At 42.5% G+C, this 70222-nt stretch overlaps 5 protein-coding genes across 15 annotated transcripts in view; 4 read left to right on the forward strand and 1 right to left on the reverse strand.

The window, feature by feature from the left end:
* LOC120056010 (MAU2 chromatid cohesion factor homolog) overlaps positions 1-6980 on the forward strand; it is a 9753-nt gene extending 2773 nt beyond the window's left edge. The window contains exons 8-19 of one of the 2 annotated variants that reach the window (XM_039004129.1): positions 3406-3552; positions 3646-3736; positions 3905-4008; positions 4089-4166; positions 4298-4372; positions 4476-4559; positions 4662-4711; positions 4815-4892; positions 5053-5164; positions 5287-5377; positions 5448-5575; positions 5953-6980. In XM_039004129.1, coding sequence (XP_038860057.1) covers positions 3406-3552; positions 3646-3736; positions 3905-4008; positions 4089-4166; positions 4298-4372; positions 4476-4559; positions 4662-4711; positions 4815-4892; positions 5053-5164; positions 5287-5377; positions 5448-5575; positions 5953-6030 — 1116 coding nt within the window. In that variant the 3' untranslated portion in view covers positions 6031-6980. The remainder of the gene's footprint in view (positions 1-3405; positions 3553-3645; positions 3737-3904; positions 4009-4088; positions 4167-4297; positions 4373-4475; positions 4560-4661; positions 4712-4814; positions 4893-5052; positions 5165-5286; positions 5378-5447; positions 5576-5952) is intronic. The other variant, XM_039004130.1, reaches the window with a different exon arrangement.
* Positions 6981-12290: 5310 nt separating this feature from the next.
* On the forward strand, positions 12291-34506 carry LOC120056013 (transcriptional repressor p66 alpha-like). 5 transcript variants are annotated; one of them, XM_039004134.1, is made up of 11 exons: positions 12291-12456; positions 23022-23585; positions 24904-25048; positions 25742-25870; positions 26217-26294; positions 26393-26521; positions 26856-27071; positions 29334-29607; positions 30582-31027; positions 31208-31451; positions 32145-34506. In XM_039004134.1, the coding sequence occupies exons 2-11, from the start codon at positions 23026-23028 to the stop codon at positions 32279-32281; spliced, it is 2358 nt and encodes a 785-aa protein (XP_038860062.1). In that variant the 5' UTR covers positions 12291-12456; positions 23022-23025; the 3' UTR covers positions 32282-34506. The 5 variants fall into 5 exon arrangements, with proteins under 5 accessions (XP_038860062.1, XP_038860065.1, XP_038860063.1 ...); XM_039004137.1 differs by having other exon boundaries at positions 31208-31337; XM_039004135.1 differs by having other exon boundaries at positions 26877-27071.
* A 163-nt stretch (positions 34507-34669) lies between these two features.
* Positions 34670-36047, forward strand: LOC120055607 (NADH dehydrogenase [ubiquinone] 1 alpha subcomplex subunit 13-like). Its single transcript, XM_039003491.1, has 5 exons — positions 34670-34810; positions 35126-35204; positions 35327-35398; positions 35521-35590; positions 35791-36047. Exons 1-5 carry the CDS (start codon positions 34717-34719, stop codon positions 35908-35910), a joined length of 435 nt encoding a protein of 144 aa, XP_038859419.1. The 5' UTR covers positions 34670-34716; the 3' UTR covers positions 35911-36047.
* A 1227-nt stretch (positions 36048-37274) lies between these two features.
* LOC120055608 (yjeF N-terminal domain-containing protein 3-like) lies at positions 37275-41591 on the forward strand. Its single transcript, XM_039003492.1, has 6 exons — positions 37275-37446; positions 39770-39878; positions 39966-40073; positions 40175-40288; positions 40711-40861; positions 41089-41591. The coding sequence occupies exons 1-6, from the start codon at positions 37391-37393 to the stop codon at positions 41280-41282; spliced, it is 732 nt and encodes a 243-aa protein (XP_038859420.1). The 5' UTR covers positions 37275-37390; the 3' UTR covers positions 41283-41591.
* Positions 41592-50400: 8809 nt separating this feature from the next.
* On the reverse strand, positions 50401-55560 carry LOC120056014 (glycine-rich RNA-binding, abscisic acid-inducible protein-like). Of its 6 annotated transcripts, XR_005477735.1 has the most exons (8): positions 55480-55560; positions 54571-54680; positions 54366-54472; positions 53986-54151; positions 53658-53838; positions 53474-53535; positions 51038-51115; positions 50401-50923 (listed from the first exon to the last, which is right to left on the reverse strand). XR_005477735.1 is itself a non-coding variant. In XM_039004143.1 (7 exons), the coding sequence occupies exons 2-7, from the start codon at positions 54668-54670 to the stop codon at positions 53108-53110; spliced, it is 561 nt and encodes a 186-aa protein (XP_038860071.1). In that variant the 5' UTR covers positions 54671-54680; positions 55480-55560; the 3' UTR covers positions 53063-53107. The 6 variants fall into 6 exon arrangements, 4 of the variants coding, with proteins under 4 accessions (XP_038860071.1, XP_038860070.1, XP_038860069.1 ...); XM_039004143.1 differs by lacking the exons at positions 50401-50923; positions 51038-51115 and adding an exon at positions 53063-53121 and having other exon boundaries at positions 54055-54151; XM_039004142.1 differs by lacking the exons at positions 50401-50923; positions 51038-51115 and adding an exon at positions 53063-53121 and having other exon boundaries at positions 54034-54151.
* Positions 55561-70222: the final 14662 nt, after the last annotated feature.

The raw sequence follows: 70222 nt of genomic DNA on the forward strand, positions 1-70222 counted from the left end.
AATAAGATCTGATGCAACCAATTACCTTCAGAAGTCATATAATTAGTTAGATTGCACACAGGTGGACTTTATTTAAGTGTCACATGATCTGTCACATCTCAGTATATATACACCTGTTCTGAAAGGCCCCAGAGTCTGCAACACCACTAAGCAAAGGGCACCATGAAGACCATGGAGCTCTCCAAACAGGTCAGGGACAAAGTTGTGGAGAAGTACAGATCAGGGTTGGGTTATAAAAAAAAATATCTGAAACTTTGAACATCCCACGGAGCATCATTAAATCTATTATTAACAAATGTAAAGAACATGGCACCACAACAAACCTGCCAAGAGAGGGGTGCCCACCAAAACTCACAGACCAGGCAAGGAGGGCATTAATTAGAGAGGCAACAAAGAGCCCAAAGATAACCCTGAAGGAGCTTCAAAGCTCCACAGCGGAGATTGGAGTATCTGTCCATAGGACCACTTTAAGCCGTATACTCCACAGAGCTGGGCTTTACGGAAGAGTGGCCAGAAAAAAGCCACTGCTTAAAGAAAAAAATAAGCAAACACGTTTGGTGTTTGCCAAAAGGCATGTGGGAGACTCCCCAAACATATAGAAGAAGGTACTCTGGTCAGATGAGACTAAAATTGAGCTTTTCCATCAAGGAAAACACTACGTCTGGCGCAAACCCAACACCTCTCATCACCATCTCCACAGTGAAGCGTGGTGAGAGCATCATGCTGTGGGGATGTTTTTGATCGGCAGGGACAGGGAAACTGGTCAGAATTTAAGGAATGATGGATGGCGCTAAATACAGGGAAGGTCTTGAGGGAAACCTGTTTGTCTTCCAGAGATTTGAGACTGGGACGCAGGTTCACCTTCCAGCAGGACAATGACCCTAAGCATACTGCTAAAGCAACACTCGAGTGGTTTAAGGGGAAACATTTAAATGTCTTGGAATGGCCTAGTCAAAGCCCAGACCTCAATTGAGAATCTGTGGTATGACTTAAAGATTGCTGTACACCAACGGAACCCATCAAATTTGAAGGAGCTGTAGCAGTTTTGCCTTGAAGTATGGGGAAAAATCACAGTGGCTAGATGTGCCAATCTTTTAGAGACATACCTCAAGAGACTTGCAGCTGTAATTGCTACGAAAGTTGGCTCTACAAAATATTGTCTTTGGGGGGATGAATAGTTATGCACGCTCAAGTTTTCAGTATTTTTGGTTTTATTTCTTGTTTGTTTCACACACAAAAATATTTTGCATCTTCAAAGTGGTAGGCATGTTGTGTAAATCAAATGATACAAACCCCCCAAAAAAATCTATTTTAATTCCAGGTTGTAAGGCAACAAAATAGGAAAAAGTGCCGAGGGGTGTGAATACTTTCGTAAGCCACTGTACAATATAGATACAGTAGACCTCACTCACTTAGCAGATGTGGGATAATGCCTGAGTTTTTACAAAGTCCTGATTATGTGGTCCATGGTCATAAAATAAAAAGATAAGGGGCCTGTTGTCAAAAATGTACAGTTGAAGTCGGAACTTTATATACACCTTAGCCAAATACATTTAAGCTCAGTTTTTCACCATTCCTGACATTTAATCAGAGTAAAAATTCACTGTCTTAGGTCAGTTAGGATTTATTTTAAGAATGTGAAATTATTTATTTCAGATTTTATTTGTTTCATCACATTCCCAGTGGGTCAGATGTTTGCATACACTCAATTAGTATTTGGTAGCTTTGCCTTTAAATTGTTTAACTTGGGTCAAACATTTCGGGTAACCTTCCACAAGCTTCCCATTTTAAGTTCGGTGAATTTTGGCCCATTTCCTCCTGACAGAGCTGGTGTAACTGAGTCAGGTTTGTAGGCCTCCTTGCTCCCACACGCTTTTTCAGTTCTTCCCACACATTTTCTATGGGATTGAGGTCAGGACTTTGTGATGGCCACTCCAATACCTTGACTTTGTTGTCCTTAAGCCATTTTGCCACAACTTTGGAAGTATGCTTGGGGTCATTGTCCATTTGGTAGACCCATTTGCGACCAAGCTTTAACTTCCTGACTGATGTCTTGAGATGTTGCTTCAATATGTTGAAAATGTTCTACTCCATGTGTTGTTGTATGTGTCGAACTGCTTTGCTTTATCTTGGCCAGGTCGCAATTGTAAATGAGAACGTGTTCTCAATTTGCCTACCTGGTTAAATAAAGGTGAAATAAATAAATAAATAAAAATATATCCACATAATTTTCCTCCCTCATGATGCCATCTATTTTGGGAAGGGCACCAGTCCCTCCCGCAGCAAAGCACCACCACAACATGATGCTGCCACCCCCGTGCTTCATGGTTGGAATGGTGTTCTTCGACTTGCAAGCCTCCTCCTTTTTCCTCCAAACATAACGATGGTCATTATGGCCAAACAGTTCTATTTTTGTTTCATCAGACCAGAGGACATTTCTCCAAAAAGTATGATCTTTGTCCACCATGAGCAGTTGCAAACCATAGTCTGGCTTTTTTGTGGCGGTTATGGAGCAGTGGCTTCTTCCTTGCTGAGCGGCCTTTCAGGTTATGTCGATATTAGACTCGTTTTACTGTGGATATAGATACTTTTGTACCTATTTCCTCCAGCATCTTCACAAGGTCCTTTGCTGTTATTCTGGGATTGATTAGCACTTTTCGCACCAAAGTACATTAATCTCTAGGAGACAGAACGCGTCTCCTTCCTGAGCGGTATGACGGCTGCGTGGTCCCATGGTGTTTATACTTGCAAACTACTATTTGTACAGATGAACATGGTACCTTCATGCGTTTGGAAATTGCTCCCAAGGATGAACCAGACTTGTGGAGGTCTCCAATTTTTTCTTCTGAGGTTTTGGCTGATTTCTTTTCTTTTGATTTTCCCATGATGTCAAGCAAAGAGGCACTGAGTTTGAAGGTAGGCCTTGAAATACATCCACAGGTACACCTCCAACTGACTCAAATGATGTCAATCAGCCTATCAGAAGCTTCTAAAGCCGTGACATTTTCTGGAATTTTCAAGCTGTTTAAAGGCACAGTCAACTTAGTGTATATAAACTTCTGACCCACTGGAATTGTGATACAGTGAATTATAAGTGAAATAATCTGTCTGTAAACAATTGTTGGAAAAATTACTTGTGTCATGCACAAAGTAGATGTCCTCACCGACTTGCCAAAACTATAGTTTGTTAATAAGAAATTTGTGGAATGGTTGAAAAACAAGTTGTATTGACTCAAACCTAAGTGTATGTAAACTTCTGACCTCAACTGTATAAAATAGGACTTAATTAACACGGCAAGATTTAGGAACAATATGCACACGGAGATGAAGTCATCATACAATTCCAGATGTAATCCCACTTGAAAAGGCACATAACCGATGTAATAAATATCTTTGAGCTGATAGGTGAAGAGTGTGAAGCCGTGTCTGAAGCAGCTGCAGCAGTGCATCCAGACCATCTCTACACTCCACGATGATGAGATCCTACCCAGTAACCCTGCCGACCTGTTCCACTGGCTGCCCAAGGAGCACATGTGTGTCCTTGTCTACCTGGTGGGATACAGCTACTGCAAGTGACCTTTGACCTCTATTGGTCATATTGTTCTTGTCACGACAGACTTTACTTACTTATTTTTCGTCCCACAGGTGACAGTCATGCACTCCATGCAAGCAGGCTACCTGGAGAAGGCCCAGAAATACACAGACAAAGCTCTCATGCAGCTGGAAAAGCTCAAAAGTAAGTCATGGGAATCCCGACCATAGAATTACATATAGAGGTAATTTAAAAGGATCTCTGTGATCCTCACCCTCTCTCAATCTCCCAGTGATTTTTCAGCTGTAGAAGTATTGTGGTTGTCAGTGACTTTGTTACTGTTGATGCTGCTGATATTGATGTGTTTTCCAGTGCTGGACTCCAGCCCCATCCTCTCCACATTCCAGGTCATTCTGCTGGAGCACATTATCATGTGCCGACTCGTCACTGGTCACAAGGCCACGGCATTGCAAGAGGTATGGAACATGCTTAACATACACATGAATTCATGTAAACGGATAGATTTTCGTGATGCTGATGGTTTCCCTGTTCTCAGATCTCTCAGGTGTGTCAGCTGTGTGCGCAGTCTCCCAGGTTATTCACCAACCATGCATCCCAGCTACACACCCTGCTAGTGAGTAGCTTTCTAGCCTTGGAATTCTATTTCTTATATCTGTACTTTGTGCAGTGGACAGGTAGTTGTTCTGTTATGATTTTCTATGTTGTGCCGATCACCTCCCTCATCACTGTTGTGGTCTGTTCCAGGGTCTGTACTGTCTCTCAGTGAACTGCATGGATAACGCTGAGGCGCAGTTCACTGCTGCCCTGCGGGTGAGTGACGTGAGTGTGTCTACTAGGATATCTATTGGCAAAATTAGTAACCTCCTTAGTTTGATATTTCTGGGTGTGTTAATTGAAATACATCTGTTTTTCACTCTTCCAGCTGACGACGCACCAGGAACTGTGGGCGTTCATTGTAACCAACCTGGCCAGCGTCTATATCAGGGAGGGCAACAGGGACCAGGAGGTCAGAGGGCATCTGGGGTGCATTCAGGATAGCAGGGTTGTTGTATGTGATGAATGGGAGTTCTTCACCTGACGTATTATGTCCCTGTTTCTGTTATAACAGCTTTATAACCTGTTGGAGAGGATAAATCCAGATCACAACTTCCCTGTCAGGTAAGAAAAAGTGTTTGTATGTTTATGTATTTTTGCACCTCCGAGTGCAATCTTGCGATTGATGTTTGATTCTAAATGGACTCCTCTACTCCTCCCGTTCCAGCTCTCATTGTCTGCGAGCAGCAGCCTTCTACATCCGTGGACTGCTCTCTTTCTTCCAGGGACGCTATAATGAGGCCAAGTAAGTTCAACCATGGCTCACCAGAAACAATTTCTTGATGTACATCACATACAAATAATATCTTCACACGTTTAGAATACCTGCTCAGTTGGAAAGAAAGCCGAAGAGCACGACTGTGAAACCTTAACCAAAACGTGTTAGTGACTGTGTGTCGCGTTAGGCGGTTCCTGAGGGAGACTCTGAAGATGTCCAATGCTGAAGACCTGAATCGTCTGACTGCATGCTCTCTGGTCCTACTGGGCCATATCTTCTACGTGCTGGGGAACCACCGGGTGAGATCACATCACAGGGTTCTCCAGGATCATATTGCAGGGTTTCCAAAAGCACATAATGTCTCGGAGCAATGCTAGGAGGTGTGATTGAATCTGAACCATGCATTTGGTGTTTCCGCCAGGAGAGCAACAACATGGTGGTCCCAGCCATGCAGCTGGCCAGCAAGATCCCCGACATGTCAGTCCAGCTCTGGTCCTCGGCTCTGCTCAAGGGTAAGGCAACAGCTGTCTGTTTTTGTCTGTTTTTGAGACGTACTGACTGAAATGACTGTTCTCCCTGTAGATCTGAACAAGGCATGTGGGAACACGATAGACGCCCATGAAGCGGCTCAGATGCACCAGAACTTCTCCCAGCAGCTCCTGCAGGACCACATCGCTGCCTGCAGCCTCCCTGAGCACAACCTCATCAGTGTATGATTCATCAATCACTCAATCTTTATAATCCATGCACTGCCTTCCAAAGCATAACTTCATTAGGATAAGAACTGATCAATCAGTATATCAGTTAGTCATCCATCAATATATTTGTACTGCACCATGGTAAATATTTATCTACAGAAAATACACAACAAGTACATGCACAGTTAGAGGAATGATTAGATTTTATTAGGATCCCCATTAGCTGACACCATGACGATAGCTTGTCTTCCTGGGGTCCGACACATAACGAAAAGTACTTTACAGACAAATGACTTTAAAATTGACATTTAAAAACATTTAACAAGTAGACATTCCAGCTAGAGGAATGAGTGTGAGACAGTGAGCTGACAGACTGTGTGTTGTTGCAGTGGACGGATGGACCTCCTCCAGTGGGCCAGTTCCAGGCCCAGAATGGACCCTCTACCAGCCTGGCCAGCCTGCTCTAAGCACCACCACACCATGAGAGAGAGTGAGCTGGAGAGAGAAAGGAAGGGAAAGGTAGAGGGGGTAGAAGAGGGATAGAGATGTGAAGGGGCAGACTTGTATCCCGCTGATCTGCATACAGCCTGGATGCTGGTTTGTTTCAGCATTGACCAGTTTCATTGTAGTTACTATGCCAACGAGCATAGCTAACCAATGCTGAAACAATACTACCTACGCTACATATTTTATCTAGATTTCTAAAGATCTTAACTTGTTCTTTCAACGGTAGGACTTTTTTAGTGGGAGGGTGGTGGGACACGCAAAAGGTGTTTATATCTTTAGGTGGTGAGATGAGAGAGAACTGAGCTTACACCTACCTCAGAGAGACTGCCACTGGGCACTGCATTAGCAGGGTGTACATATAATGAAACTATGCACCTTATAGAGTTGAAATGTCATATGATGAGTAGCCTGGAGTAGAAGCTAGCTTTTTGGTCTAGCTGGCGGTATGAATGGTTGACATTGAATTGCTGACAACTAAGGTACCATAGAAGGTTTTCACACACAGAGTTGTGCCCCAAACTCAAGGCAGGACAATAATCCAGTGAAGAGAGAAGACCATCTCTGTGACACTGCAGCGACATGAGAGAGAACTTTAAATGATGGTTAGGTTCTACACTTTGTTCCCCAAGTTTCATTGTTGTCAAGCTCCTAAAAATGGTCCTGGAGTGGGAAGTTAAGACATTGGATTGGGTGAATATTTTAATATAATTTTATTTTTTAAGTCAATAATAATTTTTAATGGCAAATTGAATTTTGGGAGGCAATGTTTGCACCCATTTTTTTTGCAGTAGGTGGTAACATAACTAAAACTACATTTTATCTAGATACAGTGCCTTTGGAAAGTATTCAGACCCCTTGATTTTGTCCCACATTTTGTTACGTTCCAGTCTTATTCTAAAATGGATTAAATTCATTTTTTCCTCAGCAATCTACACATAATGACAAAGTGAAAACAGGTTTTCAGATTCTTTAGCAAATTTATAAAAAATTTAAAAACAGCAAACCTTTTGCTTTGAGACTTGAAATTGAGTTCGGGTGAATCCTGTTTCCAGTGATTGTCCTTGAGATGTTTCATCAACTTGATTGGAGTCCACCTGTGGTAAATTCAATTGATTGGGCATGATTTGGAAAGGGACACCTGTCTATATAAGGTCCCGCAGTTGACAGTGCATGTCAGAGCAAAAACCAAGCCATGAGATCGACGGAATTGTCTGTAGAGCTCCGAGACAGGATTGTGTCGAGGCACAGATATGGGGAAGGGTACCAAAAAATGTATTCAGCATTGAAGGTCCCCAAGAACAGTGGCCTCCTCCATTCTTAAATGGAAGAAGTTTGGAACCACCAAGACTCTTCCTAGAGCTGGCCGCCTGACCAAACTGAGCAGTCGGGGGAGAAGGGCTTTGGTCAGGGAGGTGACCAAGAACCCAGAGTTCCCACAAGATTCTCTGGTCTTATGAAACCAAGATTGAACTCTTTGGCCTGAATGCCAAGCGTCACGTCTGGATGAAACCTGGCACCATCCCTACGGTGAAGCGTGGTGGCATCATCGTGCTGTGGGGATGTTTTTCAGCGGCAGGGACTGGGAGACTAGTCAGGATCGAGGCAAAGATGAACGGAGCAAAATACAGAGAGACGCTTGATGAAAACCTGCTTCAGAGCGCGCAGCACCTCAGAATGGAGTGAAGGTTCACCTTCCATCAGGACAACGACCCAAAGCACACAGCCAAGACCACGCAGGAGTGGCTTCGGGACAAGTCTCTGAATGTTCTTGTGTGGCCCAGCCAGAGCCCGGACTTGAACCCAATCAAACATCTCTGGAGAGACCTGAAAATAGCTGTGCAGCAATGCTTCCCATCCAACCTGACAGAGCTTGAGAGGATCTGCAGATAATAATGGGAGAAACTCCCCAAATACAGGTGTGCCAAGCTTGTAGCTTCATATCCAAGAAGACTCGAGGCTGTAATCGCTGCCATAGATTCTTCAACAAAAATATCTAAAAAAAAATGTTTTGGCTTTGTCATTATGGGATATTGTGATGCGGGGGGAAAAAATTCAATCTCATCGATTTTAGAGTAAGGCTGTAACGTAATAAAATGTGGAAAAAGTCAAGGGGTCTGAATACTTTCCGAATGCACTGTATGTTATTCCTACTCATATTTTCCCTTTTGTTCTACTGTTTGTTTGTTATTTACCTTGTAAATCTCCCTGTATTTTAGACATCTAAAAAGTGTTGTCCCCCTGAAAACTACCTTACAGTCCCAAGTGCAACCAGAGGGAGGCACTGCAGAGTCATTTTTGAGCAACCTGTTGGTGACATGGCAGAACACTTACTTGTATTATTTTACAGTACTTGTATTATTTTACAGAACTGTTTAACAAGTAAGGTTTTGTCAACTATCAGATCTATCACCAACTTTTTCAAGAATAACACACTTCTTAATCACTCTGTAATTATATTTGATTGTCATTGTATTGTATCACAATGCAGACTTAGTTTAGCAGCCTTATAAACAATAATGTGTTGCAAATATTTCCCTCTTTATTTTTAACAAATGAATCCATTTATTCGATTTTGTAAAGTTTGACTATTTATATACCACGTTTGACCATATATCGGTTTCACTATTTATTTTTGCAGGTACGTTTTTGTATAGATATGACAGAAAATATAAATGTTTTGTGACTTTTTTTCCCCAATGTGTATTTTTATGTTTCTTATGAATGATTTAAACATGTAAATGCTAGGTTTGGTCAGTTGTGAAACAAAATGCTAGAACTACGACGACTGCCTTGCGTTTTTATTTTCAAGTCTACGTTATACTACAAGGATATAATAGGTTGGTTACCCTGCTCATTACAGTATTTTAGAATTCTGGTTTTGTGTTTTTAAATAAAAAAAATCTTTCAACACATCAAGACTTAAAAATGTTTTATAATAATTGTAAAACAAAATAGACAGTTATCTTTTGCATCAACTGTATTTTATGCTGATCTGAACATTCCAACTCAACATACAAACGTTATCATCTTCAACTTTGATTTGAGACCAGAGAAATAGGCCATAATTACATGTCCAGGGCATTGGTCCTGACTGATGCATAACATCTAACTGCTCTGTTCAACCCATGGAACACACACATATGTGACACATTTGATATGTGACACTCAAAATGCTTATTTTCAAGTTTATGCTTGAAGGCACATTTATGCCCTCAATATACAGTATGTGGGAAGATGTGTGAAGACGTTTTCCCTTTGAATGAAACTTGAGTTGTTGGGAGCATACAGTTAAGGGGTGTGGGGATCGTTTCTGCATTGGATTTTAGTCATTTAGCATACGCTCTTATCCAGAGCAACTTACAGTAATGAGTGCATACATTTTTGTACTGGTCCCCTGTGGGAATCGAACCCACAACCCTGCTGTTGCAAGCGCCATGCTCTACCAAAAGGCTGATTGTGTAGTGTCTTGAGCAATGTTTGAATTACACTTTGACCCAAAGGTTCCCTAAAAAAAATAGTTGTCTAGACCAATGTTAATATTCTTAACCTTTATGGAGGTTTCCATGTTAATATTCTAAATGAAATATTTCCTTGATTCCCAGTGTCCTCGATGCCTCATCGGCTTTCACAAAACACAGGTTCCTCCCCTCAGACCTTCCTGTTTTGAGAAAGAGGTTAAGGAATCAAGGACACGAATCAAGGAAAGATTCTTGAAATTTACCCCATATTTGTTCTACCACAGGGACATTAAGGAAGTCAGTAGAGGTTTCCCCCTAACCACTGATACAGGGTCAGATATTTGAATCTCCCTAATGGTAAAGGCTAGGGATGTGGTGGCATAATCTGATCCTAGATCTGTAGTTACAGGCATATTCTACCTCAAGCGTACGTGAGACAGTTACTGAGATCAGTCCTCCAGAGACTAGTCACATGTTTGTCTTTATGTCTGATTTGCAGAGCCTAGTGTAGAAGCCTGAGGTAGACTAGCTTGAGGTAAAAGTTGCCCTTAAATGCAGGTCTAGGATCAGATTAACCAACGCTTGATCTAAATCTTAGCCTTTAGGGAGGTGACAAAATACTGAACCTGTGTCAGTGTAGAGGCCACTTCTACCTCCTCAGACCGCTCCAATGAAAGGGCAGGATAAAACCACCAATACCCCCACAATCTGCTTCATCTCAATATAATGAATGCAGATGATTACCCTCCAATGGTTTTGTGAAAGGATAGAGAGATGAGCTTGGAGAGAGAAAGAATGGGAAAGGGGGGAGGAGGGGGGCGCGATTTCAAGGCACTGCTGTGAGTGTGATACAAGCCACTGATGCTTATTAGGTAATAGGTGTCTTAGCAAAGCTATGTGAAGGAGGAGGCCCTAGCACTTCCTGCCAAATAGTGAGTGGGGCTGATCGTGACTGCGACGGCTACTTCCTGCTTTGTACAGTACTTAATGGGGATTAAGTTGAAGCTGTCATGATGTTACTGGCGGCCATTACCTCATGCAGGGAGAGGAGAAGCCACAGTCCGTGACCATACCACAGTAAAAGAAACGCTGTGGGAATCTGAAATTAGGACGTGGTTCTTATTGGTTGATCGCCACAATGTGTTGTGGTTGATGAATATTTAGCAGAGATCATTCATATGTTCACGTCTTTATGAAAGATGCATAAGGAATATGGTCTGTTTTCTCACCAATGCTTACTGTAAATAGAGAGAAAAAACAGGGAGACCGAGTCAGAGAGTGAGATGGAGTCAGGGAATGTAAGGGGACCATAACATGAACAAAAATACATCACAAGCACAAAACCTCCATTGTATTACATTTACAAACGTACAAGTGCATGGGATATAAAGTCATGATTTGATAGTGCCAAGAAGAGAGCTGAGAATGGTAAAGTAACCCAGACGCTATGTGAAGAGAGTGGTAGTCAGTCTGCGATGGACGGGTCACTAGTCAGATGCTCTGACTGCAGTAGTCCAGAACAATGAAGCAACCTGACTGTCTTCAGTAGTCTTCTATATTAGTAGCCTAGTCTTCACTCTTAGTCCTAAGGGGCTGCAGTGTTGGGGATGCAGGCTTTTGTTTTATTCTAATGCTACAACACCAGGTTTAACTAAGCAAATAACGATCAAGACCCTAGCTGAATCCCACATTTAGTGTTGGACTCGGGGCGTATAATGCTGGTTGAGTGGACAGGTCTGAAATCATCCAGGCAAAGTGAAAACGGACCCATTCACTGCCTGATTAACAAGCAACAGGGCTTTACTCTGACACTAGCAGACACAGGAACCTGTGAAGAGATGAGCGAGACGTGGCGTGATGATGTATGAAGTCATTTAGGGCCAAAGATAAGGCTACCTTGACTAACCTTAAACATTAGGGAGGGGAAACAAAACTGACCTCAGATCAGTGTATGAGGCAACTTCATCATGCACCTCATTCTGTGTCTTTGGGGAAGAACAGCATAAGAATTAGCTGAAAGGGGCATTCACTTTTTGAGTATCTCTCCCCCAGTCCCCGTGCTCTTTTGAGCATCCATCTCCCCACTTCTCCCCCTTACCCACAACCTGAGTACTTGGAGTATAATGAAGTTGACACTGGTCTAAGGTCAGCATGGTTAACATTGGGGCAGGGTAAAGTAAGCTAAGCTGATCCTGGATCTGTTCGTAGAGGCAACTTGAACCAACATCTCCACACTTCCGTCACACACAGAGCATTACTTCTTTTTTTTAAACTCAGGTTAGGTGAGCTGTGGTCATTTATCATTGAGATTAACTAGATTATAAGACTGAAATTGAACATTCTACCAAGTGTGGGGTCTCAATCATGAATGCCAAAAGGTAGGATATTCACCATGGTATTGATACTGCTGATGTTGATACACTTTGCTTCTGTATTGTCTGCTGACCTGTTATGAAAAGAGAAGGAGATATATGACATCCACCATATCCACTGTGCATGTGAATAGGGTTCAGCCTCAGACCCATGTCTATGGCAACTGATCTGGGATCCGTTCTCCTTATTCGTCCTCTCTAGGCTAAAAATTAATCCTGATCCTGGATCAGCTGTTACATGCATTTTAGGCAAGAAGCAACCACAAGACCTAGGGGACCGTGGCATAGTTGTGCTGCTTTGCCCCTTGGTGGCCAGTGGTTATAGACGTGCACTTGGTCCCCCTGGCGTGTTGAAGCGCGCATGCCCACTGCGGTGACGCCGCGGCTCCATGTGTGTTGAGAAGCGCATTATTTGGCAACAGAGGCGGTAGCGGGGAGGGCAGAAAAAAAGAGGGTATCCCCTGGATTTTTAAATAACATCGAATTATCGGAGCTGATTGTCATCCTAAATACCTTGGACGACCCACAGTCGACGGATTGCTGTCGAATCGACCGAGTAAGTTGATTGAGGTGTCCCGAAGTTTTTTGTGGAAGTGGATTGAGGGAAGCCTTTTATTCGGACTTGTCGCGAGCCAGCTCCTCTTCCTCCACCTATCTGTGACGATAGAGAAGCTGATGGGCTGTTGAAAAGTAGCACTTCTCCGCAGAGCAAAAGCTACGGTTGGGAACGGGAAGGGCGGTGCATACGTTTTATAGAAGTCGCATCTCCAGACTTTATTGTTATGACTACACATAGTCAGACGATATTTCGTATTTTAATAATGTCACTTCGCAACTATAATTTGAGTTGAGTCGACCGAACAGAGACAGTCAATCTGAATCGGATTGTCGAGTGTTTGTCTGGTCGTTGGACTGGGAGTTAGAATTATTTTTAGAGCAGCACTTGGCTAGTTTGCCTTTTGACAACCCAGGTAGCTTGCCAATGCGAAGATAGCTAATCACGAACTACTAAAACATGTAGCTAATACATTTTATATATATATTAGCTAGCTAGCTGAGACATTTGGCTAGTGTTGGAGTTATAATTTTCCGCTGGCCATCTTCTCCCCACCTCAAAAGCAAGCTAGCCTCAGCTAACGTTACTTCATTGTCTTGTAGGTCCGAGTACCTGGTTGTTGTTTTTGTAAAAAAAAAAAAGTTTAGGTAGCAAGCTAATTATTTGCTAGCAATTTAAATGCACCAAGTTACGGTTTCGTTAAGTGCGTGTATTGTGCTTCACTTTGTTGCCAAACAAATATCTGGACTGGTAGCTAAGATAGCACGAGTGCTAATGATAAATTGGCATTATGCTAGCTAGCTAGTTTATTTTCATGGTTGTGCGATTTATAAACATGCCAGCTATTTCCTCCATTTAGCCGTGGTCTTACGAAAAGCCGGTCAAAATAAAGCATGGGCTGTGTTTGGTCTTTAAAGGGGGGAGTTTGCATTTTCGGTATTTGTATTGTTTTTAATGGAGGTTCTACTGTATCGGATTAAGAGTCCCTGGTAATCTTCCTACTTCTGTGTGACGACCATGGTCTTCCTCCTCTTAAAGCTGAACGCACACACATTTACACACTCTTTTTCTCCAGCCTAGCGGTATGTATAGGCTGGTGCAGTGCCCTGCAAATGTATCTGAGCCAGCCTCTGTTACTTTGTGCTGTACTGCATGTAGCTACAGGATCAATGAGTTGAGTTGAGTTGTCAGTGACTGGTACCTATGCTGGTTCCTTGGGTCCTGAGTTTTTCCTGGTCAGATCACGAAATAGGACATTCTGACCCCTAGTTATGTGTAACCAAGTAGTACGCAACAAGGTCATATTTTAGCCTATGGAAATGGCTAGCATGATAAGGCTATCTGCCAATTTAGTGCTAACTCTGGTTTCTGTTAGGACTTCTAGTGTGGCAAAAAAATAGAAACACAAAAGTTCTGGAACAGGACAATCTGTTCATCAGAACAATAGATTTGGATGTTCTTTGTAATGTGATGTCACATGGTTGCTTTGGGGGTGCGCTTAGTCAAGAGGACCTTATAGGTGTCCTCACATTGCCGGTGAGAAATTCTGGCCACATAGTAATGTAGAGTTGGATGGAGAGTGGCAGAGCAGAGTCTTTGTAAGCCCTTCCCTGGCCTTTGTGATTGCATCCCTAACATTCACTTTATAGGGTTGAGCAACAGGTCCAAACAATTCACTCATGTTGATTTCCAAGAATGTCTGTTCCTGTGATTTCATGCAAGGGGCGGCAGGTAGCCTAGTGGTTAGAGCATTGGGCCAGTAACCGAAAGGTTGCTAAATCGAATGCCCGAGCTGACAAAGTAAAAATCTGTCATTCTGCCCCTGAACAAGCACTGTTCAGGGGCAGAATGAGGCAGGCCGTCAGGCCGTCATCGTAAATAAGAATGTGTTCTTAACTGACTTGCCTAGTACAAAAAAAGGGGCCAGTCTGCCGTTAGGTATATGTAATATTGCGAACGGTCAACCCTCGGCAAGAGTATAATTTTTTACATTTTTTTATTTTACCTTTATTTAACTAGGCCAGTCAGTTAAGAACAAATTCTTATTTTCAGTGACAACCCACACTTCCTAGGTCAACTGCCTTGTTCAGGGGCAGAATGACAGATTTTTACCTCGTCAGCTCGGAGATTTGATCTTGCAACCTTTCGGTTACAAGTCCAACGCTCTAACCACTAGGCTACCTGCCGCCCCAACAAACCACCTGTAGGCATAGCCGAGGGAAGTAGGAATGCTCCAGTACCCCCCTTAAAAATCAGGGGTGCTGCAATTTTTTCCCGCAGCACCCCTGATTTTTAAGGGGGGTACTGGAGCATCCCTACTAAACATCGTCCCGTGGCTACGCCTGTAGGCCTAAACTGAAGAGAGAATTATCTTCTGTGTAAAGCAATCCTGAATGATGGAGACTGTTTGTCGTCAGGCTCCTGTAGTCAGTCTCCTGTCGTTACCAGTGAAGTGGTCATGCAAACTTTCCTCAACAACAGCAAGGGTTCCTATTACATATTGTCTCTTCAGGATGCCCTAAAGGTAGTGGGCAGGGCCATGGGTAATATTTTTTTATAACATGAGAGTTCTGCTGTCCATGTTGTTGACGTTTGTAACAGTTATAGAGGTGACATTATTTGTGTCAAGGGGACACTCTAGGCTACACTCATTGGCACCCCTGTGTTTGGAACCCTGCTCAAAGTGGCATTGACTTTACTGTGTCCCACTCCCAGACATTCATTACATTGCCTAAACAAACACTTATCCTTGTGTGTGTGTGATACTGGTTCTGAACTCAATAGCCGTTAGCCTATGTAAATTTTGTTAGGCAAATGCGCTGATACCAGCAATTCAAATTCTAGACCAGTTCTCTGTAGTTTGTTTGCAGCATACAAACAGATGCCCAAAGTAAACCATTGAATTGCACAGTTCTGAAAAACCCAGCCACTAACTATCGGTGTAGAAAGTTCAAGTATCCAAGAGAGGTAGCCCCGTCAAAGCTCATCCAAGCAGCTCATTGAAATACTACACATTTTCTGTCTCTCTCTTCTATGACCTTTTACCACCTGTCCTGTCCAACAAGCCATGGGTCATAGGTTAACACAAGTGGTGTCTAACAGGGTGTAGCCTATGGTGTGAGAGGCCTGCTTTTTGGCTCCTCTATGTAAGGACATGTCGGCCCTGACTCCACATAGACACAGGGATGGCTAAACCTGGGAAGATCTGCCACTCACACTAATTACTGTTGGAGCTAGGAACACAGGCATTTCGCTACACACGCAATAACATTTGCTAAATATGTGTATGCGACCATATTATTTAGGCGGCAGACAGGGTTATTAACGTATGTTGTTTTGTCTTAATGTAGGCCTATAATCTAGTCTGAAAGAGCAGATTAGACATGTATTGATGCATAGAGAAGGGTCTCAGTCACCCTGTGTGTCTGTTATCTTCAAAGATTACATGGTTTTTAGGAGAGCCTTATTTTGGCTTGAGCCAGTCCCATCGTTGATCTAGAGCAGTGGTTCCCAAACTTTTTATAGTCCCGTACCCCTTCAAACATTCAACCTACAGCTGCGTACCCCCTCTAGCACCAGGGTCAGCGCACTCTCAAATGTTGTGTTTTGCCATCATTGTAAGCCTGCCACACACACACACTATACAATACATTTATTAAACAACCATGGAGTTAAAAAAAATAAGAATTTAGAAAATATTTACTTAATAAACAAATGTTTAAAAAAATATATAAATAAATTAACAATAACGAGGCTATATACAGGGGGTACTGAGTCAATGTGCGGGGGTACAGGTTAGTCAAGGTAATTGAGGTAATATGTAGGTTAAGGTAAAGTAACTTTGCATAGATATTAAACAGTGAGAAGCAGCAGAGTAAAAAGGGGGGGGGGGGGTCAATGCAAATAGTCCGGGTAGCCATTTGATTAGCTGTTCAGCAGTCTTATGGCTTGGGGGTAGAAGCTGTTAAGAAGCCTTTTGGACCTAGACTTGGCGCTCCGGTACCGCTTGCCGTGCAGTACCAGAGAGAACAGTCTATGACTAGGGTGACTGGAGTCTTTGGCAATCTTTAGGGCCTTCCTCTGACACCGCCTGGTATAGAGGTCCTGGATGGCAGGAAGCTTGGCCTCAGTGATGTTCTGGGCCGTACGCACTACCCTCTGTAGTGCCTTGCGGTCGGAGACCGAGCAGTTGCCATACCAGGCCTTGATGCAACCAGTCAGGATCGTCTCCATGGTGCAGCTGTAGAACTTTTTGAGGATCTGAGGACCCATGCCAAATATTTTCAGTCTCCTGAGGGGGAATAGGCATTTTCGTGCCCTCTTCACAACTGTCTTGGTGTGTTTGGACCTTGATAGTTTGTTGGTGATGTGGACACCAAGGAACTTGAAGCACTCAACCTGCTCCACTACAGCCCCATTGATGTGAATGGGGGCGTGCTCGGTCCTCCTTTTCCTGTAGTCCACGATCATCTCCTTTGTCTTGATCATGTTGAGGGAGAGGTTGTTGTCCTGGCATCACATGGCCAGGTCTCTGACCTCCTCCTTATAGGCTGTCTCATCGTTGTCGGTGATCAGGCCTACCAGCGTTGTTGTCGGCAAACTTAATGATGGTGTTGGAGTCGTAATTGGCCATGCAGTCATGGGTGAACAGGAGGGGACTAAGCACGCACCCCTGAGGGGCCCCCGTGTTGAGGATCAGCGTGGCAGATGTGTTGCCTACCCTTAAAATAAGATATGCAATAAAGTAAAGCAAGTTTGATCTTATCTTCAACATAAACATATTGTTTACAATTAGTTTGACAGGGACACACAGAGAATGGATGAACAGTGGGGCAAACAAAGTAGTGTATGGTCAGGAAGGAAGGATGAGGTCGCACAGACAAAGGACAAAAAAACACAAAACAAACAGATGCAGAGTTGCAGACTTAGACACTGTTCCTATTGACCGGTAGTGGCTGTGCAGCGGCCTGATAGTGTGTTTTTGGCTGATGACTGTTGTATGAAAGAACCAGCTGTAGACTTCCAGATGGTTAAGGTCTGTGATGGTGGTGGTGGTGGTGACAATGATGAAGTCGATCGTAGTTGGTATCATTTAGAAAATGCCTCCTGGTGAGACGGAGAGCATTCCATAGGTAAGGCTACTTGCTTACTTGTCAGTTTGTTGTCATGGTTATATTCTTTTTGGGCTAGATCCCATTCAGAGTCAGAATGGTGTGTCTCTATGCTGATATGTAAACGTACACCCAGTGCCATGGTAATGCCCTGTTTGGGCAGGCGTTACATCACAAGCTATATATACTGCCTGGACACACACACACACTTTTTAGTGAGTAGAGGAGATACAGTATGGTGAGATTTTCAGATCATGCCAATATAGGCCTTTCCTGTGTGTGGCAAAGAGGGAGAGCTTGCTGGTAGATGGATCTATCGGTGTTTCTCTAACCCTGTCCTCGGGACCCCAAGGGGGTTCAAATCAAAATAACCAAGGTTTGATTATTTTAATCAGCTATTTAGTGCTTGGGCAAAAACCAAAACACGCACCCCTTTGGGTCCCCAGGACCGAGTTTGGGAAACACTGATCTATCAATACTTATATCCGTAAGGGACAATGTCACAGACTAGTCATCTCAGTAGATTTTTGTGTGTATGCGTTAGAGAGAGGTGTGAGTTGCCATGGAGATGTAACCTGATACATGTCAGCCATTAAGTCATTTAGATCCTGACCTTTCCTGTTAAAAAGCTGAACTAACCTTGGACCTGCTGCTCATAGGGTTAACATCCACTACACTGTAGACCGTGACACTGCACAGTAAGAATAGGATGGCGTCTCCTCCAGACACCAATCTGAAGTCAGTTTAGCGTTTTCGGCCCTAATAGATGAGCTTAGGATTTGGGGAGGGTGAGCTGGTCCTAGATCTGTGCCTTGTAGGCCCTACTACCTAGTCAGTGCCTACAGACAAGTTCTGTGCAGAGTTGTCATGGTGACAGCAGACATGAGTATGTTGAGTGTTTTCATTCCTCCCTCTCTCTTTTATTCTTTCATCTTCCGGATGGTTTGGAATGCCCCCCCCCCCCCCCCCCCCCCCCCCCCCCCCCGATCCATTCAATTCAAAAGGCTTTAATGGCAGATGTTTACATTGCCAAAGAAAGTGAAATGGATAATAAAAAATGAACAGTAAACATTTCACTCACAAAAGTTCCAAAGGAATATAGACATTTAAAATGTAATATTATGGCTATTTACAGTGTTATAACGATGTGCAATTAGTGAAAGTACAAAAGGGAAAATAAATAAACATAAATATGGGTTGTATTTACAATGGTGTTTGTTCTTCACTGGTTGTCCTTTTCTTGTGGCAACAGGTCACACATATTGCTGCTGTAATGGCACACTGTGTTATATCACCCAGTAGATATGGGAGTTTATCAAAATTGGGTTTGTTTTTGAGTTCTTTGTGGATCTGTGTAATCTGAGGGAAGTATGTGTCTAATATGGTCATACATTTGGCAGGAGGATAGGAAGTGCAGCTCAGTTTCCATCTCATTTTGTGGGCAGTGTGCACATAGCCTGTCTTCTCTTGAGAGACAGGTCTGTCTACGGCGGCCTCTCTCAATAGCAAGGCTATGCTCACTGAGACTTTACATAGTCAAAGCTTTCCTTAATTTTGGGTCAGTCACAATGGTCAGGTATTCTGCCACTGTGTACTCTCTGTTTAGGGCCAAATAGCATTCTAGTTTGCTCCGTATTTTTTGTTCATTCTTTCCAATGTGTCAAGTAATTATCTTTTAGTTTTCTCATGATTTAGTTGGGTCTAATTGTGTTGCTGTTTTGGGGATCTGTGGGGTCTGTTTGTGAACAGAGCCCCAGGACCAGCTGGCTTAGGGGACTCTTCTCTAGGTTAATCTTTCTGTAGGTGAGGGCTTTGTTATGGAAGGTTTGGGAATCGCTTCCTTTTAGGTGGTTGTAGAATTTAACGTCTCTTTTCTGGATTTTGATAATTAGCGGGTATCGGCCTGATTCTGCTCTGCGTGCATTATTTGGTGTTTTACGTTGTACACGGACGATGTTTTTGCAGAATTCTGCATGCGGTCTCAATTTGGTGTTTGTCCCATTTTGTGAATTCTTGGTTGGTGAGCGGACCCCAGACCTCACAACCATGAAGGAAATAGGTCTATAACTGATTCAAGAATTTGTAGCCAGATCCTAATTGGGATGTTGAATTTTATGTTCCTTTTGATGGCGTAGGCCCTTCTTGCCTTGTCTCTCAGATCATTCACAGCTTTGTAGAAGTTACCTGTGGTGCTGATGTTCAGGCAGAGGTATGTATAGTTTTTTTGTGTGCTCCAGGGCAAAGGTGTCTTGATGGAATTTGTATTTGGGGTCCTGGCAACTGGACCTTTTAAGGAACACCATTATTTTTGTATTAGTGAGATTTACTGTCAGGGCACAGGTCTGACAGAATCTGTGCAGAAGATCTAGGTGCTGCTGTAGGCCCTCCTTGTATTTGTTTTAACCTTTATTTAACTAGGCAAGTCAGTTAAGAACATATTCTTATTTTACAATGACGGACTACCCCGGCCAAACCCTCCCCTAAACCGGACGACTACTGGACCAATTGTGCGCCGCTCTATGGGACTCCCGATCACCGCCGGTTGTGATACAGCCCGGGATCAAACCAGGGTCTGTAGTGATGCCTCTATCACTGAGATGCAGTGCCTTAGACCGCTGCGCCACTCTGGAGCCCAGAAACATCAGATCATCAGCAAACAGTAGACATTTGACTTCAGATTGTAGTAGGGTGAGGCTGGGTGCTGCAGACTGTTCTAGTGCCCTCGCCAATTCGTTGATATATACAGTGCAATCGGAAAGGATTCAGACACCTTTCCCTTTTCCACATTTTATTACGTTACAGCCTTATTCTAAAATGGGTTGAATACATTTTTCCCTTATCAATCTACACACAATACCCCATAATGACAAAGCGAAAACCAATGGATTAAAAATAAAAAACAGAAATACCTTATTTACAGAACTATTCAGACCCTTTGCTAAGAGATAAACAATTGAGCTCAGGTGCATCCTGTTTCCATTGATCATTCTTGAGCTGGGTCGACAACTTGATTGGAGTCCACCTGTGGTAAATTCAATTGATTGGGCATGATTTGGAAAGGGACACCTGTCTATATAAGGTCCCGCAGTTGACAGTTCATGTCAGAGCAAAAACAAAGCCATGAGGTCGAAGGAATTGTCTGTAGAGCTCTGAGACAGGATTGTGTCGAGGCGCAGATCTGAGGAAGGGTACTAAAAAAATGTCTGCAGCATTGAAGGTCCCTAGGAACACAGTGGCCTCCATCATTCTTAAATGGAAGAAGTTTGGAACCATCAAGACTCTTCCAAGTGCTGGCTGCCCGGCCAAACTGAGCAGTCGGGGGAGAAGGGCCTTGGTCGGGGAGGTGACTAAGAACCCGATGGTCACTCTGACAGCTCTCCAGAGTTCCTCTGTGGAGATGGTTGTCCTTCTGGAAGGTTCTCCCATCTCTGCAGCACTACCAATCAGGCCTTTATGGTAGAGTGGCCAGACGGAAGCCACTCCTCAGTAAATGGAACATGACAGCCCGCTTGGAGTTTGCCAAAAGGCATCTAAAGGACTCTCAGACCATGAGAAACAAGATTCTCTGGTCTGATGAAACCAAGATTAAAATCTTTGGCCTGAATGCCAAGTGTCACTTCTGGAGGAAACCTTGCACCATCCCTACGGTGAAGCATGGTGGCAGCATCATGCTGTGGGGATGTTTTTCAGTGGCAGGGACTGGGAGACTAGACAGGATCGAGGGAAAGGTGAAGAGAGCAAAATACAGAGAGATCCTTGATGAAAACCTGCTCCAGAGCGCTCCGGACCTCAGACTGGGGCGACGGTTCAGCTTCCAACAGGACAATGACCCTAAGCACACAGCCAAGACAATGCAGGAGTGGCTTCGGGACAAGTCTCTGAATGTCCTTGAGTGGCCCAGCCAGAGCCTGGACTTGAACCCGATCAAACATCTCTGGAGAGACCTGAAAATAGCTGCGCAGCGACGCTCCCCATCCAACCTGACAGAGCTTGAGAGGATCTGCAGAGAATAATGGGAAAAACTCCCCAAATACAGGTGTTTTAAGCTCGTAGTGTCATACCCAAGAAGACTCGAGGCTGTAATCACTGCCAAAAAACAGTTTTTGGTTTGTCAATATGGGGCATTGTGTGAGGATTGAGTGGGGGGAACAAAAAAGATTTTAGAATAAGGCTGTAACGTAAGAAAATGTGGGAAAAGTCAGGGGGTCTGAATACTTTCCAAATGCACTGTATGTTGAAGAGGGTGGGGCTCAAGCTGCATCCCTATCTCACTCCACTGCCCTGTGGGAAGAGATGTGTTTTTTTTGGCAGTTTTAACCGCACACTTGTTGATTTTTATAATATCGTCAGTCCAGTATCGCTTTCCCCCGAACACCGCTTTCCATTAATTTGTATAGCAGACCCTCATGCCAAATTGAGTCATAAGCTTTTTTGAAATCAAATCAACCGTCTCAAATAAGAATCTGTCAGTGTAGGAGCGGAGTTTCCATTCCGGGCCTCAAAGGGTTAACCTGCTTCAGCCTCTCTCAACCACACACACACACTTGCCAACCGGTTTAAACGGGTTCTTAGGAAAAGTGCTTTGTGTGTCCCAATGAATCCTGGGAAGGGTCATATGTGCCTTAGTGATGTCAGATGGGTAAAAAAAAAAAAAACTTTCTTTTATCAGATGAGATGTGTGTGAGTGGCCCAACTACAGTAATGAGTGTGGTTGTGTGTGTGTGCGCTGCATACTCGCGGACATAACTATTCTGAGAAAATGAAAGGGGAGAGGGCAATGTGTGAGTGCTGTGTGTATCGCTGAAAAGTGTCCCCTGGTGAAAGTGTAAATGTGGTTGTTTTTTTCCAAAGTCGTAGCTTCCTGCCGTGCGTCACTGGGCAGACGAGAGGCCTGAGTGTTCTATTTGTTTGTTTACTGCATGTATGACACAGAACACAACTCCTCACTTTACTATCTGTCTGTCAGTATGACTTTGATTAGTCTTGCAGCATCTCGAACAGTCTAGTGTTGTCTGGTCAAGTCTCTCTACTCCTTGGTTGTCTCTGTCTCCCTATCACGGTCTCCATGTGTGTGTTTTTGTGTGCGCGAGTGTGTGTGTGTAAACGGGAGGCAGGGATTAAGAGCAGCTAGCATCTGGGTAGCTGGCACTAAGGTGGTCATGTGTGTTCCATCCCCCAATCCCTTAGCCATCAGTCGCAGTGACACAGACACCGAGAGTAGAGAGAACTAGCTAAGTACTGTAAGTCTCCTATGTTTTGTCTCTGTCCTCAATAACTGCTTCAGGGTCAGCGATGCCTGTCCAAGGTCTATACACTTTATGTTTTACAACTGATTTGAGGTCAGCTATAGCCACCCTAGTCCAAGGCTATATTCTGCTTGACTATCTATTGATGTCAGCTTTGTCTATTCCAGTGAATGGCTGACCAAGTCTTCTTCTCTCCTTATCTTTGTAGGGGGATGTCTGAGGAGGCTGTTCGTCAGACACGCAGCCAGAAGAGGGCGCTGGGGAGGGAAATCTCACCCCATGATTCTGAAGCACCTCCCACTCAGTCTGACAGCAAAAAGCTCAAACTAGACGGGGCCGAGACTGGAGATCCGGACCAGGATCATGAGAGCCCAAATAAACCACAACCAGAACCCGAAACAACAAAGGATGATGAGGACCTGGTTAAACCTCTGGTCAAGCCTGTGGTCCAGCCTGAGAAGGCAATGGAACCAGAACTACCCCGATTAACATTACCGTTAGTGTTACCATCACACCCGGCGCAAGAGCAAGAGCAAGAGCAGGACCGGGCCCCGAAACAGTCAGAACAGAGCTTAGAGAACCGGACTGAGTGGAATGACCGCGGCGACCAGGTAAAGGTGAAGAGTGAGATGCATCTAGATGGGCAGAACCGGACTGTGCTGTCAGAACCGAAGGTGGCCAGCAGCATGATGACGTCAACGGAGGTGAAGGCTACCATTAAAGTGGAGGTCCAGACAGGAGAGCAGGCTCTGGACATGAGCACCTCTAGAGGGTGAGATGAGAACACTGTATTTATTTGCTTAAAAACTGATGTGAGATCAGCTCCTTTTACTCTAGTACTAGTAGTAGTATTTACTCTATACCATTTGAAACTGACTTCAGATCAGTTTTCCCCAATAAACAAAACGTTTTATAATTTGGTTCTGACAGAAGTCTTAAATCTGTTTGGTGTGGGCAAGGGGGGAGATCAATTAAATAAACATGATTATTTTGTACCTTTTTTGTGGGGAAGGGGGCGGAGCTTTGTTTGCATAGCTCTTTATGTACTTTGTGCTGTTTCATTTTTGGAACGTGAGAAACTGTGAAATCACTGGAGAGCCCTTAAAACTCCCCTGAACGAAGCCTGTGTGTCATAAACCGGTTCCAACTGGCTGTTGCCATGGTTTCCACTGTGGAAGGAACAGCGAGTGGAGGGGGGCAGGGTTACGTGATGATGCCTGAGTGGAGGGTCATGTGACCTGCTTTGGAAGAGTGATTAATCCACAGGAAGTGGTGATGGTGCTGCTAAGCCCTGAGGAAGGAGACACTCAAGGTGTTGAGGAGGAGGAGGCTGGTTGTCCCTCCTTATTCATTACACATTATATTAATGCCCACTTTTGAGAATTTACAATCTGGCTTTACAATCTGGAATTAGTAAATTACTCTACGTCACACTGTTAACTGGGTAATTCATATCAATACAAGTTTACAGCAAAAAAATAAATGTAATTGATGCTAATGAAAGTCAAATAGAATGTGGTTAGACTAGTGTTGAACCACTGGCCCACACACGTCTAACACACAACAAATATAAACTGGTAGCCTTCCAATAGAGACACCGCTAGTCTAGGTGTGAGGAGTTTATAATGCAGTCTCCTCCTTATCATGTCAACACAGCTTTCTGTTTCCTGGTAAGAAGGGGGCCATTTCTGGGGACAGTTGTCTAATACTGGACACTGTAGATAACAGAGAACTGACCCAAATAGTACCCTCTTCAATATATTCCCTCGGTCCCAAAAGACCCCCGTTCTTTAACAAATCAAATGTATTTAGAAAACCCTTTTTACATCAGCAGATGTCACAAAGTGCTTATACAGAAACCTAAAGCCTATGAGGCTAGCCAGGTGCCACCTATAAGAGGCTAGCCAGGTGCCACCTATATCTCTTATTGTTGAAGTGCAACTTCGTGAGAAGTGAAACTATAGAAGATATTATTATGAATGTACACTTGTTACCATCTTGTGGACAACATGGGTTACTACTCTCCACCTTTTTCAGATTAAATTCAATGTAAATATCAACCCCTTTCTTCTTCCGTCTCCTTCGATTAGCGCCATAAAGAGGGAGCCGCGTCCCCCGTCCCCAGATGATGATGATGATGATGATGATGTCATTGTCCTGTCAGATAACGACTCCTGCAGTCCGCCGATGAACGGTTTGAACCACTTCAAGGAGCTGGACACAGTCCTACTCATGGTTAGTGAAAGAGCTATACCACCCTCCCATGATGTTCCTCATACCAGTCTCTTTCTATGGTCTCCTGATCCTAGATCAGCACTCATAACTAGTTTGGGCCCAGGGCCCTTATCCACAAAGTGTCTCTGAGTAGGAGCGCTGATCTAGGATCAGTTTCAACGTTTATATTGTACGTGAATAAGATCAGCGCTCCACCTCTGAGACGCTTTGTGGCTTGAAGCTCTGGTCTCTCTTTATGCTGTACCGGTCTTTCTCTCTTTATGCTGTACCGGTCTTTCTCTCTTTATGCTGTACCGGTCTTTCTCTCTTTATGCTGTACCGGTCTTTCTCTCTTTATGCTGTACCGGTCTTTCTCTCTTTATGCTGTACCGGTCTTTCTCTCTTTATGCTGTACCGGTCTTTCTCTCTTTATGCTGTACCGGTCTTTCTCTCTTTATGCTGTACCGGTCTTTCTCTCTTTATGCTGTACCGGTCTTTCTCTCTTTATGCTGTACCGGTCTTTCTCTCTTTATGCTGTACCGGTCTGTCTCTCTTTATGATGTACCGGTCTTTCTCTCTTTATGCTGTACCGGTCTGTCTCTCTTTATGCTGTACCGGTCTTTCTCTCTTTATGCTGTACCGGTCTGTCTCTCTTTATGCTGTACCGGGCTTTCTCCCTTTGGTCTAACTGCTCTTCATCTGTTGTCTGTGTAGAAGAGCAGGCCAGAGGAGAGGGATCGCATCATCAAACAGTTGAAGGAGGAGCTGAGGTTGGAGGAGGCCAAGCTGGTGCTGCTGAAGAAACTACGCCAGAGCCAGACACAGAAGGATGCGTTGCAGAAGGTATGGACACATGCAGCCAAGGTGAGCTGGACTCACTCTTTCGTGATGAGGTGGCCCTGGCTGCCACTTAAAATCAGTGTTTCCCCCTCGCCCAGGAGGGAATTTGGTTTCCCAGAGCGGAAGATTGGAGTTCAGGTCCCAGTCTCTCTCTCACACACACACACACACACACACACACACACACACACACACACACACACAAATACAGACAAAGCCACACAGGCCAACACAAATACATTCACCCAGATGCATACCTCTGCACACTTACAAATTGACAGACACTCTGATACAGACAAACACACACACACAAACAGCTCATTCTGTCCATATCTGTCTTGTTCTACAGCCCTCTGGATTGTCGGGTTCTGCAGCTCCTCCATCTCTGATCCGGGGATCCATCGCAGCCAGCAAAGGCTCCCAGCAGGTCAGTCACCTGTCTCACACAAACAAGCTTTAATTCACACACAAGTTTATCATGTTAACCACGTTTCTGTTTATTGCGTCGTTTAATTTGATCCCCAGGTGGTGTCAGGTAGGAGTTCAGGCACAGTCATTCCACCTCCTCTGGTGAGGGGCGGGCAGCAGATCTCCTCCAAACATGGCTCCCACAACTCCCAGATCATCATGCCACCTCTGGTTAGAGGGGCACAGGTAAGACACGCCACAATCTACCTGCCAAACAGGTCATCAGCTGATATCAATACTCCAAATGACAGAGTTTTGTGTCTTAGACTATGCTCACCTGTTTTCTTTTTTCTCTCTCTCTCATTCCCTCCCTATCTCTCCACACTCCCCCACATATCACTGCTTTGTCTCTATAACTGTTCTGTCCTCTGTTGACTGTCCCTTGCCCTTTCCTATATGTCCTCTGTCTGACCTATGTTGGCCCCCTCTATCCCTGCCCTGTCCCTCTTCTATCCCTGCCCATGTCCCTCTTCTCTGTCCACTCACTCCCCTGTCCCCATGTGTCATGTGTCCCGGGTAGCCAATCGCTGTGTCTCCCCAGCAGATCCAGTCTCTCCGGCAGCAGCAGCAACAGCAGCTGTCAGGGTCTGGCTCAGGGAGCTCTGGCCCCCCTCCTCTGCTGCTGGCCCCCAGGGCCAACGTACCCGGCTCTCAGGCCCAGAGAGGCCTCATGCAGTCAGGCCTCATCAGGGTGGGCAACGTCAACAATGCCAGCCTGCTGGTTAACATCTCACAAGTGGGTCAGAGGTTTATCTCGATAACAAATAATTTCTGGGTAACAATTAAGTCGCTTACTGCAATAGTTTTGCATTGAAATGGTTAAAAATAAACAAACTATTTCTCAAGCAAGAATTTGGCTATGAATGTCTTGGATTGGTCTGAGATGTGAGGGGGAGAGCACCAAAGCGGTGCAATAACCACAGTGTGGACAAAGATAGTTTATCTGTGTCTTTTCCAATGGGAGCAAATGAAGCACAGTGGGCAGAACAAGGAAGGAGGTGGGCAGAGCCAAGCACATGCAAGCTCAATCCCATTGGTGCATCTTAGCATTTAATTGCATATTTTCATCGGGGAACGTCTACTTTTTACGTGTGCAAAAACTCAATTTGGCCTTGCACTGCTTCTAAACAACACCCATTTTTTTTCAACTCTGGCAAAGAGTCAAGTCTACAAAACTTAGTGCACTTCGTTCGTAAAATATTCTACTTTTGGGAACAGAAAACTATTGAGATCTGATTTTTAATCGATGAGAAAATCAGCAGAATGTCGGCCCAGTTTCATCTAGCTCCATCTCCTCCCTCTGCCCGCCAATGGACTTCCCTTCATCACCATATTTGGTGGTGAGTTAGTTCTAAATGGATTCTTCAGATTTATACCCCCTGTGAAGTATCTGGGTTTCCTCTTTTATCTGTGGTGTGGATCAATCCACCAGCACGGAGGGACCTGATGGGAGGGATATGTAACCTGAAATGAGCTGTTATACACTATTCACGTGACACGGCAGGTAGCCTTATAGTTTTTGAATTTTTGTCTGCTTATTTGAATGGTCTTCAATTGGCAAAAACGTAGCATAATGGTTTTCAGCGCTAAAACATCATGAAAGGCATCTAGCAAAAGTAAATTCATCCACAAACACAAATATAATTTTTTATATAGCTTATGTGCCCACATTATAATGAATTTGATGACCAGGGTTAATGCAATTAATTGATTATTGAATGTTATCGATGAACACAGCTTTGTAGAACCAAAACAAACACATGCCTCTACTCAACACTTAAACTGGAGAACGATTGGTTTGGGTGGCTGCTGCAGCTTGCATATTGTGCTAATTTCTCTCGCGGTTGGAAAGCCGAGAGCATTCCGCAAAAAGTTGTTCAGAATCTAGTCTGTTTGTGGCCACAATTAGAACTATTTTCAAAGCTATCAATAAATAATCTTATTTGTATACTTAGATATCACAAGTGGACACTTTTTTTTTTTTTTGAAGTCTGTCACAAATGACAGCTACAATAAGCCCCTATGGTGAATGAGAGGCTTGTAGAATCATGAAACCGACTGAGTTTTTACTTACTTCTTCGCCAGTAGGGGGTTCTGCATGCTCTTGGCATTACTGAATAAAATCCTACACTGGCACCGAAATCTCCATGAAATCCAGAACTGCCGCCACTTTGTTAATTTATAGAGCCTGGTGATGTCACCAGGCAAGCCAAAACTACACCCATGCAAAACCTGATGATTAGAATATCCTGTGTAGATTGTATTTTCAACCAGCAACTATTAGGAAATAACACTGATTAAATAGTCTTGAATTTGTACAGTGTTAGTTTCATCAGTTGTTATACAAAAATGATACGAAACACAGGAAAACCAGTATTTTGCCTTTAAAGGCTTTGCCAGGGGGATGGTTCAGACTCTGAGAAGCAGTGATTTTTTTATTATGGAGGACCAAAGTACTAAATTAAATAATTAGTTACATCATTTTGGCAATTAGCAATAATTTTTAGAAGTTTGGATAGGAAGCCAGTAGTAGTCATTATTTGACGATAAGTGCATTGAATGTGCATGATAAAACAGATATTGTTGATGAGATTAAATGCATGATTGTTTTCATATTATCGTTGCGATCAGCTGATGCCCATGAGGCAGCCTTGCACTTGATATAGTTTGAAAATGGCAAGTAGAGATGAGGTTCTCCCCTCTAGGCTAGTGAATCATAGAGTGGTGCAATTGAGACTTGCAGATTTGATTTGTTCAATCCAATTGCATTCACACTTTGGGTATATTGAACCGCTCAAGCTTAGCTAACTTTCTTCTAGAGAATAGACCTGAATTTACAACAGTTTTGATTAATTTGATCTGTCTTTTAAAAAAAAAAAAAATTATTGACCTCAAACCTCACCTGGATACCTTCTTTCCCCACTTGTCTCCTTTATTTGTCTATCCCTTCCCTCCTTCCTTCTCCCTCTCATCCGGTCCTCATCCCACTCTCTCCCAGGCCTCTCCAACCAACATGAAGGGTTCTTCTATCTCTTCCCAGTCTGGAAACAACAGTGTGTCTGTGGTCAACGTGAACGACTCTCCTGCCGCCCGTCAGGCTGCGGCTAAGCTAGCCCTGCGTAAGCAGCTGGAAAAGACCCTTCTGGAGATTCCTCCTCCCAAGCCTCCCGCCCCAGAGCTCAACTTCCTGCCCTCGGCAGCCAACAACGAGTTCATCTACCTAGTGGGCCTGGAGGACGTGGTGCAGAACCTGCTGGACTCCATGATGAGAGGTACAGTACCTATTACGCTGGTATTAACTCTAAATTACCCAATACCAGGGTTTCCCAACCCTTTCCTCTGCCCCACCCCATACTCACTGTTTATAAACAAGCGCGCTACACTGTTTATAAACAAGCGCGCTACACTGTTTATAAACAAGTGCGCTACACTGTTTATAAACAAGCGCGCTACACTGTTTATAAACAAGCGCACTACACTGTTTATAAACAAGCGCTACACTGTTTATAAACAAGCGCTACACTGTTTATAAACAAGCGCGCTACGCTGTTTATAAGCAAGCGCGCTACGCTGTTTATAAGCAAGCGCGCTACGCTGTTTATAAGCAAGCGCGCTACGCTGTTTATAAGCAAGCGCGCTACGCTGTTTATAAGCAAGCGCGCTACGCTGTTTATAAGCAAGCGCGCTACGCTGTTTATAAGCAAGCGCGCTACGCTGTTTATAAGCAAGCGCGCTACGCTGTTTATAAACAAGCGCGCTACGCTGTTTATAAACAAGCGCGCTACGCTGTTTATAAACAAGCGCGCTACGCTGTTTATAAGCAAGCGCGCTACGCTGTTTATAAGCAAGCGCGCTACGCTGTTTATAAGCAAGCGCGCTACGCTGTTTATAAGCAAGCGCGCTACGCTGTTTATAAGCAAGCGCGCTACGCTGTTTATAAGCAAGCGCGCTACGCTGTTTATAAACACTGTATATCACTACTAAACCATCACTAGCGGTACAAAACATTTTGCTGATATTAACACTATTAAATTACAGTATTCCATCAGCAAAGTTACACAAACACATATTTTACACTTACAGACACTTCATTACACAATAATATCACTTCACCAGGAGAGGTCATACACTAACAGTACAATACTGTCAGATGGGTTTCCTCCAGTAGTATTTGATCATTAGGTTTCATATTGAAACCAGTTTTCTCCTGTTCTGTCTAATCCCACCCATCCTCTGTCCTCCCCAGCTAAAACAGGGTTGCCCCCGGTCAAGCCTGCCATCAAAGAGCCCTTCACCTGCATCCAGTGCAGCACCGACTTTACTTGCCGCTGGAGGCAGGACAAGGCCAAGGGCGGGACCATACTCTGTGCTGACTGCATGTCCTCCAATCAGAAGAAAGCCCTGAAGGCTGAGCACACCAATAGGCTGAAGGCTGCGTTCGTCAAGGCCCTGCAGCAGGAGCAGGAGATAGAGCAGCGTATCCTCCAGCAGGCCGCCTCCCCTGTCTCTCACACCCCCTCCTCCTCTTCCTCCTCCTCCTCCTCTCCATCGGTGAAGGCGGAGCATCTGATGTCCCAGCAGCTGAAGCAGGTTCAAGCCCAGGCTAGGGTCTCCTCTTTGCAGCACCATCACCATCACCAGCAGCAGAACAGAGGACAGAGCATTGCACGCCACCACTCCAACATCAAACAGGTAGGGGTGAGACACTTCTCAACTGTTCCCTGAAACTGTCACATCACCACCGGAGCCACTCCAGGCCCTGTCACATTCAATTGGATACAGACAGTTCTAAGATTCTCCATGGTTCCCTTGGCTTGTGTGGTCTGTTCTTGTCACTCAATATTCTATATCTTCTTTCTCCCTCCCCCCCAGAGCCCTCAGGGCCAGCTCTCCCGTAGCGGTATCCCATCGGTGGGGGTGAGGGGCGTGTCCCACTCCTTCTCCTCCTCCTCCTCTCAGCTGCAGAGCGCTGTGGCCGCTGCGGCCTTGGTCAGCCGGCCAGGTAAGCATGCCCATGTGCGCCCCGCTGCCCAGGGTTCAAAGGGCAGCTCCAGTGGGAACAGCAGCAGAGGTAGCGCCCAAGCCACTGCATGGAGGAAGCAGAACATCAACACAGGTAGACTCTAATACCGACTGGGCCCCCAACCAACCAACCCACCACACTGCCCTCCAGCCTCTACCTCTACACACTGAACGTTTGTCCCAGTCCAAAAGCACCCCCTAGCCCCTTTTACTAGTTGCTTCCCTTTGGGTGTTTGCTGATCTGAGGGAAACAGGTGTAAGCAAAATGTCCGAATCTTGTCTAAACCTACTGGAGCTTCCTAGGTGGAGTCATCACCATAATGTTTACACCTAAGCCAATGGGATAGGGATTGTTTTTGGACTCTGCATCTCACTTCTCTGTGGAAGAATCTCAATTGCATACTCCTTGCATCCTCTCTCCTCACCACCTCAAAATCCATTGGAGGAGAGGGACCTCTGGCTTTCTCATCTAATGGGTTTTGAGAAGGAGGTGAGAAGAGAGGACGCGAGGAGTATGCAATTGAGATTCTCCCTCTGTACCCCTCAATGCTCTGTCTCCTCCTTTCTGCTTCAGTCCTTCTGGTGGATGGGTTTTTCCTTGGACTCCATGGCTAGCTCACCTCACCTCCCCCTAGAGTAGAGTTAGTCCATGTTTTCTCTGCTTTGAGATCAATGTTATTTACGCGTGTGTGGTTTTGTGCACCTGTGCGTGTTCTTATGTGTGTATGTGTTATTATGCTTTGTGCACTCTCCTCGTCAGAGACTGACCTCTCCCCTCTCTCTGCAGGTGTGACCATGGCCTATGTGAACCCCAGTCTGTCAGTCCATAAGACCTCGTCCACAGTGGACGCCCGCCAGAGAGAGTACCTCCTGGACATGATTCCATCGCGCCCCATCTCCCAGACAGCTAACACATGGAAATAATAATCTCATTCATTACCATTATCAATAACCAATAGCTACTGTTGTCAATGCCAACAATACAGCCCCCCCCCCCCCCCGAGGACAGTTATGGAAACGCAGCCTCCAAACTTTTGAGGGGAAGCATTCTCAATAAAAAAAAATGTTAGTGTTTTTGTTTCTCTTTCAAGTCTGTTGTTTCTCATGAGGCTCACCGATGTTTGATCAGTGTGCATAAAGAGCGATTTACACCGGAGCAAAACAAGAAATGCATAAAGGGCTTCCTTCCATATGTTTGTCAGCCATGATGTCTGTGAGTTTATGATGGCTTGAGAATGTTGCTTTTCTCAAGAACTTATGCTGGCTTTCTGCCGACTGTGTTGATGTCTTACCATGGAAACGATGGACAGCTCTTTACCTATTGGACGGAACTAGGAGCTGATTGGCCCTCTGTCATCTTAGACTCAGCAAATGGGATGCAGACAAACTGTTGGGGTGTGGTCAAGGTGAAATTACTTGGAACTGTTTACTTCATATTCAAGAGTACCCTAAAAAAGCTAAAAGACAAAAAATATGATCTCCAATAAACATTCTCTTTAAGTTTAAAATGATGTTTTCAGTGCATAACCTCAGTAGCAGTTCATTTGGAATTTGTTTGTATTTACAGTAAGTTATTGGATATGTTTGGGGACTGATGTATAAATGAAGAATTCCTGTCATGATGTTGGGGTTTTAACAACTGAACAATTTATACTAGCCTCATACACTTTTTTTTCTTTTTTTTGTGAAAATGTTTCCTTCCCATGTATGTTATTCATCTACAGATATAGTGTCTTCATTTGATCACCCTGTTGCAGGAGAACTTTCTTGCAACACAGGACATTTAAAACTTGCAGCGTATCTGAAATGTTAAAAAAGCTTCTAAAGTTAGTAATTTCAAGATTTCCCCTTACGAACAATGTACCAACCGTTACAAAAACGTTCATTAATTATAATTCACATTTCCTGTTGCTGCAGGATTATTTTCCTGCTGTGGGAGACTGGCTCAAATTAAGATCCTACATCTGTATTTGCAATTTGACAGAGCTGCTCCACACTCATGTTTGACATAAGCAAAACAAGTAGAGGATCTCTATATTATATTTTTGTCTGAAGCCTCTGCTTTGGTTTTCTATTATTCCATTCTGAGTTGTCCCTTCATATTTGTAATAACATGTCTGTAAAGAGAACCAATAGTATAATACAGTCTGTCTTGAATTACATGCACAATTGTTTCGATGGAAGACAAGATTCTAGAATCACAAGAGTCATATCACAGATGTGTTCCGATTACATCTGTTCTATATGTTTTACACTGATTGTCGATTTCCCTGATGAATCAGTGAATTATAAAAAATAAAAAAAATTGATCAAAGTCCATATGTTGGCTGAAAAAGTTCAGTCATCTAGAATCATTACATTTTTTGGAATTGGTCTGGAAAAAGTAATTGAATATGGATAATATTTCAATTGGTTTATTAATATGCTCAAACATTTTACAGAATGTTCTCATCTGGGGATGAAAGTTAGCCGATTGCAGGTATTGTCACATGCTCTGGGACATCTCAAGTTTAGGTTTCTGGTTGCCACATGTTGAAGCTGGGTTCGTTAAAGCAACTTATAGGGGAATTTTAACAAATTTGAGATGTACAGAAGACTGAGGAGAGAATAAATATGTCTAATATTGAAATCACTCGTTAATTGTTTTTGGTTGGCATCAGGACCAATAACTTGTATCCCAGACAGGCCTGTGGTGAGGTAACTGGATTTACAACAGTGCTCCTGTTCAAATAAAATTTAAAAAATGTGGCTCCTTCTCTTCCTCAACTACAGTCTCCTACTCCTTTTTCAGTTTTGTTTTGTACTTCTGTAAAATTTCCATATGCTGTCTATGGTTTATAAATAATTAACATATGGGTTGTCAAAATTGTTTGAGATTATTTTCAGTGCTAGATCAGATGCCATCATTGAGAACTATGAAAAACAATACACACTGCAGGAACTGAAGTTGGCCCCCAGAACCCCTACTCAACACCGACCACCAGTAACCACCCTGTTTGTTATTTAGGGTAGCTTGGGCTGTTAACTGTCAAGAGTAACTCTCTCATCCCTTTATGCATAATACAAAATTATGTTCCAATTTGTTTGGCTTAATTTTTCCCAGCTACAGAAAGTAATAATAAAAAATACACGTAATTTGAACACTTTCATTTGGTCTGAATGTGTCATTAAATTATTGATTATGCCAATGATAGCATGATTTATTTTCAGTACGTGATTTTCCACGCGGCACTTTTGATCTGATTCGGATGGGGGCGATAGAGTCCATTTATCTCAGTTTAAGCTCCCGCTGCTGTCACGCAAGAAGTAGAACAAGTTATGACGTAACGCTCCGGTCTGTTTTGGAGAAGGGGTGGAAGATGGCGGCGTCCAAGGTGAAGCAGGACATGCCTCCTCCGGGGGGTTATGGTCCTGTTGATTACAAGAGAAATCTCCCCAAAAGGGGACTCTCTGGTTAGTAAACTAATTACATTTGTATTGCGTGGTTTAAAAGTTCGGAGTAGATCGTTTTATAGTCAGGCCTGTCAAACAAGGGACGCTAGCTAACGTTAGCTAGCTAATGTCTTGCCAAGTTTAATCATTTGTGTGATATTGTGAAACAAAAACAGAGTTGTTCCCCTGTTTGTTATCCCTGTACTGTATTTTCTTCACAAATTACAACTGAGGTAGCACCACAATTCAATTGCGTAAGTATATGGGTAGCACAGACAGGGTTTGGAGATGATCTTGATTAAATAAATTGCTGACAGTGAATATTCTCATTTTCAGGGTATAGCATGCTCGCCATAGGAGTCGGTGTCATGTGTTTCGGTTATTGGAGACTCTTCAAATGGAACAGGGAGAGGAGGTAAAAACTGCCGCAATGGAGTTAATGTCACTGGCATTGATTCATTGTACCAGTTCAGGTCATTGAGATGGGGTTTATTGTTGGTCAATGACCTGCTGATCTTTTCTGATGGTGTGTTGTAGGCGGTTGCAGATTGAGGAACTGGAAGCAAGGATAGCTCTTCTGCCTTTGCTGCAAGCAGAGCAGGACCGGAGGTAAGATAAGCACCAACATTGACACACAATCAAATGCTACTTCAACCGGGTAAAGGTAATTTACCAATTTTGGCCATGAATAATCAGTTGTCTTAGGAGCTCTGAATTTATTTACCCAAAAGGCAACTACGGATGCTGCGGGAGAATCTGGAGGAGGAAGCAGTCGTAATGAAAGATGTCCCCGGCTGGAAGGTAAAGACATATGCTTGATTTTATTTCTGTCTAGACAGACAGATGTTTGTTTTATTTGTCAATTGTCATGAAGCTGCAGATGGTTGTTTTTCTAAATGTTCTAGAATAAGCACTTGAATGGAAGCAAATAACTCTCAGCAATGCTGCTCGTTCTACATTGATGAGGAATAATAAGCTCCTCCTTGTTTGTGTCTATTTAGGTGGGAGAGAATGTCTTCCACACAGACCGCTGGGTGGCCCCCCTCACAGAGGAGTTGTTTAACCTTAGACCCCGGGAAGAGCTTCTACACAAGCGCTTTGGCTTCCTGTGGTACGTGTAGTCGCCCCCAGTCCAACCGTGTCACTACAGTACTCCTCGGCTACTATACCAGTCACAGCCACTAACCTGTTGACCTGAGTCCACAACTCAACACAGCTTGTAAATGTTCTATATTAAAGTGATCTTTTCTGTACCTCATACTGGTTCTCTGTTTTATATCATTACTGAAGGCATATTACAGGTTAAACAGGGTCTTGAATGTATTCTGTTCTATAGCCTACATATGGTTGTCATCGGGTTCAAGCAATTGTTTTTAGTTCAGAGGGAATGAATTTGCATAACAATGATACTGTCTATCCAACATGGAAGCACATTTTCAAAGCACAGACCCAGTCCTTCCCTAACAAGATGCAATAGAAAAGGAAAACATTTTGTCCTTCAGGCAATGTGTAAATTGCCTGAATTAACAATGGGTTGTCTGTGCAGCCCCACATTCTGCCTTCCAGCTCACATGGACGGAGTGATTCTGTTGCGCGGTGCCAAACATTGGCTACTCTTCAGACTCCTTGTAAGCCTTGTTGGGGAATTTCAACCAAAGAAACTTGTTTCCCGTTTTAGCCTGCTATTCAGTGAGAGTCAGTCATTGTTGTGTAAGGAGTATTAAGGTCTGGAAGTGTGAGTGTGTGTTGGGTAGACCACCCTGTGTGTTAAGCAGCTGCTCTTCATTGTGCTGGCACCTGTAATAACAGGAGGCCTAACTGGGCAGTGGCCAGTAGAGGCATGGACCATCTCCAATCTTATTCAGGAGGGCACAATATGACAGAATGCCCAGCCGCAAGATAGAACTGTGTTGTCTAGAACTGACTCTTGTGTGAAGTAGAATCTCTGATCTAAGGTCATTTGTGCATGTTATTATTTCCTTATGGTTAAGGTTGGGGCATGATAAGAGGATCCTAGATCTGTTCATGTTTCCCTAAATTTTGTCTCATTCAACAAAGAAAGTGGCCAGCACTGGTCACTGCACCCAGACTATGTTCAACATTCACACTGAAAGAATGAAACCTGTGACAGATGGAAAGAGGCTTGCCCTTTCCTTCAGTTATTTTCAGCCTCTCGCATTTTCTGGATGACGTACCCCTGTCTTCTGTTGGAAACACTGCTTCATTATGTATGTGCAGATAAAGGAGTGAGAAGCATCAATGCTGTGATTTTATGTCCAGTTCATCAGTGGGGGCTCAAATTGGTAACTAAGTCCCTGCATCTGGCACACACCCCTCCCAGCTGCTTTGCTTTCCAGCTGTGTGTGTGTGTGTGTGTGGTGTGTGTGTGTGTGTGTGTTACCCCTTGCTTTAGTTGGACTGAGCTGTTGACTTTGAACCAATCAGATTCACCCACGGTAAGTCCTGGAAGGGCATTAACACTCACACAGGATGTGTGCATCAATGTGAGTTTGGGAGACGAGAGACTAACAGAAGAAACAGCAAGGAAGGGAGCTAGACCAAAAAAAAACAAATTTGCTCTCCCCGTCACACATTCTGAAGATGGACTACAGCTGTTCTAACCTAGAGACACTCAGAAAGCCTCTCCGCTACCTCAGGTGAGAATGAACACTGTCACACTCATGACTCTTTAAGGCATTGTTATCAATGGGTGGTGTTTTTTTCATCAGTAGTGTTTTAGGAAACTCATCTACTTTGTTCCACAAAAAGTCTTAATGAGTTTACCCAATTGTATGATTTGCTCTTCATTTCTCAAATACTTGCAACAGGAATGTGAGAAAATATTATGTTTCTTATGTTAATATTCTATATTCCAGAAATTGTGACTGAGACAGGTGTTAGATTGATCGTGGTGGTATGTTATGAATAATCCCACTGTGTGACATTTTGGAGGATTATTCTGGCTTTATAGGGATTAGGAAAGGATTGGGAGGTCTTTACCTGCTTTTAGATTTGCTCTTTTAAATCAGACCAATCTAATAAAAATGTAGTACACTGAAATAAAATATCAACACAACATGTAAAGTGTTGTTCCTTTGTTTCATGATCTGAAATACAAGATCCCAAAAATGTTCCATATGCTCAAAAAAGCTTCTCTCAAATGTGCACAAATTTGTTTACATCCCTGTTAGTGAACATTTCTCCTTCACCAAGATAATCCATCCACCTGACAGGTGTGGCATATCAAGAAGCTGATTAAACAGCATGATCATTACACAGGTGCCGCTTGTGCTGGGGACAATAAAAGGCCACTCTAAAATGTGCAGTTTTGTCACATCACAATGCCATAAATGTCTCAAGTTGAGGGAGCGTGCAATTGGCATGCTGACTGCAGGAATGTCCACCACAGCTTTTGCCAGATAATGTAATTTTAATTTCTCTACCATAAGCCACCTCCAACATTGTTTTAGAAAATTTGGCAGTACATCCAACCGGCCTCATAACCGCAGACCATGTGTAACCACACCACACCAGCCCACTCCACATCTAGTTTCTTCACCTGCGGGATCGTCTGAGACCAGCCACCTGGACCGCTGATGAAACTGTGGGTTTGCACAACCGAAGAATTTCTGCACAAACTGTCTGAAACCGTCGCGGGGAAGCTCATCTGCGTGCTCGTCGTCCTCACCAGGGTCTTGACCTGACTGCAGTTTGGCGTCGGAACAGACTTCACAGATGAATCCCGGTTTCAACTGAACCAGGCAGATGGTAGACAAATCAAACTTTATTTGTCACATGCGCCGAATACAACAGGTGTAGACCTTACTTACAAGCCATTAACCAACAATGCAGTTAAGAAAATACCTAAAAACAGTAATTAACAAATAATTAAAGAGCAGCAGTAAATAACAGCTTGTATGGCATCGTGTGGGAAAGCGGTTTGCTGATGTGGTGGCAGTGTGGTTATGGTATGGGCAGGCATAAACTACAGACATCGAACACACTTGTATTTTATCAATGGCAATTTTAATGCACAGAGATACCATGATCCTGAGGCCCATTGTTGTACCATTCATCCACCGCCATCACCTCATGTTTCAGCATGATAATGAACGGCCCCATGTCGCAAGGATCTTTACACAATTCTTTGAAGCTGAAAATGTCCCAGTTCTTCCATGGCCTGCACACTCACCAGACATGTCACACATTGAGCATGTTTGAGATGCTCTGGATCGAAGTGTACAACAGGGTGTTCCAGTTCCCGCCAATATTCAGCAACTTCGCCCAGCCATTGTCGAGTGGGACAACATTCAACAGCCTGATCAACTCTTATGCAAAGGAAATGTGTCGCCCTGCATGAGGCAAATGGTGGTCACACCAGATACTGACTGGTTTTTTAAGGTATCTGTGACCAACAGATGCATATCTGTATTTCTAGTCATGTGAAATCCATAGATTAGGGCCTAATGAATTTATTTCATTATATGAACTCAGTAAAATCTTTGAAATTGTTGCATGTTGCGTTTTATATTTTTGTTCGGTGTAGTATTTACAAAGTATTTTTTTTCACAGAATACCTCATCCTCCAAACCCCTAAAAGAGCAAGTTTAGTGCAACATTCGAGACAAGGAAAAGAAAAGACGAAGAAACCTTTAGAGGAACCAGTTGCAGCAGTCCAGCCCCCCATGCCCCATGTTCTACTCCCCCTTGTTTCCCCTACCCACCACCGGCTTCCAATCTGAGGCAAAGAGGCAGTGCTAGATACCCCCCAGAATCACTCATTCATTATGGATATATATACTGTTAACAGAGCTGTGTATTAGAGCAGGATTCACTGAAAGTTCAGCTCCCTGCTTCCTGATCTCATACGGGGTGGCCATTGATTAGACAGCAGTGATATAATACCCCCCACTCAGAGTTTAACCTCTTTCAGGACACTTAAGTGTTCTCTCTCTCTGTTTCTCTCTCTCTCTCCCTCAGTAATGAGGAGGCTGCGGCCTTGGAGGCAGAGTTGTTGGGAGAGTATCGCTTTGGACCGCAGCAACTGATGGAGATCTGGGGCCATGCCTGTGCCATCGCTATCACCAAGGTATGTGTTCTCTTTTTCTTCCTTTAAGGGTAGTTTTGAGTTCGGCAATTGAATGACATGATATACAACTTCTTTCCTTCTGTGCAGGCCTTCCCCCTGAGTTCCCTCAAGAGGCATCCTACAGTGTTGGTGATCTGTGGTCCCAGTCAGAATGGCTGTATTGGTCTGGCCTGCGCTCGCCACTTACGCATGTTTGTGGGTAACCTGCCAGTGAAGTGAATTTGTTTTTCTGAACTAACTAAATGGCACTTATTTGACACTCAGTCCCTCTTCCCCTCCATCTATCTCTGTGCCAGGACTATATGCCCACAGTGTACTACCCCAAGCGCTCTACTCTGGCCCTGCACCGGGACTTTACAGTACAGTGTGAGAAAACGGACATCCCTTTCCTCTCATTTCTTCCCGCAGAGGTAAGGGAACTACTATGAGCTAACCAAGGTTAATTTGTATTATGTGGCCGTCTGACCACCATGCCATGATTTTGCAAAAAGAAACAAGACTCTCTAAAATGTGGAATGTTCACACGGGTTGTGTGTGAATGGTGCTCGCTCCCGAGTGGCGCAGCGGTCTAAGGCACTGCATCTCAGTGCTAGAGGTGTCACTACAGACCCTGGTTCGATTCCAGACTGTATCACAACTGGCCGTGATTGGGAGTCCCATAGGGCGGCGGACAATTGGCCCAGCGTTGTCCGGGTTAGGGCTTTGCCGGAGTAGGCCATCATTTTAAATAAGAATGTGTTCTTAACTGACTTGCCTAGTTAAATAAAGATAGAAAAATAAATGCCATTCTACTGGTTAGTGGTCTGACTGACGTGTTTGTCTTGTCCTACAGGTGCAGCTGATAAACGATGCGTATAACCTGGTGGTGGATGCCATCTTGGGGCCGGAGACGGAGCCGTCTGATATCAGTGAGCCCTACAGCAGCATCCTGCTCGCCCTCAGACACATCCGTATCCCCATCGCCAGTGTGGACATCCCCTCAGGTAACCACACCAAACCTACACACACCTGTCTGACAGCATCTACCTGCAGGGTTACCAGGGGCTAAAAAGCTATCCAAGTGTAGTGTTATTTGTTAGGGTTGGTCTGATACCATGGACTTGTCTGATGATGCCGTGATGTCTTATTTTACTGCCAGTTTCAGATAAACTCAAACGTCATATGATAATGTTGGATAAACTAATTGATGACCTCATCTGTGTGATTTTAGGGTGGGACGAGGCCAACGTTGACTGTATAAACCCGACAGTGCTCATCTCCCTCATGGCACCAAAGAAGTGTGCTGTCGGTTTCAGTGGGACACATTACCTGGTGGGACGCATCCTGCCCTATGACATCCAGAGGAAGTATGAGCTCAATGCGCCAGAATACCATGGCACAGACTGTCTGGTTGAGCTAGGGTAAACAAACAGATGCTCTGTTTTTCCAAGGGTTCGATCAAATATTTAGAAGTGTAGACCTTCCTTCATCCTTGAGGTTATCTACTGAGTAAATATTATTGCTTTCACCAAACATTTCACATCAGATCAAGGGAAGAAGGAAGGATGCCTTATTTGTAATGAGGATATGTAGCAGATATCTCTTTCTTAGTGTGACAAGGAAATAGAGCTTTCTGTATATTCATAATCTCAGAAAACCGGTCAGATTGACCCGCGAGGAAGTTTGCACAGCTGTATAAAATATGATGTAACGTTTGCCAAAATAAACACGAGCTGTTAATAATTGGTCTAGGTTCATGTTTTGGTTTAGTGAAGAAAATAGTTGTTGAACGTAAATGAAACAAAAGTATGTGTACTGTGGTATGGACACTGGGAGACTGCTCTCTGATACCCTGTATCATCTCTTGTTGTTGTGCAAGGCACTTCACCCCCACAAAGTAGAACACTTGTTAGGCAACTGTATCAAACACATCAACCCTCAGTCTGGAGAGCTACTGTGTGTGCAGGATTTTGATCCAGCCCTGCTCAAACAAAGCCAGTTTATCAAGGTCCAATTGAGCAGCTAATTTCTAAAATGTGGTTTGTTTGAGGGGGACTGGAATAAAAGCCTGCCCACCCAGTAGCTCTCCTGAAGGATGGTTGACCACCCTTGATGTAAAACATTGCAATATTACAACCAAATAAGTTGTATGCTTTTTGAAATAATTCACTCATTCAATATACCAAAGAATAATAGCTAAACAGTTAAGTAGAGGCTACGTTTCGAATTGTTAGTCTGTTCCTAGTTAGTCTGTTCTCTATCATATTTCATAGGCTAGGCCTGCCTACCTGCTACTGTAATGTGGGACCAAGTCACTATTATTCGAGTCACAAGCAAGTCACAAGGTCCGAGTCCCAAGGACATGTCAAGGCTCGAGCCAAGTTCAAGTCATGCATTCTAAGAGCAAGTCGAGTCACAAGTTAAGTCAAGTAAAAAAATAAATAATAATCTATACATGCAATGACTTGTTCAACTACAAATCTTTGTCTATTAATTGAGGCTACCAGACAGCCCTTTTCATAGGGAACTTGTAGCAGTCATAAGGGCATGAAATCAGCAGAAGGCAGGTTGACGTGCTCAGTGTAGATGTATTTACATGTCTTGGTGATCCAATGGTGAAAGTGCCATAATACAAATACAAATACAAAATATACAAGTAGATTTACCAAATATACACAGGCAATAACCTCTGTATCAAGCTTAACCTGTCCTACCTGAACGGACACAGGTAGAGGGCAAGACTGTACAGCCTCCCCTTGAGAAACCAAATGGAATCTGTCTAACAGGAGCTCCAACAGGTAGGCCTGCATAATATAAGCACTTGGTACCCAGAACCATACAATTACCCAATTAGAAAATACAACCAATAAACTGATTCTACAATATAAAAGGCAATTTCCACATCCATTGTTACATTCGTCTTAATCAGACTTAATGATATTTCAACTAGAGGTCGACTGATTATGATTTTTCAACGCCGATACCAATACAGATTATTGGAGGACCAAAAAAAGCCGATACCGATTAATTGGCCGATTTTATTTATTTATTTATTTGTAATAATGACAATTACAACAATACTGAATGAACACTTAATTTAACTTAATATAATACATCAATAAAATCAATTTAGCCTCAAATAAATAATGAAACATGTTCAATTTGGTTTAAATAATGCAAAAACAAAGTGTTGGAGAAGAAAGTAAAAGTGCAATATGTGCTATGTAAGAAAGCTAACGTTTAAGTTCCTAGCTCAGAACATGAGAACATATGAAAGCTGGTGGTTCCTTTTAACATGAGTATTCAATATTCCCAGGTAAGAAGTTTTAGGTTGTAGTTATTATAGGAATTATAGGACTATTTCTCTCTATACGATTTGTATTTCATATACCTTTGACTATTGGATGTTCTTATAGGCACTTTAGTATTGCCAGTGTAACAGTATAGCTTCCATCCCTCTCCTCGCCGCTACCTGGGCTCGAACCAGGAACACATCGACAACAGCCACCCTCGAAGCAGCGTTACCCATGCAGAGCAAGGGGAACAACTACTCCAAGTCTCAGAGCCAGTGACGTTTGAAACGCTATTAGCGTGCACACCGCTAACTAGCTAGCCATTTCACATCGGTTACACCAGCCTAATCTCTTGAGTTGATAAGCTTGAAGCATTGCGAAGAGCTGCTGGCAAAACGCACGAAAGTGCTGTTTGAATGAATGCTTACGAGCCTGCTGGTGCCTACCATCGCTCAGTCAGACTGCTCTATCAAATCATAGACTTAATTATAACATAATAACACACAGAAATACGAGCCTTAGGTCATTAATATGGTCGAATCCGGAAACTATCATCTCGAAAACAAAACATTTATTCTTTCAGTGAAATACGAAACTGTTCCGTATTTTATCTAACGGGTGGCATCCATAAGTCTAAATATTCCTGTTACATTGCACAACCTTCAATGTTATGTCATAATTACGTAAAATTCTGGCAAATTAGTTCGCAACGAGCCAGGCGGCCCAAACTGTTGCATATACCCTGACTCTGCGTGCAATAAATGCAAGAGAAGTGACACAATTTAACCTGGTTAATATTGCCTGCTAACCTGGATTTCTTTTAGATAAATATGCAGGTTTAAAAATATATACCTCTGTGTTTTGATTTTAAGAAAGCCATTGATGTTTATGGTTAGGTACACGTTGGAGCAACGACAGTCCTTTTTCGCGACTGCGCACTGCATCGATTATATGCAACGCAGGACACGCTAGATAAACTAGTAAAATCATCAACCATGTGTAGTTATAACTAGTGATTATGATTGATTGATTGTTTTTTATAAGATAAGTTTAATGCTAGCTAGCAACTTACCTTGGCTTCTTACTGCATTCGCGTAACAGGCGGGCTCCTCGTGAGGCAGGTGGTTAGAGCGTTGGACTAGTTAACCGTAAGGTTGCAAGATTGAATCCCTGAGCTGACAAGGTAAAAATCTGTCGTTCTGCCCCTGAACAACGCAGTTAACCCACCGTTCCTAGGCAGTTATTGAAAATAAGAATGTGTTCTTAACTGACTTGCCTAGTTAAATTTGAGACTTTGAGATATCAGCTGATGTAAGAAGGGCTATATAAATAAATTTGGTTTGAAATTAAGGTGTACAATCTTTTTTTTTTACCGATTTCCGATTGTTATGAAAACTTGAAATTGGCCCTAATTAATCGGCCATTCCGATTAATCGGTTGACCTCTAATTTCAACACCATGCATACATGGAAGGTTATGTGGAGTGCAGGCCACATAGCCTATTTCTATGCGCTCCTATCACACCCAACTAAAATGACAGGGGACACAGACACACAGAACTCTGACATAACCCGTGAAATATGAACAAGGAAACCATACATTGAATTAAATAAATAGAAAATCTATACCTGTTTGGTTCTAATTATCAGAGTAAGAACTCGGACACTATGAAAGCGTAAACCAAGTTTATTCTTCGAAAAGGATTGAACAGCTGAACAGACAAAAACATTTTCACACAAGCACTGATATTTAACCCTTTCTCCTATGCAGTCTCCTCCTACACATCTGAACAGCCAATGCATCTCTGTTGCTAGACAGAACCTTGGTGATATCTGTTCTTCCTCACTTCATCTGACCTGACCTCTGCCCCAAAGTGCTCACTCCTCCCCAACTCACAGCTGTCATGGTGACTGGTACCAGACTGTGTCTCTTCTCCTCCCAGAGGATCCCTCCCATAGGATCCCTGATGGCTAAAAATAACATATCCTGACATAATGTAAACGTTATACATGACCCTCTCTCCCTCACTGACATGAATAAGTATATTTCAGAACCCAACATACCTAATGAGTCTTACGAACTTTCATGTGCACTATAAACATCACACCCACTCAGAGCAGGGTAACAAATGGTTGGCTAAATGGAAATGTATCTGTAGGCCTATCAAACATGGAACAGAAATGCCTACGTTTTGCAATAAACGGTACGGGGATGGAATGATGAAATGCTAGCAATTATTGTAGTATTAGATGGAATATAGATTTACCACATAGGGCCTATGCATTTAAACGTGTGAAAGCAACAGCCAACATTTCAACAAGAGAAAAAACGCACCCTCCACTGGAAGGAGTTTGGAGAGTGCATGTGAAGCGCCGCACCTATGGTGTGTCATCGCCACAGTAATAATAAGATAAGTAAATTATCTGTGTTCAAATCAAAGTTTATTTGTCACGTGCGCCGAATACAACAGTGAAATGCTTACTTACAGGCTCTAACCAATAGTGCAAAAAAGGTATTAGGTGAACAATAGGTAAGTAAAGAAAACAGTAGTGAGGCTACATACAGACAACGGTTAGTAAGGCTGATTGAGGTAGGTATGTACATGTAGATATGGTTAAAGTGACTATGCATACAGTGGGGCAAAAAAGTATTTAGTCAGCCACCAATTGTGCAAGTTCTACCACTTAAAAAGATGAGAGGCCTGTAGATCTCACCCCGTGGGGTCAAAATGATCACAAGAACGGTGAGCAAAAATCCCAGAACCACACGGGGGACCTAGTGAATGACCTGCAGAGAGCTGGGACCAAAATAACAAAGCCTACCATCAGTAACACACTACGCCGCCAGGGACTCAAATCCTGCAGTGCCAGACGTGTCCCCCTGCTTAAGCCAGTACATGTCCAGGCCCGTCTTAAGTTTGCTAGAGAGCATTTGGATGATCCAGAAGAAGATTGGGAGAATGTCATATGGTCAAATGAAACCAAAATAGAACTTTTTGGTAAAAACTCAACTCGTCGTGTTTGGAGGACAAAGAATGCTGAGTTGCATCCAAAGAACACCATACCTACTGTGAAGCATGGGGGTGGAAACATCATGCTTTGGGGCTGTTTTTCTGCAAAGGGACCAGGACGACTGATCCGTGTAAAGGAAAGAATGAATGGGGCCATGTATTGTGCGATTTTGAGTGAAAACCTCCTTCCATCAGCAAGGGCATTGAAGATGAAACGTGGCTGGGTCTTTCAGCATGACAATGATCCCAAACACACCGCCCGGGCAACGAAGGAGTGGCTTCGTAAGAAGCATTTCAAGGTCCTGGAGTGGCCTAGCCAGTCTCCAGATCTCAACCCCATAGAAAATCTTTGGAGGGAGTTGAAAGTCTGTGTTGCCCAGCAACAGCCCCAAAACATCACTGCTCTAGAGATCTGCATGGAGGAATGGGCCAAAATACCAGCAACAGTGTGTGAAAACCTTGTGAAGACTTACAGAAAACGTTTGACCTCTGTCATTGCCAACAAAGGGTATATAACAAAGTATTGAGATAAACTTTTGTTATTGACCAAATGCTTATTTTCCACCATAATTTGCAAATAAATGCATTAAAAATCCTACAATGTGATTTTCTGGATTTTTTTTTCTCATTTTGTCTGTCATAGTTGAAGTGTACCTATGATGAAAATTACAGGCCTCTCTCATCTTTTTAAGTGGGAGAACTTGCACAATTGGTGGCTGACTAAATACTTTTTTGCCCCACTGTATATGATGGACAGAGAGTAGCAGTAGTGTAAAAGAGGGAGTGGCGGGACACAATGCAGACAGCCCGGTTAGCCAATGTGCGGGAGCACTGGTTGGTCGGGCAAATTGTGGTAGTATGTACATGAATGTATAGTTAAAGTGACTATGCATATGCATATATGATAAACAGAGTAGCAGCAGCAGCGTCAAAGAGGGGTTGGGGGGGGGCACACAATGCAAATAGTCCGGGTAGCCATTTGATTACCAGTTCAGGAGTCTTATGGCTTGGGGGTAAAAACTGGACTTGTACCCGATCAAACATCTCTCGAGACCTGAAAATAGCTGTGCAGCAACGCCTCCCATCCAACCTGACAGAGCTTGAGAGGATCTGCAGAGAAGGGGAGAAACTCCCCAAAACAGGTGTGCCAAGCTTGTAGCATCATACCCAAGTAAACTTGAGGCTGTGTAAAATCTCTGTCAAAGGCACTCCAACAAAGTACTGAGTAAAGGGTCTGAATACTTATGTAAATTTATTTCTAAAAACCTGTTTTTGCTTTGTGGGGTATTATGTGTAGATTGATGAGGGGAAATGTAATCAATTTTAGAATAAGGCTGACGCTTTAACCGAACTCGGTTAGCCGAACCCTATGAGTGTGCTTGCACACTATTGATCTAGGCTGATATGTGGATTTATTGGTTGATAGTTGCATTTTTTTAATAATTTAAGCAATTACATTAACAGGTATTACTTTTCAGATTTGTATCATTTTCCAAAACCTTTCCAGGCCTGGAAAACACCTGGATAGAATTCCATGACTTTCCCAGCATTTTCATGACTGTATGAACCCGACACCATCTAAACTCAGCAAAAAATTAAACGGCCCCTTTTCAGGACCCTGTCTTTCAAAGATAATTCGTGAAAATCCAAATAACTTCCCAGATCTTCATTGTAAAGGGTTTGAACACTGTTTCCCATGCTTGTTCAATGAACCATAAACAATTAATAAACATGCACCTTTGGAACGGTTGTTAAGACACCAACGGCTTACAGATGTAGGAAATTAAGATCAGTTATGAAAGCTTTGGACACTAAAGAGGCCTTTCTACTGACTCTGAAAAACACCAAAAGAAAGATGCCTAGGGTCATTGCTCATCTGCGTGAACATGCCTTACAGGCTGACCACACTGCTCGTGTTGCAAAATACATTTAGAAATCTATGTTATTCAGTTATTGCGCCAACGAGCGTCTGCGTTGCCAAGGGCTAAAAATAGACGTTTTTTCTATTTCTGACGCAGATCGCGCTGCAAGTCCTGCCTCTCCCATCTCATTGGTTATGTCCACGTGGGTGACTGAAAGACAAACGAGGTCAGTGGCGGTAATGCACCTAATTTATGAAAGTTGCCAATCGCAATATAAAGTCAAGAGAAGAAAAAGCCTGGAAAAAGAGAGATGACTAGAAACGATTCGGTTGACCGTTTTATGTGTGGATTAATTGGCGGAGTAGAGGACCTTGTGCATTTCAGGTAAAATAACAACTCAATGTTTATATCCCAGGACAAATTAGCTAGCAAGTGCAAGCTAACTAGCTAAATTGCCATAAATGTTTAATGCTTTTCGACCTGTCCCCAAATTAATATAGGTTCAGAGTTTGTTTTGATACTTTAACCTGAGTGTCGTGATCGCGTTTGGTGTGGGGGGACAAAATAAATGTATGCACAATGGCGCACGCGCTCAGCCGATTTGGGTTCCGTTTTATAGGCTGACCAAACCGCTTGTGTCGTGCGCGAGCATTGCAAAATACATTTAGAAATCTATGTTATTCAATTATTGCACCCACACTGCTCGCGCACATCTGCGTGCCGAAGGGCTAATATAGAAGTCCTTTCTATTTCTGACGCAGATCACGCTGCAAGTCCTGCCTCCCATCTTCTCATTGGTTATACCCACGTGGGTGATTGAAAGATGAACTGTGTTGCCGGTCGGTGTAGTAATACTATGAAAGTTTAGATGCCAATCACCATATAAGTTCAAAGATGAAAAAGCCTGGAAGGAGGAAAGATGACTAGAAATGATTCAGTTGACCGTTTTATGTGTGGATTAATTGGCGGAGTAGAGGACCTTGTGCATTTCAGGTAAAATAACAACTCAATGTTTATATCCCATGACAAATTAGCTAGCAACAACAAGCTAGCTAAATAGGACAAATTAGCTAGAAACTGCAAGCTAACTAGCTAAATTGCCATAAACGTGTAATGCTTTTTGACCTGTTCCCAAATTAAATGTAATTGGCTCAGTTTGTTTTGATATTTTAACCTGCGTGTCGTGATCACGTTTGGTGTAGGGGTACAAAATACATTTATGCACGATGGCGCACGCACGCTGCTGGTTTGGGTTCCGTGTTAGGCATGCTGCAAGGAGGCATGAGGACTGCAGATGTGGCCAGGGCAATAAATTGCAATGTCCGTACTGTGAGCTACAGGGAGACAGGACGGACAGCTGATCGTCCTCACAGTTGCAGACCAAGTGTAATAACACCACCACAGGATTGGTACAGCCGAACATCACACATGCGGGACAGGTACAGAATAGCAACAACTGCCCGAGTTACACCAGGAACGCACAATCCCTCCATCAGTGCTCAGACTGTCCGCAATAGGCTGAGAGGCTGGACTGAGGGCTTGTAGGCCTGTTGTAAGGCAGGTCCTCACCAGACATCACCGGCAACAAAGTCACCTATGGGCACAAACCCACCATTGCTGGACCAGGCAGGACTGGCAAAAAGTGCTTTTCACCAAGTTGCGATTTTCTCTCACCAGGGGTGATGGTCAGATCCACGTTTATCGTAGAAGGAATGAGCGTTACACCGAGGCCTGTACTCTGGAGCGGGATCAATTTGGAGGTGGAGGGTCCGTCGTGGTCTCACAGCATCATCGGACTGAGCTTGTCATTGCAGGCAATCTCAACGCTGAGCGTTACAGTGAAGACATCCTCCTCCCTCATGTGGTACCCTTCCTGCAGGCTCATCCCGACATGACCCTCCAGCATGACAATGCCAACAGCCATACTGCTCATTCTGTGAGTGATTTCCTGCAAGACAGTAATGTCAATGTTCTGCCATGGCCAGGGAAGAACCTTGATCTCAATCCCATTGAGCGCGTCTGAGACCTGTTGGATCGGAGTGAGGGCTAGGGCCATTCCCCCGAGAAACTTGTAGGTGCTTTGACTGGGTAACATGTCACAGCAAGAACTGGCAAATCTAGTGTAGTCCACAAGGAGATGCACCACAGTATTAATGCAGCTGGTGGCCACACCAGATACTTAATTTAGATTTGGCCCCCCTTTCTCCAGGAACACATTATTCAATTTCTGTTAGTCACATGTCTGTGGAACTTGTTCAGTTTCTCAGTTGTTGAATCTTATGTTCATACAAATATTTACACGTTAAGTTCGCTGAAAATAAACGCAGTTGACAAGAGGACGGTTCTTTTTTTGCTGAGTTTATATCCTTAAAACATGGTGTTGGTTAGTCTGATTTTATTGAAGAAACGAGTTCACAATATATCATATTGTTAGCGTAACAGTTAAGAGGATAGTGCCAGTATCCAAAAGGTCATTGCCTCTAATCCCTGAGCCAAATACGTGAAAAATCTGCCCTTGAGTAAGGCACTTCATAATTGCGCTTGTAAGTCGCTCTGGATAAGAACTTCTGCTAAATGTACATAGAAACAGGTTACTTTAAAAACAACTAGTTACTGGAACAGGTGAAACGATTGACTACATCCGTTTAGAGCTATGAACACCAACACGAGGAAATTAGCTTTTTTTGTAACTGTTAGTATGGTGTCCCATAGACAAATCACTTCACCTAAAGCTGTTTCCCCAAAGAGATGCAGCTTGTAGGATCTCTATACAAAATGTTTAAGATGAGAAAATATTTTTTCCCAGAACTCCTGGGAACCAGTGACTGCATTGAAGACAGAACTCAGCCAATGCAGAGTACTGGGTTGATGTGGACTCCACTGCTACTCACACCACTGGACCTGAGACCAAGGAATGAAAGAACTAATTAGTTAATATTGCATAAATCATGCATTTTCAGAGCATTTGATGTGGCAGCTTAACGGATACACAAAACTGTACGAAAATAGACAAACCTGGAACACTGCTGCAGGAGATTCCAGTTTATCACCATCTGCCACTGGAGAGTTCAGTCTCCAAAAAGTTAACTCACCCTAAAAGAGAAGACATTCATGACATTAGAACAGAATCTCACAAAGACAACAGGACTTTGGCATGCAACAGCTTAACTTGTTTGACTACCCAGACTTTATACACAATGCTTAGAACCACGCTATAAAAAAAAAGATAAGAGCAAGAAAAAAAAAAAAACACATACAAATCAGTGGGTTGTACATCAAGAGGGGCAATTGAGGTGATCACAATTGAGTTTGACTGAAATACATAGAAGACATGACGGAAGAGTAATCGTACTGAGGCCAGGTTGTCATTTCGCTAAGGCACATTTCAAGAGGGGGCAGTTGTGGACTTAAGCATCGTGTGTTGCAAAATGGCCAGGGGACGTTTGACTGGCAGTCTCTGCAGCAGGGGGACAACGGCTAAAACATTGCTGGAAATAAAATAACTGAAGGATGTGAGCAAAAGGAGTTTACCTCACGTGAACTGGCCTATTGATTGTCCACAAATGAACTAGGCAAGAGAGCAGCTTTCACTTCTGACGAGCACTGGTTGGTAGGAGCAACAGGTCATTCGCCAAGGACTTGTAGACATTTTCTGTAGCTGAGCAATGAAGCATTAACAGGACCCTCCCCCCCACCCCCATGAGTAGGCCACACTAGTCATGTCAAGAACATACAATATTCCTCTAGGCGAATTATCTACCCATTTATTTACCAAACCACTACTAAAGTGCCCAGTGGCATCAAGTACTCAAACTAAACTGTTAAGGGCAACCATAGTCAAAGCTTTGACTATCAGTACCCCACACTTCAGCCTCAGAGGGAAAATATGCCAACAGAAGTTACTTCTATAATACTGTAACGATGGCACTTCCTGTGAATAGCAGTTAATCCCTGTGAATTAAACTTATTCCCAGTTTCGGGATGTATATGTTGGAAGTTAAGTTTCTGTAGTACCAGAGAAGTTGTTAAACACCAGAAGGGAAACATTTAAATGCTATGAAGATACACCAACTGGCAAATACTGACAAACTGCTAACCTCCCCATAAGTATGTTCAAGGCACACGTATTTTCAACAAATCGTTTTAATGGGCTCCATGAAGCCAAAATTGACAAAAAATAATCTTCAATGTTGATGATACAAAGAACAGAAAGTACAAAATCGTTCCCAGGTGGAATATTGGGGAATAGTAACAGTATGAATTGGTATGTTTTTTTTGTTCTCTTTAAGTTAAGTCCATTATAACAAGCACATTTAAAATGCAGGCTTTAGAGCAGAGCAAAACACCGTGGGCAGATTGTAGCCCGCTGCAATTTGCAACTTCATGAACAGCCGGCCACTTCAGGCGTGCAGTGTCACCAGCCTTAAAGGAATTCACTATTTTTGGAAACTTAACACAGGACCGTCGGCTATATCAAGAACCTCAATGGTATGGGTGAAGGCATTGCTGCCTAGCAACACAAGGAATGCATTCATAAAATCCAAAAAGCACTTCCCGGCCAGTTTTCTAAAGCACCTAAGTGGATTTTTTTAAACTGTTTTAAAACTTGGCAGGAGGTAGGTCGGACATTGTCGTTTAAAACAAAAACAGGAAGTTAACAAGCCCCATTGATATCCCAATATTAATATATAGGATTCAAATGGTGATGTCAGACAGTGCTGGATAGGAACAGGGCGTAGAAAGTAACTGATGCTGTTATTCAAAAACAGCCATGTGATGCAATATTTGAGTTCACTAAATTTGCAGCACCAACAAGTACGACATTATGCTTTATCAATTGAAATGCCATAAGAGCAAATAGAGATGCATCCTTTAGAGAACACCTCCAACTGGAACTTCTATTAAACATGGTTTGTAAATGAATGGCCGAAACTCATGGCTAAATTTAAAGACGCTCGAGCTACTTAAACACAGAATAGGACTACAAAAAATCATCAGGTCAACACGTGGACAAATTTCTTGAGAGGAGCGCATCTTTTTAAATACAGCCAGCCAAGGGATGATCTTGAATCGGGGGGCAGATTTTTACTCGTGAGCAGCTGAGGACAAGAAGTGGGCACACAGACACTGAGTTTAGGAAACAAGTTCACGAACATTTGAGTTTGACAACATCCAACATGGTTACCCACTAAACAGTCGCAAAAAGCTTAACCAACTAGTGTTGGAGGTCTTTCTGTAATAAACAGTGCTGGGAGTAAGATGAAGCAAATATGATCCCAGCAAATTGAATGAGTTCAGAGTACACTTAAGGGAGGGAAGGAACGGCGCACTGAACTTGAAGGCATTCTATACTAGTCAGGGGAATGGATTTGATTCCAGAACCTTGAGGAAGTGTCCTAGGCCTATTGATGCAAGCACATCATTACGCTAGTACACACAACTCATACATACCATAACTGTCGTAGCTGTCTCTGTAGGATCCCCCAGAGCGATCCCCGTAGCCTCCCTGGCCCCTAACATTGGAGGAGAAAAAAATATATAGGTAAGGTCGCTGTCCTCTGTAAAGGATGCAAGACAGGAATTTCTACAAACAATTTGAGTATCTCTTAGTTGGCAGTCGGACATGTCGCCTCACCTATTGTCCCTGTATCCTCCGCCACCAGAAGAGTATCCTCCACCGCCACCACCACCGCTCCTGTATCCACCGCCACTTCCATAGCTCCGGTCTCCACCGCCACCATAACTCCGGTCTCCGCCGCCACCATAACTCCTCTCACCATATCCCCTGTCACCACCACCACCATATCCTCCACCACCTGGGAACAAACCAGCACAGGCGGTTCAAAAACCAACTCATATTGAAAGCAAAACACACTGAAATGCAACTACAGCCAAGAGGGAGGGCAGGACAAACGCTAATGGAGGATGGGGAGCACACCATTTTGCAGATTGTCTGCCCATACCTCGCGAGTAAACTCGCCCACCTCTTCCTCTCCCCCCTCCATATCCACCTCCACCGCCATATCCACCACCTCCTCTGGACCCTCTGAATCCACCACCGCCGCCTCCTCCTGAACGACCACCACCCTTGCCTGCCTCATCCACACGAATTGTTCTGCCGTCAACGGACTGCAAGAGAAAAGGGGTTAGCCATCGCAGTTCATAAATATTTGTTTTATGTATGGGTTTAATGCATTGAAATGTGTCTGGTGGGCCATCATATTGTTTGTATCTGTAAGACATTTAGAGTGGTAGGGGAGATATTCAAACACTTGTTATAATAATTATACATGCAAAAACGAGGTAAATAAATGCTTCGGTAAATTGTGATCAACATATCTACCTTGCCGTTCATGCCATCCAAAGCGTCCTTCGCATCCTCGGCATTATCGTACTTTACGAAGCCGAATCCACGAGACCTTCCCGTTTCTTTGTCCCTGATGACATCAACTGAGCGAGACCAAAACATTAATTAACCGGAAGTTCAACATTTCTGATAATATATTTAGTAGCTAACCATCGCTCAAATAAAATTACATTGGACGCACCTTTTGCAATGTTACCATACTTAGCGAAAGCTTCAGCCAGAGATTCTTCTGTTGTGTCGAAGCTCAGGCCACCGACGAAAAGTTTTCCTTCGTCGGACATGTTTCTTTGTCTGCAAGGGAAAAAGCCCGGGTCAAATAAAATCCCATTAAGTATCGTTACCTGGCCATTTCCATTAATATCAACGTTACATAACGTACTCCCGATACCTACATGAGTTGTAAATCTAGCTAGGTCACATCTAGGGTAGTTAACAATTGTCTGACGCACATTGCGCACAACATAATTAGCTGCGTTAGCCAGCTAGCGCTAGGCCAACCTGTAAATAATTATCGGAATTCAGGTAAATACAACAATTACGAACGTTATTTAACCTGCTATGATGGAAAACAAATTACGCGTAAACCGTACGCGCTGATTAGCCGTCTGGCTAAATGAGTCTTACAGACCCGAGAGAAAAAAAGAAAAGAAAAAAACAGGCCAAGAAGGGAGCGCCATTTTACACCACGTTGTTGGCCTGCTTCGCCACCTGGTGCTATGCTAAAGGCGAAGACGCAGCCATCTTTACAATGAAGTTGATAGTTACCGTTAGGTGAACCGAAGACTGAAATTAGCAAAAAAATGAAATTTAAAGGAGTGTTAAACATCCGTGTATTTAATGTATGTTAACTATCTAGTTCTCGCAGAAAAACTCAAATCAGTTTAAGTGAACTGGCAAAATGCATGTGTGGAAAATTAACGTTCGGGAGTACCTTCGCTAGCTAAAGCGGCTTTCGAACCACGTTTATTCAACAATAACTCAATTTCTGTAAATTACACTATAATTATTTAGAATACCTAAAGACGACCAAAATAACGCTAAATCAGGCAATCAGCTAAATACACCAGCCACAAAATATATAAAAACGTACCTTTTACGGACAGAACGAGAAGAGCTGGTGTTTAGAGAGGCACGTCGTCGCAAAAGAAATGGAAGCGCACACTCTGTCTGTGACGACTGTTAGCGAAGTATTTAAATGACTTTGCGGGGGGGCGTGATCTTGCCTTATTTGAATATGGGCACATCTTTTTCGCGGTAACCTTTCATTGACAATTTCAAACGAATTGATTAAATTATAACAGCTATTCAATAATATATGAGTTTGCTATTTGAGTTTGTAAACTTGGTTTGCAATGTATTTGACACTTTTAAAGTCAGTCGAAATTGGGCTATATTTGATTAATTATTAAGGCTACTTTGCCCACTAGTTTTATATAGGCAAAAAATATATATATTTATCCAAAAGTGGAAAAGATAAACATGGTAATGGTCCAGTGTGTCCATGTATCTCACAGTCCACTTTCTCTGCATGTACTGTATGTCACCCAATGCATAGGCTTGGTTTGCTTGTCTCTGCAACTGTAGGCCTTAGTCAAGCTACTGTGCTTTTCTTCCTAAAGTATTATTGAAAGAAAAAATAACCAGACCTTGCCAGATTTTGATGCTGGCATGAATCGGTATATGGAATTGTTTGACCTTTGGCATTGGCCTGCATCTAAACTGAACAAAAATATAAACGAAACATGCAACAGTTTTAAAGATTTTACTGAGTTACAGTTCATATAATCAAATCAAAGTTTATTTGTCACGTGCGCCGAATACAACAGTAGACCTTACAGTGAAATGCTTATTTACAGGCTCTAACCAACAGTGCAAAAAAGGTATTAGGTGAATAATAGGTAAATAAATAAAAACAACAGTAAAAAAAATATTTTACCTTTATTTAACTAGGCAAGTCAGTTAAGAACAAATTCTATTTTTCAATGACGGCCTAGGAACAGTGGGTTAACTGCCTTGTTCAGGGCAGAACAACAGATGTTTTACCTTGTCAGCTCGGGGATTCGATCTTGCAACCTTTCGGTTACTAGTGTAACAGTATAACTTTAAACCGTCCCCTCGCCCTGACACGGGCGCGAACCAGGGACCCTCTGCACACATCAACAACTGACACCCACGAAGCGTCGTTACCCATCGCTCCACAAAAGCCACGGCCCTTGCAGAGCAAGGTGCAACCCTACTTCTAGGTTTCAGAGCAAGTGACGTAACTGATTGAAATGCTACTAGCGCGTACCCGCTAACTAGCTAGCCATTTCACATCCGTTACACTCACCCCCCTTTCAACCTCCTCCTTTTCCGCAGCAACCAGTGATCCGGGTCAACAGCATCAATGTAACAGTATAACTTTAAACCGTCCCCTCGCCCCGACCTCGGCGCGAACCAGGGACCTTCTGCACACATCAACAACGGTCGCCCACGAAGCATCGTTACCCATCGCTCCACAAAGGCCACGGCCCTTGCAGAGCAAGGTGCAACCCTACTTCTAGGTTTCAGAGCAAGTGACGTAACTGATTGAAATGCTACTAGCGCGTACCCGCTAACTAGCTAGCCATTTCACATCCGTTACACTAGTCCAATATTCTAACCACTAGTCTACCTGCTACCAGAAATAACAGTAGTGAGGCTATATACAGTAGCGAGGCTATATACAGTAGCGAGGCTATATACAGTAGCGAGGCTATATACAGTAGCGAGGCTATATACAGGCACCGATTAGTCGGGGTGATTGAGGTAGTATGTACATGTAGATATGGTTAAAGTGACTATGCATATATGATAAACAGAGAGTAGCAGTAGCGTAAAAGAGGGGTTGGCAGGTGGTGGGTGGCGGGACACAATGCAGATAGCCCGGTTAGCCAATGTGCGGGATTGCTCTCGATGTTGCAGCTGTAGAAACTTTTGAGGCAAATGGTGGTCATATAAGGAAATCAGTAAATTAAAATATATTCATTAGGACCTAATCTATAGATTTCACATGACTGGGAACACAGATATGCATCTGTTGGTCACAGATACAGTTAAAAAAGAAGTAGTGGATTAGAAAACCAGTCAGTATCTGGTGTGACCACCATTTGCCTCATGCAGCACAAACACATCTCCTTCGCATGGAGTTGATCAGGCTGTTGATTGTGGCCTGTGGAATGTTGTCCCACACCTCTTCAATGGCTGTGCGAAGTTAATGAATATTGGTGGAAACTGGAACGCTGTCCTACACATCGATCCAGAGCATTCCAAACCTGCTCAATGGTTGACATGTCTGGTGAGTATGCAGGCCATGGAAGAACTGGGACATTTTCAGCTTCCAGGAATTGTGTACAGATCCTTGCGACAGATCCTTGCGCCGTGCACTATCATGCTGAAACATGAGGTGATGGCAGCAGATGAATGGCAGGACAATGGGTATCTCACAGTTCTCTGTGCATTCAAATTGCCATCAATAAAATGCACAAAAAAATTGTGTTCGTTGTCCGTACCTTATGTCTGCCCATACCATAACCACACCACCACCATGGGACACTCTGTTCACAAGGCAACCATACTGTTAAACAGCCACCACTAGCACATTAGAGGCTGCTGCCTATACCCATAGACGAGAAATCATTGGTCACTATAAGTAATGGAACACTAGTCACTTTGATAATGTTTACATAACTTGCATTTCTCATCTCATATGTATATACTGTATTCTATACTATTCTACGGTATCTTAGTCACTTTAATAATGTTTACACATCTTGTATTACTCATCTCATGTATATACTGTATTCTATACTATTCTACGGTATTTTAGTCACTTTAATAATGTTTACACATCTTGCATTACTCATCTCATGTATATACTGTATTCTTTATTATTCTACTGTATCTTAGTCCATGCCGCTCTGACATCGCTCATCCATATATGTATATATACTTAATTCCTTTCCTTAGTTAGATTTGTGTGTATTGGGTATATGTTGTGAAACTGTTAGATATTACTTGTTAGACATTACTGCACGGTAGGAGCTAGAAGCACAAGCTTTTCGCTACACCCGCAATAACATCTGCTAAACACGTGTATGTGACCAATAAAATGTGATTTGATTTGACATCAGCAAACGCTCGCCCACAGGAGCGGTTTACATGTTGCTTTTATATTTTACATGAACATGAACATGAAAGATGTATAGGATTATTGATTTTGAGGTGAACTATTAGTGGGCAGTGCTTAATTTGTAAATTGGGAGGTGCCGGGAAAAAACAAGCCGAGCCCTGGTGGCTCTGATGTAACTGAACGTATGAGAGAGAGAAAGTAATCACCTTTATAATAAAGCATTGCATGCACAACATCGCTTTTGCGGCTGGCATGGTTCAATAGAGTAGATGCGCTTGCAGAAGATGTACACATAGTGATTATTTTTAAAGCCTATGTTTCGGGATAAAGGTTGCCTTTTTATAAACGCATTTCATGTAATTCTACATAATATTTATTTGATGACTAGAGACTTTAGCAGAATCTTTTTTAATACCTAAAAAATGTAGAATCTGAGATCAATAAAAAATACCTTGTCTCTCATCTATTAATAGCCTAGGCCTAGGTGTGTGGAGACACACATATTGTACAAAATGAAGAGAAAATTATAGTCCTAAAAAAGCTTTCCAGTTTCACTGACTCACCCAATAATGCGCAGCTCAATCACCGGCGATGGACGATGCGCTCGTGCCAAAAGCCTATCTCTCTTGTTTTATTTTCTAAAACAATGTTTTTCGCTCAACAGGCCTATTTGAAAGTTGAAAACATATTTGTAGCCTACAGACAGATTAGTCTTCTCTCTTCAACAGAATCCATTTGCTTTCAACCCTGTGTTTTCCCGCGATGTTTCTATTTTAAATATTGCAAAAGGCCTGTTTTGGCTGCATGCTGTTGCAAACATAATCCCACACTCAATTCGTGCAAATATTTATAAAATATTTCAGCATATTTCGTTCTTTTCTGTGTGGCTAAATTCGTGTGAAAAGAGAAAGGCACAAGTTTTTGTGCAACTTCATTAATAGGAAAATATTTTTTTTTCAGGTAATATTTTGGACCAATCTATTGAGTTATTAGGGATGTTCTACACTGTCTTTTTTGTGTCCCATATTTATTTACAGTATCAATCAAACGTTTGGACACAACACAACTCATTGGCTCAAGCGCATTAAAACAAATAAACTATTAACAAGGCACACCTGTCATTTGAAATGCATTCCAGGTGACTACCTCATGAAGCTGGTTGAGAGAAAGCCAAGAGTGTGCAAAGCTATCATCGAGGCAAAGGGTGACTACTTTGAAGAATCTAAAATCTAAAATCTATTTAGATTTGATTTGATTAACACTTTTTTGGTTACTATGTGATTCAGAATGTGTTATTTCATAGTTTGATGTCTCCACTATTATTCTACAATGTAGAAAATAGTAAACATAAAGAAAAACACTGGAATGAGTAGGTGTGTCCGAACTTTTGACTGGTACTGTACAGTTGTGGCCAAAAGTTTTGAGAATGACACAAATATAAATTTTCACAAAGTTTGCTCTTTCAGTGTCTTTAGATATTTTTGTTAGATGTCACAATGGAACACTGAAGTATAATTACAAGCATTTCATAAGTGTCAAAGGCTTTCATTGACAATTACATGAAGTTGATGCAAAGAGTCAGTATTTGCAGTGTTGACCCTTCTTTTTCAAGACCTCTGCAATCCCCTCTGGCATGCCTTCAATTAACTTCTGGGCCACATCCTGACTGATGGCAGCATAATCAATGCTTTGGAGTTTGTCAGAATTTGTGGGTTTTTGTTTGTCCACCCGCCTCTTGAAGATTGACCACACGTTCTCAATGGGATTAAGTACTAGGGAGCTTCCTGGCCATGGACCCAAAATATCTATGTTTTGTTCCCCGAGCCACTTAGTTATCACTTTTGGCTTATGGCAAGGTGCTCCATCATGCTGGAAAAGGCATTGTTCATCACCAAACTGTTCCTGGATGGTTGGGAGAAGTTGCTCTCGGAGGATGTGTTGGTACCATTCTTTATTCATGGCTGTGTTCTGAGGCAAAATTGTGAGTGAGCCCACTCTCTTGGCTGAGAAGCAACCCCACACATGAATGGTCTCAGGATGCTTTACTGTTGGCATGACACAGGACTGATGGTAGCGCTCACCTTGTCTTCTCCGGACAAGCTTTTTTCCGGATGTCCCAAACAATCGGAAAGGGGATTCATCAGAGAAAATGACTTTACCCCAGTCCTCAGCAGTCCAATCCCTGTACTGATGTTTTTCCTGGAGAGAAGTGGCTTCTTTGCTGCCCTTCTTGACAACAGGCCATCCTCCAAAAGTCTTCGGCTCACTGTGCGTGCAGATGCACTCACACCTGCCAGCTGCCATTCCTGAGCAAGCGCTGTACTGGTGGTGCCCCAATCCCGCAGCTGAAACAACTTTAGGAGACGGTCCTGGTGCTTGCTGGACTTTCTTGGGCGCCCTATATCCTTCCTGTTTGGCCCTGTCCGGGGGTATCATTGGATGGGGCCACAGTGTCTCCTGACCCCTCCTGTCTCAGCCTCCAGTATTTATGCTGCAGTAGTTTATGTGTCGAGGGGCTAGGGTCAGTTTGTTATATCTGGAGTACTTCTCCTGTCTTATCCGGTGTCTTGTGTGAATTTAAGTATGCTCTCTCTAATTCTCTCTTTCTCTCTTTCTTTCTCTCTCTGAGGACCTGAGCCCTAGGACCATGCCTCAGGACTACCTGGCATGATGACTCCTTGCTGTCCCCAGTCCACCTGGCCGTGCTGCTGCTCCAGTTTCAACTGTTCTGTCTGCTGCTATGGAACCCTGACCTGTTCACCGGACGTGCTACCTGTGCCAGACCTGCTGTTTTCAACTCTCTAGAGACAGCAGGAGCGGTAGAGATACTCTCAATGATCGGCTATGAAAAGCCAACTGACATTTACTCCTGAGGTGCTGACTTGCTGCACCCTCGACAACTACTGTGATTATTATTATTTGACCATGCTGGTCATTTATGAACATTTGAACATCTTGGCCATGTTCTGTTATAATCTCCACCCGGCACAGCCAGAAGAGGACTGGCCACCCCTCATAGCCTAGTTCCTCTCTAGGTTTCTTCCTAGGTTTTGGCCTTTCTAGGGAGTTTTTCCTAGCCACCGTGCTTCTACACCTGCATTGCTTGCTGTTTGGGGTTTTAGGCTGGGTTTCTGTACAGCACTTTGAGATATCAGCTGATGTACGAAGGGCTATATAAATACATTTGATTTAATTTGATTTGATTTGAAGCATTCTTCACAACAATTGAACCGCTCTCCTTGAAGTTCTTGATGATCCGATAAATGGTTGATTTAGGTTTTATTTTTATTTATCTTTATTTCACCTTTATTTAACCAGGTAGGCTAGTTGAGAACAAGTTCTCATTTGCAACTGCGACCTGGCCAAGATAAAGCAAAGCAGTTCAACACATACAACAACACAGAGTTACACATGGAATAAACAAACATACAATCAATAATACAGTAGAAAAATCTATATACAGCAAGTGCAAATGAGATAGGATTAGAGAGGTAAGGCAATAAATAGGTCATGGTGGCGAAGTAATTACAATATAGCAATTATACACTGGAATGGTAGAATGTGCAAAAAATCAATGTGCAAGTAGAGATACTGGGGTGCAAAGGAGCAAGATAAATAAATAAATACAGTATGGGGATGAGGTAGATTGGATGGGCTATTTTTTTTTTTTTTTTTTTTTTTTTTTATTGGGGTGGATCAGCTTAATATTGCGGAAAGAATGTTGCTTCCAATGTAATTGTCTGCATCATTTCCAATCCCCCATATTTTTTTGGGTAAATATATATATCCATACACGCATGCATACATACATACATATATACATACACATACCTATATAGACATACATACTTTTTTAAAGAATATACCTTTATTATTATTCCCCGCAACCCTACCACCGCTCCCCCAATTGGAGTAAACTAATAAACACTTCTGCTTTTACCTTCAATTTATACATCTTATACCTATTTTACAGACACAGACTACTTTATAATAGTTCTCTCTTGTTTGTTCTTAGTCCTTCCTCTATTTCTGTTGTCCATCCAATTTTATTTCCACTTGTAACTGTGCTATTTCACAAAAGCTCCGCACCTATACACATTTCACAGATCCCATATGCCCTACATTGTTTATCTTGTTATTAGTCCCACCCTTCAGTTCCACTCAACCCTTCCCATCTATCTTCCAACATCATCCATTTCGGATTTTTATTTGCCATATATTTTTCAACTGTGCTGTGATGCTTCACAAAAGATTTGAACCTTCCTATTCTCATAGCTTCTACAGATTGTAAATTAAAAATAAACATTTTTGCTAAAATAATTATTATATTATTGATTGATTGACTATGGCTTTTCAAATCCCCCAGTATTGCTATCTGTAGCGTTAGTTCTAGGCAAATGTTGCAATTCTTCAGCCATTCCTGGACCTGTGACCAAAAACGAGCTACATATGGACAATACCAAAATAAATGATCTAATGACTCTGCCTCCTCACAACAGAATCTGCAGAGCTGGGAAGATTGTATACCCCATATATATAACATTCTATTAGTTGCAAGAATTTTGTACAGTAATTTAAATTGAAAAATTCGAAGTTTTGAATCCGGCGTTGTTTTGCGTATCAATTCATAAACCATGTGCCATGGAATGGGTACATCGAAAATCTCTTCCCAACTATTTTGCAATTTATATGGCACAGCTGTCAGTTTTTTGGTCCTTAAATGAAATTGGTATATGTTTTTATTTATCACACTTTTCTTTAACCATTTATGTTCTTTAATACAGGGCCGACATACAAGTTCCTTACTTTTTTCCCCTTCTACTTGCCTCTTCCATTTTTGTGGTAATGCTGCAATTAATTGATTGTAATTTTGGGTAGAGCAGACATTTCCATATGTCTGTGTTAGCTGCATGTGTGACATAACTCCACCAGTCCTATTTATGATATCATTCACAAAAATTATACCTTTTTTAAACATTTCTTCGATAAATACAGTTTTTTTATCAATTACTATATTTGAATTTAACCACAATATTTGTTGTACTATTTGTTCCGTCCTTTCAGGTGGATTAAACTGAAATTGCAACCAACTTTCTAAGGCTTGTTTAAAAAATAAGGATATTTTGGAGATTATTTCCTTTTCAAACAACCGAAAGTGAGCAGGTGTAATCTGAATAAAGGGAAAAAGGCCCTTCTTGAACATAGGATGAGACATTCGTACCAATTTACTAGAGAACCAGTTTGGATTTAAGTATAACTTTTGTATGACTGATGCCTTTAGTGAGAGGTCTAATGCTTTAATATTTAATAATTTCTGCCCTCCGAATTCATATTCGTTATATAAATAGGCCCTTTTAATTTTATCTGGCTTGCCGTTCCAAATAAAATGGAATATTTTTTGTTCATATAATTTAAAAAGCAGGTCACTAGGTGTAGGCAAAACCATAAGCAAATAGGTAAACTGTGATATGACTAAAGAGTTAATCAGGGTGATTTTTCCACAAATAGACAAGTATTTTCCTTTCCATGGTAGCAAGATCTTATCTATTTTTGCTAACTTTCTATAAAAATTTATTGGAGTGAGATCATTTCTTTCTTTTGGGATTTTTATACCGAGTATGTCCACATCTCCGTCAGACCATTTAATTGGTAAACTACATGGCAATATAAAATGTGTATTTTTTAGTGATCCAATACGTAATATGGTACATTTATCATAATTTGGTTTTAATCCAGAGAGGATAGCAAAGGTATCTAGATCCTCTATGAGGCCGTGGAGAGACTCTAGTTGTGGTTTTAAAAGAAAACATGAATCATCAGCGTACAATGACACCTTAGTTTTTAAGCCACGGATTTCTAATCCATTAATATTAATGTTTGATCTAATTTTAACAGCTAACATTTCGATGGCAATAATAAATAGATATGCCGATAGTGGACAACCTTGTTTTACTCCTCTAGATAGTTTAAAACTTTCTGAGATGTAGCCATTATTTACTATTTTACACCTAGGGTTACTATACATAATTTTAACCCATTTTATAAGAGATTCCCCAAAATTGAAATATTCTAGGCATTTATATATAAACTCCAGTCGTACTTTATCAAAAGCCTTTTCAAAATCAGCTATGAAAACCAGACCTGGTGTCCCCGATATTTCATAGTGTTCTATTGTTTCCAGTACTTGCCTTATATTATCTCCAATGTATCGTCCATGTAAAAAACCTGTCTGATTAGGATGAATAATATCTGACAAAACTTTTTTTATTCTATGCGCCAAGCATTTTGCTAGGATTTTTGCATCACAACACTGAAGTGTAAGAGGTCTCCAATTTTTTAATTGGACTGGATCTTTATATATACCACTTGGGTCCTGTTTCAGTAATAACGATATCAGACCTTCTTGTTGCGTGTCTGATAATCTACCATTTATATAGGAGTGGTTAAAACAAGCTAATAATGGTCCTTTGAGTATATCAAAAAAAGTTTTGTATACTTCCACTGGTATGCCATCCAGCCCTGGAGTTTTCACCATCCTTAAAGGCCCCAATTGCATCAAGCAGTTCCTCCTCTGTAATTTGGCCTTCACATGAGTCTTTCTGTACAGATGTTAATTTTACATTATTAATAGGAAAAAAATCCATACAATTAGTTTCAGTTAGTGGAGATGGAGGAGCCTGAAACGAAAACATATTCTTAAAGTACTTTACTTCCTCTTTCAAAATATCATTTGGTGAATCATGCGTGACTCCATCATTTGTAACAAGTTTTAATATATTTTTTTTGGTAGCATTTCTATATTGAAGATTGAAAAAGAATTTGGTGCATTTTTCCCCATATTCCATCCAGTTCGCTTTATTTTTATAATATATTACACTGGATCTTTCTTGAATAAGTTCCTCCATTTCTTTTTGTTTTTCCTCTAACTTATTCTGTGCCTCTATGGTACTGTTTTTATTGCTATCTAACTGTACTGTTAGTCCTTCAATTTCCTTTGTTAATATGGACTCTTTTGATCTAAATTCCCTTTGTTTTATAGATGAGTACTGAATTGCATGGCCTCTAAAGGCACACTTAAAAGTGTCCCATACAATAAGGGGATCTGCTGTACCTATGTTATGTCTGAAAAAGTCAGTTATAAAATCTTCTGTCCTAGTTCTAAACAATTTATCATCTAGTAGACTTTGATTAAATTTCCAATATCCTCGCCCACGTGGAAATTCTGTAAGAGAAATATATATGCCAATTATGTGATGATCCGACCGCATTCTGTCCCCTATCAACACTTTTTTAACTTTTGGTGCCAGAGAGAATGGTATAAGAAAGTAGTCAATACGACTAGCTTGATTCAGCCTCCGCCATGTATATCTCACTAAATCAGGGTATTTAAGTCTCCATATATCCACTAATTCCAATATATCCATGACATTCATGATTTCCTTAAGTGCCTGAGGGTGATAGTTTGTAGTGTGATTTCCTTTCCGGTCTATAGAGGTATTTAAGACCGTATTAAAATCTCCCACTATAATAATAGAGTCTAGTGTTGCTTGTAGAGTTGATAAATTCTTATATATATTTTCAAAGAAGCTTGGATCATCATTATTCGGACCGTATAGGTTAACAAGCCATATTTGTTTATTGTCCAATAACATATTTAAAATAATCCATCTACCTTGAGGATCTGTTTGGACAATTTGCACATTTGGATCAAAATTATTGTTAATTAAAACCATCACCCCTTTTGAATTTCTTTGCCCATGGGAGAAATATATTTTGCCCCCCCAGTTCTTTTTCCACAAAACTTCATCTAAAACTGTTGAATGGGTTTCCTGTAAACAATAGATATTATAATCCTTCTCTTTTAGCCAGGTAAATACTGATCGTCTTTTCTTATTATCTGCTAAGCCATTACAATTGTAACTGGCTATACTTATTTCACCACTTACCATAATGAGACACACCTTTCATTCTTTTAATCAGAATATATTTTTGTAAACGTACTATTAAAAAGTAACATAATGATTGAGTGTCTATATAGTTGTACCATGATATTTGCATTTCTACTAAGTAAACCTCCAATTGGTCCCTACTATTCCACCCGCTAAAAGGCCTCATCTCGAGATGGCTTGTCATCCCAATGCCCGGTAGACCACCCTCGACCCCCTGTATCCCATAGCCCTGAACCGACTGGGATCCATTCTTTGAAAAGAGCATACAGTGCCATTTACCGAATTGAAGAAGATCAATTACCATATGCATTTCCATTGCCCTCACCTCGATTTGTATTATATATATCTGTGGATCATCCTCTATTGTCCCTAACATCTTTTACTTCTTCCTTCGCAACAGTTGTGGGATACACACATACACCCACACACACTCAGCCCTTACCCCCACACAACCATAAGCTCACTTTCTCAACAATTGCACCATCCCAGAGCCCAACTCAAGATGGGTCATGATTTACAAATGCACTTGCAGTTGCAGCTGCATGAGAAGGCCTGCAAGACCGCACAAAAAATTAGCAAAAATTGAGAGATTTATTTACCATTGTCATATCCTAGATAATGGAGGTCAAATGTACACCTTATTCCTGAAACACCCACAATACGGCCACCCGTCATGACCATGTCCCCACGCATCTCCATGCAGTCCGACTTTGATTTTGTGCCGCCAGGGCCACAATAATATACCCCCTCTCTGAATGTCCGAGTGTGACCCCCTCCCCATGGGTTACTGCAGCTAGTGTTGCCAGCACTGCCACTGCCTGGGTGGGGGCACCCCACCGGAATCCCCACCGGCTAGGTACAAGGTCGTCATGGTTCTCATTAGCAGCTTTGAGAATTTCCTTGTATATTATGCTCTCCCTTTATGGGGCTTTGGCTTTGCAGGACCAACCCTGCCAAGCAGGCTCAGAATCTTGAGGGGGCAGTGCTGTTCTTGGTCTCTGACCTCATTTTAGCTGCATACAGACCGCTTACAGCGGGCACATATAACAGTTAGGGACTTCTCCTTAGTATCTGGGTCATTCAGGTGGGTGTCTAGGGTATAGTGCCATGGACCGTACCATTAAAATAGGATAATAAATAATTAGATATAATTTATAAAAAAATAAATAAAAAATGTAGTTCTCCATGATAGGACAATAAATAAATAAGACGTATAATTCATTATAAAAGTATATCCATCATCTGAACAACATTGAAAGCCCTCTCATACCCGGCTCACAGCAATACATTGGCTCTGGGATATGCAACCATTTCATTACTCACTCACTCAACTTTCCAAACATAACAAATAAAATAAAAAATAAACACAAACCATACCATCCACACATACTGTGCCTTCTGTTTACTTAGTTTTTATCTTCACTATGTTGAATTAGTGCTTGTGTGTTCAATTAGTTATATGTGAAGATTTATAGAAAAGCTATATTTTTTATTGTATTGTTACAATCAGTAACCGGGCTTGAATTGTGTTTATTTCCCTCGTCTATGAGAACTTTGTAATTTTTAAAATAACCATGGAGTAGTCTTTGTGTCTCTGAACAACTGGTTATCAATATATAGTTTATCAACGACGAGAGCTACTCGTTTCGCTTTTAATCTATTTTCTTTGAAAATTGGATACAGAACTTTGCGCCGTTCTGCAATTTCCTTCGGAAACTGATCATTCATGCCAATTTTGGTCCCAGCAAGTCTTTTACCCAGGCTTTTAACCATTATTTTATCTTTAAATGAAGCAAATTTGGCAATGATTGGGCGTTCGTACCTCTGCCCTCTCTGTCCGAAGCGGTGAACGCGTTCAAGTTGGATTTTGTCGATAACTTCGCGTGGAATCTGAAGCGCTGTAAGGAGGAACTCTCTAACTATAGATTCAGGAACTTCTCCTTCTTTTTCTTGGATACCTGTAAGTACCAAATTCTCTCTCATGGATCTAGTTTGTATGTCCAGTAAGGTTTCTTTCAGAACGGTGTTCTCCTTTTTAATTCCATTCATTTCGGTTTCAATCTTATTGACTGTCCCTTTTAGCGCGTGTGTTTGCTTCTCCAATGTCGCAGCTTTTTCATCACTCATCTCTAGGCTTGCCTTCAACTCTTTTATATCCTTACTAACTAATTCAAGTATACCCAGTTTGTCATTTATTGATTTTAACAGATCGGTTTCGACCTTTACCATTCCCGGAGGTGAGAATATTAAATCATCAGTGTCTGTAGAAGAGTCACGTTTTCGTTTTGTAATCGGTTCCCCTGTTTTACTCTCCGTCATGTTTGGTTGTTGCCTGTTTTCGTAATATTTGTCGATAAATGTCTCTAGTTTTAGGATTTGTTTTGTGTTATTGTCCAGATTGAAGGTTATCACTCACCAGATTAAGTAGTGCTAATATTTTAGTCTAATTTAGCAGATATTTCAAATATTATGTTTTATCTTGAGGTGCTCTACATAAATCCCTTCAGTCCGCCATTACCCTTACGTTACCTTTCGGTCTTGGATGGGCTATTTACAGATGAGCTATGTACAGGTGCAGTGATCTGTGAGCTGCTCTGACAGCTGGTGCTGACAGCTAGTGAGGGAGGTAAGAGTCTCCAGCTTTAGTGATATTTGCAGTTTGTTCCAGTCATTGGCAGCAGAGAACTGGAAGGAGAGGCGGCCGAAAGGAAGAATTGGCTTTGGGGGTGACCAGTGAGATATACCTGCTGGAGCGCGCCCTACGGGTGGGTGCTGCTATGGTGACCAGTGAGCTGAGATAAGGCGGGGCTTTACCTAGCAGAGACTTGTAGATGACCTGGAGTCAGTGGGTTTGTCGACGTGTATGAAGCGAGGGCCAGCCAACGAGAGCATACAGGTCGCAGTGGTGGGTTGTGTATGGGGCTTTGGTGACAAAACGGATGGCACTGTGGTAGACTGCATCCAATTTGTTGAGTAGAGTGTTGGAGGCTATTTTGTAAATGACATCGCCGAAGTCGAGGATCGGTAGGATGGTCAGTTTTACGAGGGTATGTTTGGCAGCATGAGTGAAGGATGCTTTGTTGCAAAATAGGAAGCCAATTCTAGATTTAATTTTGGAATGGAGATGTTTAACTTGAGTCTGGAAGGAGAGTTTACAGTCTAACCAGACACCTAGGTATTTGTAGTTGTCCACATATTCTAAGTCAGAACCGTCCAGAGTAGTGATGCTGGGTGGGCAGGTGCGGGCAGCAATCGGTTGAAGAGAATGCATTTAGTTTTACTTGCATTTAAGAGCAGTTGGAGGCCACAGAAGGAGAGTTGTATGGCATTGAAGCTCGTCTGGAGGTTTGTTAACACAATGTCCAACGAAGGGCCAGAGGTATACAGAATGGTGTCATCTGCGTAGAGGTGGATCAAAGAATCACCAGCAGCAAGAGCGACATCATTGATGTATACAGAGAAGAGAGTCGGCCCGAGAATTGAACCCTGTGGCACCCCCTCAGAGACTGCGAGAGGTCCGGACAACAGGCCCTCCGATTTGACATACTAAACTCTATCAGAGAAGTAGTTGGTGGACCAGGCGAGGAAATCATTTGAGAAACCAAGGCTGTTGAGTCTGCCAATAAGAATGTTGTGATTGACAGAGTCGAAAGCCTTAGCCAGGTCGATGAATACGGCTGCACAGTAATGTCTCTTATCGATGGCAGTTATGATATCGTTTAGGACCTTGAGCA

This window comes from Salvelinus namaycush, chromosome 11 (assembly GCF_016432855.1).
Source record: "Salvelinus namaycush isolate Seneca chromosome 11, SaNama_1.0, whole genome shotgun sequence".
NCBI lineage: Eukaryota > Metazoa > Chordata > Actinopteri > Salmoniformes > Salmonidae > Salvelinus > Salvelinus namaycush.

Excerpts from the sequence above, each read along its gene's own strand:
- LOC120055607 (XM_039003491.1), top strand. The coding sequence starts at position 34,717 with ATGGCGGCGTCCAAGGTGAAGCAGGACATGCCTCCTCCGGGGGGTTAT. Across the intron at positions 35,205-35,326 it reads AAATGGAACAGGGAGAGGAG|GCGGTTGCAGATTGAGGAAC; the intron begins GTAAAAACTGCC and ends GGTGTGTTGTAG. Across the intron at positions 35,591-35,790 it reads AAGATGTCCCCGGCTGGAAG|GTGGGAGAGAATGTCTTCCA; the intron begins GTAAAGACATAT and ends GTGTCTATTTAG.
- LOC120056013 (XM_039004134.1), top strand. The coding sequence starts at position 23,026 with ATGTCTGAGGAGGCTGTTCGTCAGACACGCAGCCAGAAGAGGGCGCTG. Across the intron at positions 25,049-25,741 it reads TGGACACAGTCCTACTCATG|AAGAGCAGGCCAGAGGAGAG; the intron begins GTTAGTGAAAGA and ends TTGTCTGTGTAG. Across the intron at positions 31,452-32,144 it reads GAAGCAGAACATCAACACAG|GTGTGACCATGGCCTATGTG; the intron begins GTAGACTCTAAT and ends CTCTCTCTGCAG.
- LOC120055608 (XM_039003492.1), top strand. The coding sequence starts at position 37,391 with ATGGACTACAGCTGTTCTAACCTAGAGACACTCAGAAAGCCTCTCCGC. Across the intron at positions 37,447-39,769 it reads AAGCCTCTCCGCTACCTCAG|TAATGAGGAGGCTGCGGCCT; the intron begins GTGAGAATGAAC and ends TCTCTCCCTCAG. Across the intron at positions 39,879-39,965 it reads GTGCCATCGCTATCACCAAG|GCCTTCCCCCTGAGTTCCCT; the intron begins GTATGTGTTCTC and ends CCTTCTGTGCAG.
- LOC120056014 (XM_039004140.1), bottom strand. The coding sequence starts at position 54,670 with ATGTCCGACGAAGGAAAACTTTTCGTCGGTGGCCTGAGCTTCGACACA. Across the intron at positions 54,473-54,570 it reads GTATGGTAACATTGCAAAAG|TTGATGTCATCAGGGACAAA; the intron begins GTGCGTCCAATG and ends GGTCTCGCTCAG. Across the intron at positions 53,536-53,657 it reads GGAGGATACAGGGACAATAG|GGGCCAGGGAGGCTACGGGG; the intron begins GTGAGGCGACAT and ends CTCCAATGTTAG.